The sequence below is a fragment of the Phasianus colchicus genome, chromosome 34, assembly GCF_987193195.1.
Source record: "Phasianus colchicus chromosome 34, bPhaCol1.hap1.1, whole genome shotgun sequence".
NCBI lineage: Eukaryota > Metazoa > Chordata > Aves > Galliformes > Phasianidae > Phasianus > Phasianus colchicus.
In genome coordinates, this window is record NC_143469.1 from 1,927,039 (window position 1) to 1,997,784 (window position 70,746).

Sequence of the window (70,746 nt, forward strand, 5' to 3'; positions counted from 1 at the left end):
CCCCTCAATCCTTCTCACCCCACATTGACCACCCTGGGGTGACCCCCCCCCCAAATTAACCCCAAAATGGAGGCACCCCCCCCTCCCCCCACCCCAATACCCCCCACCCAAGACAACGACCACCCTAAGGGTCAACCCCCCACCCCAAACCCCCCCCCCCCCCCTAAAAAACAGCCACGCGTCACCCTTTCAAAACCACATCCTCTTTATTACCTGGCAACCCCAAATCCCCCACCCCAAATCCCCCCCTTCCCACCCCAAAATCTCCTTCTCAGCTCCCCCCTTTCTTTCTGTGCCCCATAAAAACCTTTTTCCCTTTTCCCAAAAGTTTCCTCTGCCCGTTTCTGCCCCCCAAAACCCGGCCTGCCCCCCCCCCAGCCCTATGGGGTACATTTAGGGTCTTCCTCTTCTTCCCCCCCCCAACCCTATGGGGCACATTTAGGGTTCCTGATGCCATAGGGGAAGGATTTGGGGTCCCACTCTTCTTTGGGATCCCATTCTTCTTCCCCCCGGCCCTATGGGGCACATTTGGGATCCGTGATGCCATAGGGGAAGGATTTGGGGTCGCACCCTTCTTTGGGATCCCACTTTTCTTCCCCCCAGCCCTATAGGGCGCATTTGGGGTCCCGCTCTGCTTTCCTGCTGACGCTGAGTGAGGATTTGGGGTCCCACCCTCCCTTCTCTGCCCCATAAAGCCATCATTTGGGGTCCCCCTCTTCTTCCCCCCAACCCTATGGGGCACATTTGGGATCCGTGACGCCATAGGGGAAGGATTTGGGGTCCCACTCTTCTTTGGGATCCCACTTTTCTTCCCCCCAGCCCTATAGGGCGCGTTTGGGGTTCCATTCTCCTTCCTCTGCCCATTATGGGGCACATTTGGGGTCCCACCCTTCTTTGGGGTCCCACCCTTTGGGGTCCCACTCTTCTTTGGGGTCCCACCCTTTGGGGTCCCACTCTTCTTTGGGGTGCCACCCTTTTTCCCCCCAGCCCTATGGGGCACATTTGGGGTCCGGTGCCGTTCCTGTGGGTCGCGCCGCCGTCGTTTCCTCTGTGGGGCCGAACCTGAAGGACTTGGGGTCGTTTTTGGGAACAGATCTGGGGGAAAAAAAAAAAAGACACCGAAAACCCCCAAAATCAGTGGGGCAGACCGGCCACAAATCTGTGGGGCAGGACCCCAAAATCTGTGGGGCAGGACCCCAAGGCGGTGCTGCTGTCAGAGCGTTTACTTTGAACCCAAATCACGGGGAGCTCACGGCTTCGCTTCATCACTCACAGCCAAAGGAGAAATGGGGCAGGGGGTTCTGTGACCTTCCAGGACCTTCCCAACCCCGACCCAACCCCAATACAACCATCCCGTGGTTCTGTGACCTTCCAGGACCTTCCCAACCCAACCCCAACCCAATCATTTCACGGTTCTGTGACCTTCCAGGACCTTCCCAACCCCAACCCAACCCCGACCCAACCATCCCACGGTTCTGTGACCTTACAGGACCTTCCCAACCCCCCCAATGTTCTGTGACCTTACAGGACCTTCCCAACCCCCCCCAATGTTCTGTGAACTTCCAGGACCTTTCCAACCCAACCATCCCACGGTTCTGTGACCTTCCAGGACCTTTCCAAACCCGACCCAACCATCCTGAGGTCCTGTGACCTTACAGGACCTTCCCAACCCCAACCCAACCCCCCCAATGTTCTGTGACCTTCCAGGACCTTCCCAACCCCAACCCAACCCCAATACAACCATCCCACAGTTCTGTGACCTTCCAGGACCTTCCCAACCCCCCCAATGTTCTGTGACCTTCCAGGACCTTCCCAACCCACCCAATGTTCTGTGACCTTCCAGGACCTTCCCAACCCCAATACAACCATCCTGTGGTCCTGTGACCTTACAGGACCTTTCCAAACCCAACCCAACCATCCCATGGTTCTGTGACCTTCCAGGACCTTCCCAACCCTCCCAATGTTCTGTGACCTTCCAGGACCTTCCCAACCCAACCCAACCCCAACACAGCCATCCCACCCCTCTTTACCTTTCCAGGACCCCCCACCTCACCCCACCCCACCTCTCTTTACCCTTCCAGGACCTCCACCCCACCCCGTTTTCCCCTTCCAGGATCTCCACCCCACCCTGTTTTCCTCTTCCGGGACCCTCCCACCCCCCCCCAGCCCTTTAACCTTCCAGGACCCCCCACCTCACCCCCTTTTCCCCTTCCAGGACCCCCCATCCCATCCCATCCCATCCCATTGCATCCCATTCCATGGCTCTTTACCCTTCCAGGACCTTCACCCCACCTCTCTTTCCCCTTCCAGGACCCCCCACCCCACCCTTTCCCCTTCTGGGACCTCCACCCCACCCTTTCCCCTTCCAGGACCCCCCATCCCATCCCATCCCATCCCATCCCATTGCATCCCATCCCATTCCATGGCTCTTTACCCTTCCAGGACCTCCACCCCACCCCCCCTTTCCCGTTCCAGGACCCTCCCACCCCCCACCCAGCCCCCACCCACCCCACCCCATCCCCCTTTCCCCTTCCAGGACCTCCACCCCACCCTTTCCCCTTCCAGGACCCCCCATCCCATCCCATCGCATCCCATCCCATTCCATGGCTCTTTCCCCTTCCAGGACCTCCACCCCACTCTCCTTTCCTCTTCCAGGACCTGCCCCGCACCCTTTCCCCTTCCAGGACCCTCCCACCCCCCACCCACCCCCCACCCACCCCCCCCCATCCCTCTTTCCCCTTCCAGGACCTCCACCACACCCTTTCGCCTTCCAGGACCCCCCATCCCATCCCATCCCATCCCATTGCATCCCATCGCATCCCATTCCATGGCTCTTTCCCCTTCCAGGACCCCCCACCGCACCCTTTCCCCTTCCAGGACCCCCCATCCCACCCCACCTCACCCCACCCCACCCCCGTTTCCCCTTCCAGGACCCTCCCACCCCACCTCACCCTCCTTTCCCCTTCCAGGACCCCCCATCCCATCCCATCCCATTGCATCCCATCCCATTCCATGGCTCTTTCCCCTTCCAGGACCTCCACCCCACCCCCCCTTTCCCCTTCCAGGACCCCCCACCCCCCACCCACCCCACCCCATCCCCCTTTCCCCTTCCAGGACCTCCACCCCACCCTTTCCCCTTCCAGGACCCCCCATCCCATTCCATCCCATTGCATCCCATCCCATCCCATGGCTCTTTCCCCTTCCAGGACCTCCACCACACCCTCCTTTCCCCTTCCAGGACCTGCCCCGCACCCTTTCCCCTTCCAGGACCCCCCATCCCATCCCATCCCATTGCATCCCATCCCATTCCATGGCTCTTTACCCTTCCAGGACCTCCACCCCACCCTCCTTTCCCCTTCCAGGACCTGCCCCGCACCCTTTCCCCTTCCAGGACCCGTCTCTCACCCGGCTCCGGCTCCACGCCGACGTCCCTCCTGTAAAACTCGGCGTCGCTCAGCCCGGATTCCAGCTCCGCGTTTTCCGACTCCCCGGGATCCTCAGCCTCGCTGTCGCCCTCGGCCCCGCGGCGCCGCTTCCGCATCCCGGCCAAACTGCGCTCCCTGGGGGGGGGGGGCGCATGAGACCCCCCCCAAATCAACCCCCCCCCCCACCCCCCCCCAAATCACCCCCCCAAATCACCCCCCCCCACCCCCCCAAACGACCCCCCCAAATCACCCCCCCCAAACGACCCCCGCCCCAAATACCCCCCCCCAAATCATCCCCAAATCACCCCCAAAATGCCCCCCCAAACCACCCCCCCACCCCCCCAAACGACCCCCCCTAAACCACCCCCCCCCAAATCACCCCCCCCCCAAACCACCTCCTCAAATCACCCCCCCCCCCAAATCACCCCCCCGCCACCCCCCCAAACGACCCCAGCCCCAAATCACCCCCCCAAACCACCCCCCCAAATCAAGACCCCCAAATCACCCCCCCCTCCAAAAATCACCCCCCCAAACCACCCCCCCCAAGTCAACCCCCCAAATCACCCCCCCCAAATCACCCCCCCCAAATCACCCCCCCATCCCCCCAAACCACCCCCCCCCCAAATCATCCCCAAATCACCCCCCCAAATCACCTCCTCAAATCACCCCCCCCCCAAATCACCCCCCCCCACCCCCCAAAACGACCCCCGCCCCAAATCCTCCCCCCCAATCACCTCCCCCACCAAATCATCCCCCCAAACGACCCCCCCCAAATCACCCCCCCAAATCAAGACCCCCAAATCACCCCCCCCAAATCACCCCCAAAGTCACCCCCCCAAAAATCACCCCCCCAAATCAAGACCCCCAAACGACCCCCCCAAATCACCCTTCCAAATCACCCCCCCCTCAAATCAACCCCCCCACCCCCCAAACGACCCCCCCCGAAATCACCCCCCCCAAATCACCTCCCCTCCCAAATGAACCCCCCCCCAAATCCCCCCCCCACCCCCCAAACGACCCCCCCCCAAATTCACCCCCCCGACCCCCCCAAACCACCCCCCCGAAATCACCCTTCCAAATCACCCCCCCACATAACCCCCCAAATCACCCCCCCACCCCCAAAACGACCCCCCCCCAAATCAACCCCCCCAAACTGCCCCCCACCAAATCCCCCCCAAACCCCCCCCAAATCACCTCCCCCCCAAACGACCCCCGCCCCAAATCCCCCCCCCAAATCACCCCCCCCCAGCCCCCCCAAATACGGGGGGCTCTGCTCCTCCCCCCCCCCCCCCCCATTCCCCTCTCCCACCCCCTCCAAACCCTTTTTCCTATGGGGGGGGTCACCAGCAGCCCCCCCCCAGCCCCACATTTTGCCCCCCCCCTCAGCCCCACATATTTGCCCCCCCCTCTGCCCCACACATTGCCCCCCCCCCTCAGCCCCACATATTGCCCCCCCCCTCAGCCCCAACTCTGCCCCACACATTGACCCCCCCCCTCCTCAGCCCCATACACTGCCCCCCCCAGCCCCACATATTGCCCCCCCCCAGCCCCATATACTGCCTCCCCCCTGCCTCCCCCCTGCCCCACATTTTGCCCCCCCTCAGCCCCACATGTTGCCCCCCCTCAGTCCCAACTCTGCCCCACACATTGACCCCCCCCGCCCCACATATTGCCCCCCCCAGCCCCACATATTGCCCCCCCCAACTCTGCCCCACACATTGACCCCCCCCCAGCCCCACATATTGCCCCCCCTCAGCCCCACATATTGGCCCCCCCAGCCCAACATTTTGCCCCCCCCTCAGCCCCACACATTGCCCCCCCCCTCAGCCCCAACTCTGCCCCACACATTGACCCCCACCCCCCCAGCCACACAAATTGAACCCCCCCACCCCACATTTTGCCCCCCCCCCAGCCCCACACATTGACCCCCCCGCCCCACATATTGCCCCCCCCAGCCCCACATATTGCCCCCCCCAACTCTGCCCCACACATTGACCCCCCCCCAGCCCCACATATTCCCCCCCCAGTCCCAGATTTCCCCCCACCCTGCCCCACACATTGACCCCTCCCTCAGCCCCACATATTGCCCCCCCCCCTGGTCCCATATACTGCCCCCCCAACTCTGCCCCACACATTGACCCCCCCCCATATCAGCCCCACATGTTGACCCCCCCTCAGCCCCACATATTGCCCCCCCCCAGCCCCACACGTTGGTCCCCCCCCCTCAGCCCCACAAATTGCCCCCCCCCCAACTCTGCCCCACACATTGACTCCCATATGGAGCTCTGCCCCCCTCCCCCCAGATTTGGGCTCAGCCCCACAGATTTGGGTTCAGCCCCCCATTTTTGGCTCAGCCCCACACACTTGGTCTCAGCCCCACACATTTAGGTTCAGCCCCACATATTTGGGTTCAGCCCCACAGATTTGTACTCAGCCCCACAGATTTGAGCTCAGCCCCACAGATTTGTGCTTAGCCCCACACATTTAGATTCAACCCCAGAGATTTGGGTTCAGCCCCACACATTTGGTCCCAGCCCCCCACATTTGATCCCAGCCCCCCACATTTGTGCTCACCCCCCCCCATTTTTGGCTCAGCCCCACACATTTGGTCCCAGCCCCACAGATTTGAGCTCAGCCCCACAGATCTGTGCTCAGCCCCAGATTTGGTCCCAGCCCCACATTTTTGGCTCAGCCCCACACATTTGAGCTCAGCCCCACAGATCTGTGCTCAGCCCCACAGATTTGGTTCCTGCCCCACAGATTTGGTCCCAGCCCCCCACATTTGTGCTCAGCCCCCCACATTTGGTCCCAGCCCCACATTTTTGGCTCAGCCCCACACATTTGCTCCCAGCCCCCCACATTTGGTCCCAGCCCCACAGTTTTGGCTCAGCCCCACACATTTGCTCCCAGCCCCACACATTTCTCTCACCTCATCTCCTCCCTCCGCCGCCGCTTTTGCTGCACCGCCTCCTCCTGCCTTTTCCTCCTCTCCGCCTTCAGCCTCAGTTTCTCCTCCCTCCTCTCCAGCAGCTCCCGAAACTCCGCCTCCGATTTCTGCACTGTGAGACACAGCGGGGCTTCTTATGCACCTTCCAGGACCTGCCCAACCCGCCCTGCTGGGCTCTGCTCCTTAACGGCCCATCCAAGAAGTTCCCAAATGCTTCTGTGAGCTTCCAGGACCTTTCTGACCCAACCCAACCATTCTGTGACCTTCCAGGACCTTTCTAACCCACCCCAACCACTCGCTGGTTCATTGACCTTCCAGGACCTGCCCAACCCGCCCTGCTGGGCTCTGCTCCTTAATGGCCCATCCAAGAGGCTACCGAATCCTTCTGTGAGCTTCCAGGACCTTTCTGACCCAACCCAACCATTCTGTGACCTTCCAGGACCCTTTCAACCCAACCCAACCACTCGCTGGTTCGTTGACCTTCCAGGACCTGCCCAACCCACCCTGCTGGGCTCTGCTCCTTAACGGCCCCATCCAAGAAGTTCCCGAGTGCTTCTGTGAGCTTCCAGGACCTTTCTGACCCAACCCAACTACTCTGTGACCTTCCAGGACCCTTCCAACCCAACTCAACCCAACCCAACCCCCTTATGGTTCTTTAACCTTCCAGGACCTGCCCAACCCGTCCCAACCACTCCACACATCTATGACCTTCAAGGACCCTATCAACCCAACAATTCTGCGGTTCTTTAACCTTCCAGGACCCATCCAACTCAATCCAACCACTCCACAGCTCTATGATCTTCAAGGACCTTTCCATCCCCACCATCTCCTGCTTCTGTGACCTTCCAGGACCCTTTCAACCCAACCCAACCACTCGCTGGTTCGTTGACCTTCCAGGACCTGCCCAACCCGCCCTGCTGGGCTCTGCTCCTTAACGGCCCCTCCAAGAAGTTCCCGAATGCTCCTGTGAGCTTCCAGGACCTTTCTGACCCAACCCAACCACTCTGTGATCTTCCAGGACCTTTCTAACCCAACTCAACCCAACCCAACCACTCCCCACATCTATGACCTTCAAGGACCCTTTCAGCCCCCAAATTCTGTAGTTCTTTAGCCTTCCAGGACCTTTCCAGGACCCTCCCAATCCAATGCAAGCATTCCGTGGTTCTTTAACCTTCCAGGACCCATCCAACCCACCCCAACCACTCGCTGGTTCGTTGACCTTCCAGGACCTGCCCAACCCGCCCTGCTGGGCTCTGCTCCTTAACAGCCCCTCCAAGAAGTTCCCGAGTGCTTCTGTGAGCTTCCAGGACCTTTCTGACCCAACCCAACTACTCTGTGACCTTCCAGGACCCTTCCAACCCAACTCAACCCAACCCAACCCCCTTATGGTTCTTTAACCTTCCAGGACCTGCCCAACCCGGTCCAACCACTCCACACATCTATGACCTTCAAGGACCCTTTCAACCCAACAATTCTGCGGTTCTTTAACCTTCCAGGACCCATCCAACCCAACCCAACAATTCTGTGGTTCTTTAACCTTCCAGGACCCATCCAACCCAACCATCCCATACATTCTATGACCTTCCAGGACCCTTCTAACTCAATGCAAGCATTCTCTGCTTGCTTAACCTTCCAGGACCCTTCCAACCCAATCCAACCACTCCACAGCTCTATGATCTTCAAGGACCTTTCCAACCCCACCGTCTCTTGGTTCTGTGACCTTCCAGGACCCTTCCAACCCTCCACCACATTTCTGTGACCTTCCAACCCCCCACCCAACGTTCCTGTGACCTTCCAGGACTCTACCAACCCCCACCCCACATTTCTGCCCCTCCCAATGCAATGCAAGCATTCCGTGGTTCTTTAACCTTCCAGGACCTTCTCAACCCACCCCAGCCATTCTATGGTTCTCCCACCTTCAAGGACTTTTCCAACCCAACCATTCCAGGACTCTTTGACCTTCCAGGACCCTTCCAACCCCCAACCCAAATTCCTCTGCCCTTCCAGGACCTTCCCAACCCCCTCCCCACATTTCTGCAACCTTCCAGGACCTTCTCAACCCACCCCAGCCATTCTATGGTTCTTCCACCTTCCAGGACTTTTCCAACCCAACCATTCCAGGACTCTTTGACCTTCCAGGACCCTTCCAACCCCCACCCAAAATTCCCGTGCCCTTCCAGGACCTTCCTGATCCCAATCCCTACATTCCTATGACCTTCCAAGACCTTCCCAACCATTCTATGGTTCTCCCACCTTCCAGGACTTTTCCAACCCAACCATTCCAGGACTCTTTGACCTTCCAGGACCCTTCCAACCCCCAGCCCAAATTCCTGTGCCCTTCCAGGACCTTCCCAACCCCCTCCCCACATTTCTGCAACCTTCCAGGACCTTCTCAACCCACCCCAACCATTCTATGGTTCTTCCACCTTCCAGGACTTTTCCAACCCAACCATTCCAGGACTCTTTGACCTTCCAGGACCCTTCCAACCCCCAACCCAAATTCCTCTACCCTTCCAGGACCTTCCTGACCCCCACCCCACATTTCCTATGACCTTCCAGGACCCTCCCAACAAACCCCAACCATTCTATGGTTCTCCCACCTTCCAGGACTTTTCCAACCCAACCATTCCAGGACTCTTTGACCTTCCAGGACCCTTCCAACCCCCAACCCAAATTCCTGTGCCCTATCAGGACCTTCCTGACCCCCCCCCAAGTCGCTGTTCCCTTCCAGGACCTCTCACCAAAGCTGTGATAAAGCACCTCCCCCTGCGCCAGCCCCTCCTCCACCTTCACCAGCTGCAGCGTCAGCCGGGGTCCGATCTGCAATACGCACCAACCAGGACCCAAATCAGCCCCGGAAATCCCATCAAAACCCCCCAAAAATCCCCCAAATCCCCCCCCCAAAACCCCCCTAAGACCCCCAAGCCCCCCCCAAATGTCTTCCCTTGCCCCCCCCCTCAAACCTTCCCCCAAGACCCCCCCCATCCCCCTTCCAGGACCCCCAAACCCACCCCAAGACCCCCCCAAAATCCCCCAAACCCCCTTCCCTACACTCCACCACCCCCTCAGGACCCCCAAACCCTCCCCAAAACCCCTCCAAAACCCCCCAGGACCCCCCAACTCCCCCCCCCATGACCCCCCAAGCCCCCCCCCCAAGTCCCCCCCCAGGACCCCCCAACCCCCGCCCCCAATTCCCCCCCCCAGGACCCTCCAAACCCCCCCATTAACCCCAAACCCACCCCAAGACCCCCCCAAAATCCCCCAAACCCCCTTCCCTACACTCCCCCACCCCCTCAGAACCCCCCAAACCCACCCCAAAACCCCTCCAAAACCCCCCAGGACCCCCAACTCCCCCCCCCAGGACCCCCCAAGCCCCCCCCCCAAGTCCCCCCCCAGGTCCCCCCCGTAGGACCCCCACCAGGACCCCCCAAACCCACTGCAAGACCACCTCCAAACCCCCTTCCCTAGACTCCGCCATCCCCCTTCCAGGACCCCCAAACCCTCCCCAAAACCCCTCCAAAACCCCCCAGGACCCCCCAAGCCCCCCCCAAGTCCCCCCCTCAGGACCCTCCCCCAGGTCCCCGCCCCAGGACCCCCAAAACCCACCCCAAGACCCCCCCAAAATCCCCCAAACCCCCTTCCCTACACTCCCCCACCCCCTCAGGACCCCCAAACCCTCCCCAAAACCCCTCCAAAACCCCCCAGGACCCCCCAACTCCCCCCCCCATGACCCCCCAAGCCCCCCCCCAAGTCCCCCCCCCAGGACCCCCCCTCAGGACCCTCCAAACCCCCCAAGTCCCCCCCCCGGGACCCCCCAAACCCCCTTCCCTAGACTCCGCTATCCCCCTTCCAGGACCCCCAAACCCACCCCAAAACCCCTCCAAAACCCCCCAGGACCCCCCAAAACCCCCCCCAGAACCCCCTAAGACCCCCCCCCAGCCCCCCCCGCCACCTCGGTCAGTCTGACGGCGCTCTGCTGCTCTCCCCAAACCCTCCCCCAGGACCCCCCAGGCCCCAAACCCACCCCAAGACCCCCCCAAACCCCCTTCCCTACACTCCGCCATCCCCCTTCCAGGACCCCCAAACCCACCCCAAAACCCCTCCAAAACCCCCCAGGACCCCCCAAAACCCCCCCCAGAACCCCCCAAGTCCCCCCCCCAGGACCCTCCAAACCCCCCAAACCCACCCCAAGACCACCCCCAAACCCCCTTCCCTAGTCTCCCCCCATCCCCCTTCCAGGACCCCCAAACCCTCCCCAAAACCCCTCCAAAACCCCCCAGAACCCCCCAAAACCCCCCCCAGGACCCCCAAACCCCCCCCCCAAGCCCCCCCCCAGCCCCCCCCCCACCTCTGTCAGTCTGACGGCGCTCTGCTGCTCCCCCCAAACCCCCCCCCAGGACCCCCCAAACCCTCCCCAAAACCCCTCCAAAACCCCCCAGGACCCCCCAACTCCCCCCCCCAAGACCCCCAAGCCCCCCCCCAGGACCCCCCCCCCAGCCCCCCCCCCACCTCTGTCAGTCTGACGGCGCTCTGCTGCTCCCCCCAAACCGCCCCCCAGGCCCCAAACCCACCCCAAGACCCCCCCAAAATCCCCCAAACCCCCTTCCCTACACTCCCCCACCCCCCCCAGGACCCCCAAACCCCCCCCCAGAACCCCCAACCCCCCCCCAGGACCCCCCAAAACCCCCCCCAGGACCCCCCAAGCCCCCCCCCCAGGCCCCCCCCCCAGCCCCCCCCCCACCTCTGTCAGTCTGACGGCGCTCTGCTGCTCCCCCCAAACCCCCCCCAGGACCCCCCAAACCCACCCCAAAACCCCTCCAAAACCCCCCAGGACCCCCCAACTCCCCCCCCCAGGACCCCCCAAGCCCCCCCGCAGCCCCCCCCCCCACCTCGCTCAGTCTGACGGCGCTCTGCTGCTGCCCCCAAACCCCCCCCCAGGACCCCCCAAACCCCCAAACCCACCCCAAGACCCCCCCAAATCCCCTTCCCTACACTCCCCCACCCCCCCAGGACCCCCAAACCCTCCCCAAAACCCCTCCAAAACCCCCCAGGACCCCCCAACTCCCCCCCCTCAGGACCCCCCAACCCCCCCCCAGGCCCCCCCCCCAGCCCCCCCCCCACCTCTGTCAGTCTGACGGCGCTCTGCTGCTCCCCCCAAACCCCCCCCCAGGACCCCCCAAACCCTCCCCAAAACCCCTCCAAAACCCCCCAGGACCCCCCAACTCCCCCCCCCAAGACCCCCAAGCCCCCCCCCAGGACCCCCCCCCCAGCCCCCCCCCCACCTCTGTCAGTCTGACGGCGCTCTGCTGCTCCCCCCAAACCGCCCCCCAGGCCCCAAACCCACCCCAAGACCCCCCCAAAATCCCCCAAACCCCCTTCCCTACACTCCCCCACCCCCTCAGGACCCCCAAACCCTCCCCAAAACCCCTCCAAAACCCCTCAGGACCCCCCAACTCCCCCCCCCCAGGACCCCCCCCAAGTCCCCCCCCCAGGACCCCCCAAACCCCCTTCCGTACACTCCCCCACCCCCTCAGGACCCCCCAAACCCACCCCAAAACCCCTCCAAAACCCCCCAGGACCCCCCAAACCCCCCCCCAGGACCCCCCAACTCCCCCCCCCAGGACCCCCCAGCCCCCCCCCCCACCTCGGTCAGTCTGACGGCGCTCTGCTGCTCCCCCCAAACCCCCCCCCAGGCCCCAAACCCACCCCAAGACCCCCCCAAAATCCCCTTCCCTACACTCCCCCACCCCCTCAGGACCCCCAAAACCCACCCCAAAACCCCTCCAAAACCCCCCAGAACCCCCCAAAACCCCCCCCAGGACCCCCCAAACCCCCTCCCAGACCCCCCCCCCAGCCCCCCCCCCACCTCGGTCAGTCTGACGGCGCTCTGCTGCTCCCCCCAAACCCACCTTCCAGGACCCCCAAACCCTCCCCAAAACCCCTCCAAAACCCCCCAGGACCCCCCAAAACCCCCCCCAGGACCCCCCAAACCCCCTCCCAGACCCCCCCCCCAGCCCCCCCCCCACCTCTGTCAGTCTGACGGCGCTCTGCTGCTCCCTCTCGTTCCCCCTCCCCGCGCAGCCCTGCGGCAGCCGCACGACGCCCTGCGCCCCGTCCCCCTCGGCTTCGCTCTCCGACAGCCCCACGTCCCTATGGGGCAGGGGGGGGGGGTCGTGGGTGGGTGGGGGGTCGTGGGGGGGGGCACCCCAAAATCTGCCCCCCCCCCCCCAAGTGGAAGTGACCCCCCCCCACCCTAAAAACTGCAATCCTATAGGGTCTGACCCCCCCCCCAGCATCCCATTGTAGATTGGGGGCGTCAGACCCTATAGGGACCCCCAAGTTGCGCAGCCCCCCCCACAGTGTCATATAGGGGGGGGGGGCAGACCCTATAAGGACTCTATAAGGACCCCAATTGTGACCCCCCCACCCCATAACACTCTGGGGGGCTTCAGACCCTATAGGGACCCCCAAGTTGTGCCCCCCTCACCCCATATGACACTGGGGGGCTTCAGACCCTATAGGGACCCCCAAGTTGTGCCCCCCCCCCCCACCCTATATGACACTGGGGGGGGGGAGGCCAGACCCTATAAGGACCCCAATTGTGTCCCCCCCACCCCATAACACTCTGGGGGGGGGTCAGACCCTATAAGGACCCCAATTGTGCCCCCCTCACCCCTTTTGACACTGGGGGGCGTCAGACCCTATAGGGACCCCCAAGTTGCGCCCCCACCCCCCACCCTATATGACACTGGGGAGGGGGGGGGCAGACCCTATAAGGACTCTATAAGGACCCCAATTGTGCCCCCCCGCACCCCATAACACACTGGGGGGGGTCAGACCCTATAAAGCCCCCCAGTTGTGCCCCCCCACCCTATATGACTGGGGGTGGGTCAGACCCTATAAACCCCCCCAGTTGTGCCCCCTCCCCTTCGCCCCCCCACCCCATAACACACTGGGGGGGTCAGACCCTATAAGGACCCCAATTGTGTCCCCCCCACCCCATAACACTCTGGGGGGGGTCAGACCCTATAAGGACCCCAATTGTGCCCCCCTCACCCCATATGACACTGGGGGGCTTCAGACCTTATAAGGACCCCCAAGTTGCGCCCCCCCCCCCTATATGACACTGGGGGGGGGGGCAGACCCTATAAGGACTCTATAAGGACCCCAATTGTGCCCCCCCCACCCCATAACACTCTGGGGGGCTTCAGACCCTATAGGGACCCCCAAGTTGCGCCCCCCCCCACCCCATAACACACTGGGGGGATCTGACCCTATAAAGCCCCCCAGTTGTGCCCCCCCACCCTATATGACTGGGGGTGGGTCAGACCCTATAAACCCCCCCAGTTGTGCCCCCTCCCCTTCGCCCCCCCACCCCATAACACACTGGGGGGGTCAGACCCTATAAGGACCCCAATTGTGTCCCCCCCACCCCATAACACTCTGGGGGGGGGTCAGACCCTATAGGGACCCCCAAGTTGCGCCCCCCCCCCCACCCTATATGACACTCGGGGGGGGAGGCCAGACCCTATAAGGACCCCAATTGTGTCCCCCCCACCCCATAACACTCTGGGGGGCTTCAGACCCTATAAGGACCCCAATTGTGCCCCCCTCACCCCATATGACACTGGGGGGCTTCAGACCCTATAGGGACCCCCAAGTTGAGCCCCCCCCCCCACCCTATATGACACTGGGGAGGGGGGGAGGGGGCGACCCTATAAGGACTCTATAAGGACCCCAATTGTGACCCCCCCCACCCCATAACAGTCTGGGGGGCTTCAGACCCTATAGGGACCCCCAAGTTGAGCCCCCCCACCCACCCTATATGACACTCGGGGGGGGGAGGCCAGACCCTATAAGGACCCCAATTGTGCCCCCCCACCCCATAACACACTGGGGGGGTCAGACCCTATAAGGACCCCAATTGTGTCCCCCCCACCCCATAACACTCTGGGGGGCTTCAGACCCTATACGGACCCCCAAGTTGAGCCCCCCTCCCCACCCTATATGACACTGGGGAGGTCGGAGGCCAGACCCTATAAGGACCCCAATTGTGTCCCCCCCACCCCATAACACTCTGGGGGGCTTCAGACCCTATAGGGACCCCCAAGTTGAGCCCCCCCCCCCCACCCTATATGACATTGGGGGGGGGGGCGCAGACCCTATAAGGACTTTATAAGGACCCCAATTGTGCCCTCCCCACCCCATAACACACTGGGGGGGGGCAGACCCCATAAGGACCCCAATTGTGCCCCCGTCACCCCATATGACACTGGGGGGCTTCAGACCCTATAGGGACCCCCAAGTTGCGCCCCCCGCCCACCCTATATGACACTCGGGGGGGGGAGGCCAGACCCGATAAGGACCCTAATTGTGCCCCCCCCACCCCATAACACTCTGGGGGGCTTCAGACCCTATAGGGACCCCCAAGTTGTGCCCCCCCCCATCCCATAACACACTGGGGGGGGTCAGACCCTATAAAGCCCCCCAATTGCGCCCCCCCCTCTTCGCCCCCCCCACCCCATAACACACTGGGGGGGGTCAGGCCCTATAGGGACCCCCAAGTTGTGCCCCCCCACCCTATATAACTGGGGGGGGTCAGACACTATAAGGACCCCTATTTATGCCCCCCTTTGCCCCCCCCCCACCCCATAACACACTGGGGGGGGGTCAGACCCTATAAAGTCCCCCAATTGTGCCCCCCCCCACCCCATAACACACTGAGGGGGGGGTCAGACCCCATAAGGACCCCCAGTTGTGCCCCCCCTTTGCCCCCCCCACCCCATAACACACTGGGGGGGTTCAGCCCCTATAAACCCCCCCATTTGTGCCCCCCCCCCCCACCCCATAACGCACTGTGGGGGGGTCAGCCCCTATAGGGACCCCCAAGTTGTGCCCCCCCACCCTATATGACTGGGGGGGGTCAGACCCTATAAGGACCCCAATTGTGCCCCCCCCCACCCCATAACACACTGAGGGGGGGGTCAGACCCTATAAAGCCCCCCAGTTGTGTCCCCCCCCCCACCCCATAACGCACTGTGGGGAGGTCAGACCCTATAAGGACCCCCAATTGTGCCCTCCCCCACCCCATAACACACTGGGGGGGGGTCAGCCCCTATAGGGACCCCCAAGTTGTGCCCCCCCACCCTATATAACTGGGGGGGGTCAGACCCTATAAGGACCCCTATTTATGCTCCCCTTTGCCCCCCCCCCACCCCATAACACACTGGGGGGGGGTCAGACCCTATGAAGTCCCCCAATTGTGCCCCCCCCCACCCCATAACACACTGGGGGGGGTCAGACCCTATAAGGACCCCAATTGTGCCCCCCCCTTTGCCCCCCCCACCCCATAACACACTGGGGGGGTCAGACCCTATAAGGACCCCCAAGTCATGCCCCCCCACCCCATATGTCTGGGGGGGGTCAGACCCTATAAGGACCCCCAATTGTGCCCCCCCCCACCCCATAACACACTGGGTGGGGGTCAGACCCCATAAGGACCCCCATTTATGCCCCCCCCCCCCCCGGGCCCCCCCCCCATAATACTCTGTGGGGGGGGGTCAGACCCTATAAGGACCCCCAATTGTGCCCCCCCCTTCGCCTCCCCACCCCATAACACACCGGGGGGGGGTCAGCCCCTATAAAGCCCCCCAATTGTGCTCCCCCCTTTGCCCCCCCCCAATAATACTCCGTGGGGGGGGGTCAGACCCTATAAGGACCCCCAATTGCAACCCCCCCCTTTGCCCCCCCACCCCATAACACACTGGGGGGGGTCAGACCCTATAAGGACCCTCAATTGTGCCCCCCCCACCCCATAACACAATGGGGGGGGTCAGACCCTATAAGGACCCCAATTGTGTCCCCCCCCACCCCATAACACACTGGGGGGGGTCAGACCCTATAAGGATCCCAATTGTGCCCCCCCCTTTGCCCCCCCCACCCCATAACACACTGGGGGGGGGGTCAGACCCTATAAAGCCCCAGAAATGTGTCCCCCCCCCACCCCATAACACACTGAGGGGGGGGTCAGCCCCTATAGGGACCCCCAATTGTGCCCCCCACCCTATATAACTGGGGGGGGTCAGACCCTATAAACCCCCCCAGTTGTGCCCACCCCCACCCCATAACACGCTGGGGGGGGTCAGCCCCTATAAACCCCCCCATTTGTGCCCCCCCCCCCCCCCCCCATAACACACTGGGGGGGGTCAGACCCTATAAGGACCCCCAATTGTGTCCCCCCCTTTGCCCCCCCCGCCCCATAACACACTGGGGGGGGGGTCAGCCCCTATAAAGCCCCCCATTTGTGCCCCCCCCCCCCACCCCATAACACACTTTGGGGGGGTCAGACCCTAAAAACCCCCCCCATTTACGCCCCCCCCCGTGCCCCCCCCCATAGCGCACTGCAGCAGCAGCTCACTGATGTCCTCCAGCCGGTTCATGTTGGGGAATTTCTCCTGCAGGATTTTCTTCAGCCCTTTGCTCAGCCCCACCGGCACCACCTTCACGCTGCTGCGGGGGGGGGTCAGAAATGGGGTGAAAAAACACGAAAACGGGAAAAAAAAAGGGGAGAAAAAGGGAAGTTTGGGGCTCACTAATGGCGCAGGTGGAGGAGCTGCGTGGCGGAGTCGTGGGTCACCAGCAGGCAGCGCTTGATGGTGTTCAGGTTCACCTGCAGGAGGGGGGGATGAAGCTTTCAGGACCTTGCAATCTTAACTATGTACCTGTCAGGACCTTTCCGATGCGTCGTATGAGCTATGAGCTTCCAGGACCCTTCCAATCCATTCTATGACCTTCCAGGACTTTTCCAACCCATTCTGTACTCTCCAGAACTCTTCCAACTCACAACATTCCAGGGCTTTCCAATCCTAACTATGCACCTTCCAGGACCCTTCCAACCCATCCTATGACCTTCCAGGATTTGTCCAACTCATTCTATATTCTTCAGAACTCTTCCAACTCACGACATTCCACGCCTTTCCAATCCTAACTACGCACCTTCCAGGACCCTTCCAACCCATCCTATGACCTATGAGCTTCCAGGACCCTTCCAATCCATTCTATGACCTTCCAGGACTTTTCCAACTCATTCTATACTCTTCAGAACTCTTCCAACTCACGACATTCCACGGCTTTCCAATCCTATCTATGCACCTTCCAGGACCCTTCCAACCCATCCTATGATCTATGAGCTTCCAGGACCCTTTCAATCCATTCTATAACGTTCCAAGACCTTTTTAACCTATTTTATGCCCTTCAGTACTCTTTCCACCTATCCTATGACATTCCAGGGCTTTCCAATCCTAACTATGCACCTTCCAGGACCCTTCCAATCCATTCCATGACCTTCCAGGACTTTTCCAACCCATTCTGTACTCTCCAGAACTCTTCCAACTCACGACATTCCACGCCTTTCCAATCCTATCTATGCACCTTCCAGGACCCTTCCAACCCATCCTATGACCTATGAGCTTCCAGGACCCTTCCAATCCATTCTATGACCTTCCAGGATTTGTCCAACTCATTCTATATTCTTCAGAACTCTTCCAACTCACGACATTCCACGCCTTTCCAATCCTATCTATGCACCTTCCAGGACCCTTCCAATCCATCCTATGACCTTCCAGGACTTTTTCAAGCTATTCTGTACTCTTCAGAACTCTTCCAACTCACGACATTCCAGGGTTTTCCAATCCTAACCATGCACCTTCCAGGACCCTTCCAACCCATCCTATAACCTTCCAGGACTTTTCCAACTCATTCTATACTCTTCAGAACTCTTCCAACTCACGACATTCCACGCCTTTCCAATCCTATCTATGCACCTTCCAGGACCCTTCCAACCCATCCTATGACCTTCCAGGACTTTTCCAACCCATTCTATACTCTTCAGAACTCTTCCAACTCACGACATTCCAGGGCTTTCCAGTCCTAACTATGCACCTTCCAGGACCCTTCCAACCCATTCTATGACCTTCCAGGACCCTTCCAACAGAAACTAAGATGTTTCAGTCCCCTTCCAGCCCACCCTATGCCCTTCCAGGACCTTCCCAACCCATCCTATGACCTTCCAGGACCTTCCCAACCCAACCTATGACCTTCCAAGACCTTCCCAACCCAACCTATGACCTTCCAAGACCTTCCCAACCCATCCTATGACCTTCCAGGACCTTCCCAACCCATCCTATGACCTTCCAGGACCTTCCCAACCCATCCTATGAGTTTCCAACACCCTTCCAACCCAACCATTCATCTTTCAAGTCCCTTCCAACCCACTCAAAACCCCAGCAACGCATTCGATGCCCTTCCAAGACCCTCCCAACTCCTTCTTTCCCCTTCCAGGACCCCGGCGTCCCCCCGTTTTGCCCTGCCAGGACCTTGTGCACGTTGATGGCGGGCAGGGCGCTCTGCAGGGCGGCGGCGGCGGCCTTCATGTGGATGTGGGGCAGCCCGAAAAACCCTTCCAACCCATCCTATCACCTTCCAGGACCTTCCCTACCCATCCTATGCTCTTCCAGGACCTTCCCAATCCATCCTATGGCCTTCCAGGATCTTCCCAACCCATCCTATGACCTTCCAGGACCCTTCCAACCCATCCTAAAACCTTCCAGGACCCTTCCAACCCATCCTATGACCTTTCAGTACCTTTTCATCCCATCATATGACCTTCCAAGATCCTTCCAACCCATCCTATGCCCTTCCAGGACCTTCCCAACCTATCCTACGACCTTCCAGGACCTTCCCAACCCATCCTATGAGTTTCCAACACCCTTCCAACCCAACCATTCATCTTTCAAGTCCCTTCCAACCCACTCAAAACCCCAGCAACGCATTTGATGCCCTTCCAAGACCCTCCCAACTCCTTCTTTCCCCTTCCAGGACCCCGGCATCCCCTTGTTTTGCCCTGCCAGGACCTTGTGCACGTTGATGGCGGGCAGGGCGCTCTGCAGGGCGGTGGCGACGGCCTTCATGTGGATGTGGGGCAGCACGAAAAACCCTTCCAACCCATCCTATCACCTTCCAGGACCTTCCCTACCCATCCTATGCTCTTCCAGGACCTTCCCAATCTATCCTATGCCCTTTCAGTATCTTTTCAACCCATCCTATGACCTTCCAAGACCCTTCCAACCCATCCTATGCCCTTCCAGGACCCTTCCAACCCATCCTAAAACCTTCCAGGGCCCTTCCAACCCATTCTATGACCTTTCAGTACCTTTTCAACCCATCATATGACCTTCCAAGATCCTTCCAACCCATCCTATGCCCTTCCAGGACCTTCCCAACCCAACCTATGCCCTTCCAGGACCTTCCCAACCCATCCTATGACTTTTCAACATCCTTCCAACCCAACCATTCATCTTTCAAGCCCCTTCCAACCCACTCAAAACCCCAGCAACGCATTTGATGCCCTTCCAAGACCCTCCCATCTCCCTTTTTCCCCTTCCAGGACCCCGGCATCCCCTTGTTTTGCCCTGCCAGGACCTTGTGCACGTTGATGGCGGGCAGGGCGCTCTGCAGGGCGGCGGCGACGGCCTTCATGTGGATGTGGGGCAGCCCGAAAAACCTTTCCAACCCATCCTATCACCTTCCAGGACCTTCCCTACCCATCCTATGCTCTTCCAGGACCTTCCCAATCTATCCTATGCCCTTTCAGTATCTTTTCAACCCATCCTATGACCTTCCAAGACCCTTCCAACCCATCCTATGCCCTTCCAGGACCCTTCCAACCCATCCTAAAACCTTCCAGGGCCCTTCCAACCCATTCTATGACCTTTCAGTACCTTTTCAACCCATCATATGACCTTCCAAGTTCCTTCCAACCCATCCTATGACCTTCCAGGACCTTCCCAACCCATCCTATGACTTTTCAACACCCTTCCAACCCAACCATTCATCTTTCAAGTCCCTTCCAACCCACTCAAAACCTCAGCAACATGTTCCATGCCCTTCCAAGACCCTCCCAACTCCTTCTTTCCCCTTCCAGGACCCCGGCATCCCCCCGTTTTGCCCTGCCAGGACCTTGTGCACGTTGATGGCGGGCAGGGCGCTCTGCAGGGCGGCGGCGACGGCCTTCATGTGGATGTGGGGCAGCCCGAAAAACCTTTCCAACCCACCCCATGACCTTCCAGGACCCTTCCAACCTACCCTATGAGTTTTCAACGTCCTTCTAACCCATCCTGTGACCTTCCAGGACCCTTCCAACCTATCCTATGACTTTCCAACATCTGACCAACCCATCCTATGACCTTCCAGAACCCTTCCAACACAAACTAAGATGTTTCAGTCCCCTTCCAGCCCACCCTATGACCTTCCAGGACCTTCCCAACCCATCCTATGACCTTCCAGGACCTTCCCAACCCATCCTATGACTTTTCAACACCCTTCCAACCCAACCATTCATCTTTCAAGCCCCTTCCAACCCACTCCCAGCCCATTCTATGCCCTTCCAAGACCCTCCCAACTCCTTCTTTCCCCTTCCAGGACCCCGGCGTCCCCCCGTTTTGCCCTGCCAGGACCTTGTGCACATTGATGGCAGGCAGGGCGCTCTGCAGGGCGGCGGCGACGGCCTTCATGTGGATGTGGGGCAGCCCGAAAAACCTTTCCAACCCATCCTATCACCTTCCAGGACCTTCCCAACCCATCCTATCACTTTTCAGGACCTTTCCAACCCACTCTATGACCTTCCAGGACCCTTCCAACACCCTATAACCTTCCAGGACCCTTCCAACCTACCCTATGAGTTTTCAACGTCCTTCTAACCAATCCTATCACCTTCCAGGACCCTTCCAACCCATCCTACGCTCTTTCAGTCTCCTTCCACCCAATCCTATCCCCTTCCAGGACCTTCCCAACACAGCCTATGACCTTCCAGGACCCTTTCAACCCATCCTATGATTTTCCAACATCTGACCAACCCATCCTATGATCTTCCAGAACCCTTCCAACCCAAACTAAGATGTTTCAGTCCCCTTCCAGCCCATCCTATGCCCTTCCAGGACCTTCCCAACCCAACCTATGCCCTTCCAGGACCTTCCCAACCCAACCTATGACCTTCCAAGACCTTCCCAACCCATCCTATGACTTTTCAACATCCTTCCAACCCAACCATTCATCTTTCAAGCCCCTTCCAACCCACTCCCAGCCCATTCTATGCCCTTCCAAGACCCTCCCATGTCCCTTTTTCCCCTTCCAGGACCCCGGCATCCCCCCGTTTTGCCCTGCCAGGACCTTGTGCACGTTGATGGCGGGCAGGGCGCTCTGCAGGGCGGCGGCGACGGCCTTCATGTGGATGTGGGGCAGCCCGAAAAACCTTTCCAACCCACCCCATGACCTTCCAGGACCCTTCCAACCTACCCTATGACTTTTCAACGTCCTTCTAACCCATCCTGTGACCTTCCAGGACCCTTCCAACCCATCCTATGAGTTTCCAACATCTGACCAACCCATCCTATGACCTTCCAGAATCCTTCCAACCCAAACTAAGATGTTTCAGTCCCCTTCCAGCCCACCCTATGACCTTCCAGGACCTTCCCAACCCATCCTACGACCTTCCAGGACCTTCCCAACCTATCCTACGACCTTCCAGGACCTTCCCAACCCATCCTATGACTTTTCAACATCCTTCCAACCCAACCATTCATCTTTCAAGCCCCTTCCAACCCACTCCCAGCCCATTCGATGCCCTTCCAAGACCCTCCCAACTCCTTCTTTCCCCTTCCAGGACCCCGGCATCCCCCCTTTTTGCCCTGCCAGGACCTTGTGCACGTTGATGGCGGGCAGGGCGCTCTGCAGGGCGGCGGCGACTGCCTTCATGTGGATGTGGGGCAGCCCGAAATTGCTGAGCACCAGGAGGGGGGGGTGCAGGAACTGCTGCTCGTGCATCCGGTGCCGCCGCAGCGCCGAAACCACGTCACGGATCAGGGAGTACTGGGGGGGGGGGGGGGGAAATATATGGGGGGGGGGCGCAGAAAAATATGGGGGGGGGGGAAGAAAAGTTAGGAGGGGAGCAGAAAAATGAGGGGGGTTTAATGGGGTTGTAAAGTGGGGGGGGAAGGGATGGGGCAAAAAGGGGGGGGGGCAGGGAGAAGGGGGGGCATAAAGTGGGGGGGGAGAAGGGATGGGGGGCAGAAAAATTGGGGGGGGGGCATAAAAATGAGGGGGGCTTAAAAGGGGCATAAAGTGGGGGGGGGGGAAGGGAGAAGGGGGGGGAAGGGATGGGGCAGAAAGGGGGGGGGCAAAAAGGGAGGGGGTCACAAAGTGGGGGGAGAAGGGATGGGGGGGTTGGGATGGGGGGCAGAAAAATTGGGGGGGGGCAGAAAAATGAGGGGGATTTAATGGGGTCGTAAAGGGGGGGGGGGGAAGGGATAAGGGGGGGGAAGGGATGGGACAGAAAGGGGGGGGGTGGGGAGAAGGGGGGGCACAAAGTGGGGGGGGAGAAGGGATGGGGGGCAGAAAAATTGGGGGGGGCATAAAAATGAGGGGGGCTTAAAAGGGGCATAAAGTGAGGGGGGGGAAGGGAGAAGGGGGGGGAAGGGATGGGGCAGAAAGGGGGGGGCAAAAAGGGAGGGGGTCACAAAGTGGGGGGAGAAGGGATGGGGGGGCTGCAATGGGGGGCAGAAAAATTGGGGGGGGGCAGAAAAGTGAGGGGGATTTAATGGGGTCGTAAAGGGGGGGGGGGAAGGGATAAGGGGGGGGAAGGGATGGGGCAGAAAGGGGGGGGTGGGGAGAAGGGGGGGCACAAAGTGGGGGGGGAGAAGGGATGGGGGGCAGAAAAATTGGGGGGGGCATAAAAATGAGGGGGGCTTAAAAGGGGCATAAAGTGGGGGGGGGGAAGGGAGAAGGGGGGGGAAGGGATGGGGCATAAAGTGGGGGGGTATAAAGTGGGGGGGGGGACAAAGTGGGGGGGGCACAAAGTGGGGGGGGAGAAGGGATGGGGGGCTGGGATGGGGGGCAGAAAAATGGGGGGGCAGAAAAATGGGGGGGGCTTAAGGGGGGGACACGGAGTGGGAGGCAAAGTGTGGGGGGGGAAGAGAGGGGGGGAAGTGGGGGGGGCAAAGTGGGGGGGGAAGAGGGGGGGCTCAGAGGTGGGGGGCACAGAGGGGGGGGCAAAGTGGGGGGGGCACAGGGGGGGGGCAGAGAGGGGCAAAGTGGGGGGGGGGCAAAGTGTGGGGGGAAGAGGGGGGGCTCAGAGGTGGGGGGCACAGAGGGGGGGGCAGAGAGGGGGTCCAAGGGGGGGGCAGAGAGGGGGGGCAGAGAGGGGGGGCAGAGAGGGGGGGAAAAGCGGGGGGAAAAGGGGGGGGGCAAAGTGGGGGGGGCAAAGTGGGGGGAAAATGTGGGGGGCACAGGGGGGGGCAGAGAGGGGGGGCAAAGTGGGGGGGCAAAGGTTGGGGGACACAGTGGGGGGGCAGAGAGGGGTCAAAGCGGGGGGGGGCAAAGAGGGGGGGAAGAGGGGGGCTCAGAGGTGGGGGGCACAGAGGGGGTGCAAAGGGGGGGGGCACAGAGAGGGGGCAGAGGGGGGGGGCCAAGGGGGGGCCAAGGGGGGGGCAGAGAGGGGGGGCAGAGAGGGGGGGCAGAGGGGGGGGAAAAGCGGGGGGAAAAGGGGGGGAGAAGGGGGGGGAAAAGGGGGGGGCAAAGTGGGGGGGGCAAAGTGGGGGGAGAAGAGGGGGGCTCAGAGGTGGGGGGCACAGAGGGGGGGGCACAGAGAGGGGGCAAAAGGGGGGGCAAATGGGGGGGGCACAGAGGGGGAGGACAGAGGGGGGGCAAAGGGGGGGGGGCAAAGGGGGGGGCAAAGTGGGGCGAAAAGTGGGGGGGGGCAAAGTTGGGGGGACAAAGGGGGGGGGAAAGGTTGGGGGACACAGAATGGGGGGGCACAGAGGGGGGGGCAGAGAGGGGGTGGAAAAGGGGGGGGAGCAAACGGGGGGGCAAAGGGGGGGGGCACAGAGGGGCAAAGTGGGAGGGGGCACAGAGTGGGGGGGCAAAGAGGGGGAAAAAGTGGGGGGGCAAAGTGGGGGGGGGGCAAAGGTTGGGGGACACAGAGTGGGGGGGCAGAGAGGGGGGCAAAGTGGGGGGGGGCAAAGTGGGGGGGGTTGGTAGAGATGGGAGAAGCAGAGTGGGGGGGGGGGAACGGAGTGGGGGGGGGCACATAAAAATGGGGGGGGGTCTCACCTCTGTTACTTTGAAGGTGAGCGTGGGGCCGCTGGGCAACCGGAACAGCTTCTGTTGTTTGGGGGGGGGAGGAAATTTTGAGGGGGGGGGTTGAGTCCCAACCAACCCTAACAGCAATGGGGGGGGGGGGGCGATGGGGCTGTGACCCCCCCCCCAAAAAAAGAACTTGGGGTCTATGGGCGCATCAGTGCGTTTACTTTGCACCACATCAGTGCAGCTCAGGGGGGGTTTTGTCATCATCTGCGCCTGACCCCCCCCCCCCAAAAAACCCCCCCCATGTGGCCCCCCCAAGTCCCCCTCCCTGATTTCCCATTTTGGGGGGGGGTCCCACTCATCAAATTGACCCCCTAACCCCCCCCCCCCCCCCATACGCCCCCCCCGGTGGCCCCCCCCGGATTTCCCATTTGGGGGGGGGGGTCCTGTTCACCAAATTGACCCCCTGACCCCCCCCCATATGACCCCCCCCACCCCAAATACCCCCCCATACACCCCCCCACAGGCCCCCCCCCATTTCCCAATTTGGGGGGGGTCCCACTCACCACATTGAACCCCCTCACCCCCATATACCCCCCATATGCCCCCCCCTATTTCCCAATTTGGGGGGGGTCCTGCTCACCAGGTTGAACCCCCCCACCCCCATACACCCCCCATACGCCCCCCCCCCATTTCCCAATTTGGGGGGGGTCCCGCTCACCATGTTGACCCCCCCCACCCCCATACACCCCCCATACGCCCCCCCCCCCCGTTTCCCAATTTGGGGGGGGGTCCCGCTCACCACATTGACCCCCCCATACGCTCCCCCCCCGGTGCCCCCCCCCATTTCCCAATTTGGGGGGGGTCCCGCTCACCACATTGACACCCCCATACGCTCCCTCCCCCCGTGCCCCCCCCCATTTCCCAATTTGGGGGGGGTCCCGCTCACCACATTGACCCCCCCATACGCCCCCCCCCCCCCCATTTCCCAATTTGGGGGGGGGTCCCGCTCACCACATTGACCCCCCCATACGCCCCCCCCCCCCCATTTCCCAATTTGGGGGGGGTCCCACTCACCACATTGACCCCCCCATACGCTCCCCCCCCCCCCGTGCCCCCCCCATTTCCCAATTTGGGGGGGGTCCCACTCACCACATTGACCCCCCCCACCCCCATATACCCCCCATACGCCCCCCCCCCCATTTCCCAATTTGGGGGGGGGTCCCGCTCACCACATTGACCCCCCCATACGCTCCCCCCCCCCCCCGTTTCCCAATTTGGGGGGGGATCCCGCTCACCATGTTGACCCCGCTGGGGGTTTTGCTGAAGACGAAGAAATGCGTCACCCCCAGCGGCCCGGCGACGGCCACGAAATCCCGCAGTGAGTTCCTCTTCCTCACCTACAATTTGGGGGGGGGGGGGGGCTTCAAATAACGACCCCCCCCCTCCCCAAATCTCCCACCATACGGGGGGGGGGCTCGAAGAAACCGCTGCCCCCCCCCCCCCTTCCAATCCCCATAGGGGTCTCGTAAGGCAGCATCCCCCCCCCGCAGGGATGGATTGGATGCATTGCAGCCCCCCCCCCCAAAAAATGGGGGTCTCATGGGGAACGACCCCCCCCCAATTCAACACCCCCCCCCCCCCATACCCCAGGGATGGATTGGATGCATTGCAGCCCCCCCCCCCCCAAAAATGGGGGTCTCATGGGGAACGACCCCCCCCCAATTCAATTCAATGGGGAAGGATCCACCCCCCCCCCAAAAAAATTGGGGTCTCACAGGGAACGACCCCCCCCAATTCAACTCAATTGGGAAGGATCCACTCCCCCCCCCCAAAAAAATTGGGGTCTCATGGGGAACGACTCCCCCCCCTCCCCCCAGTCAAATTCAATGGGGAAGGATCCACTCCCCCCCCCCAAAAAAATTGGGGTCTCATGGGGAACGACCCCCCCCAATTCAACTCAATGGGGAAGGATCCACTCCCCCCCCCCAAAAAGGAAGATCTGACAGGGAAGGACCCCCCCCCCCCCCACCCATAGGGCTCAGATCTGCCCCCCAACCCCCCCCATAGGGATCCCAAGAAAGTCAGACCTCAAACCCCCCCCCCCATCCTATAGGGGTCAGATCTGTCTTTCCCCCCCCCCCCTCCCCCACCCCCAAACCCCATAGGAATCCCATAGGGATCAGATCTACCCCGACCCCCCACCCTACAGAGATCCATGGGGTTCAGACCCCCCCTCCCCTCCCCCACCCCCACCCATAGGGTCACATCTGCTCCCCAACCCCCCCCATAAAGATCCCATGAAATCCAGACCTCAAACACCCCAACCCCCCCCCAGGGATCAGATCTACCCCCCCTTCACCCCACAGAGATCCCACAGGGGTCAGATCAGCCCCCCACCCCCATAGGGTCAGATGTGCCCCCCAACCAACCCCATGAAAATCCCAAGAAAGTCAGAACTCCCCCCCCCTCCCCCCCATCCTATAGGGCTCAGATCTGCCCCCCAACCCCCCCCATAGGGATCCCAAGAAAGTCAGACCTCAGACCCCCCCCCCCCCCATAGGGATCCCAAGAAAGTCAGACCTCAAACCCCCCCCCCCATCCTATAGGGGTCAGATCTGTCTTCCCCCCCACCCCCCACCCCCCCCACCCCCAAACCCCATAGGAATCCCATAGGGATCAGATCTACCCCGACCCCCCACCCTACAGAGATCCCATGGTGTTCAAACCCCCCCCACCCCATAGGGGTCAGATCTGCCCCCCAACCCACCCCACAGGGATCCCAAGGGGGTCAGATCCACACCCCATAGGGCTCAGATGCGCCCCCCAACCCACCCCATAAAGATCCCAAGAAAGTCAGACCTCAAACCCCCCCCCCCCCCCACCCCCAACCTTTAGGGGTCAGACCTGTCCTCCCCCCCCCCCCACCCCCAAACCCCATAGGAATCCCATAGGGATCAGATCTACCCCAACCCCCCACCCTACAGAGATCCCATGGTGTTCAACCCCCCCCCCACCCATAGGGCTCAGATCTGCCCCCCCTTCACCCCACAGAGATCCCACAGGGGTCAGATCCCCCCCCAGGGATCAGATCAGCCCCCCACCCCCATAGGGTCAGATGTGCCCCCCAACCAACCCCATAAAAATCCCAAGAAAGTCAGAACTCCTCCCCCCTCCCCCCCATCCTATAGGGCTCAGATCTGCCCCCCAACCCCCCCCATAGGGATCCCAAGAAAGTCAGACCTCAGACCCCCCCCCCCATAGGGGTCAGATCTGCCCCCCCACCCCCACCCATAGGACTCAGATCTGCCCCCCAACCCACCCCATAAAGATCCCAAGAAAGTCAGACCTCAAACCCCCCCCCCCCCCCAACCTTTAGGGGTCAGATCTGTCTTCCCCCCCCCCACCACCACCCCCAAACCCCATAGGAATCCCATAGGGATCAGATCTACCCCAACCCCCCACCCTACAGAGATTCCATGGGGTTCAACCCCCCCCCACCCATAGGGCTCAGATCTGCCCCCCCACCCCCACCCCATAGGGATCCCAAGAAAGTCAGAACTCCACCCCCTCCCCCCCCCAAACCTATAAGGGTCAGATCTGTCTTCCCCCCCCCCCCCCACCCCCAAACCCCATAGGAATCCCATAGGGATCAGATCTACCCCAACCCCCCACCCTACAGAGATCCCATGGGGTTCAGACCCCCCCCCACCCATAGGGCTCACATCTGCCCCCCAACCCATAGAAATCCCAAGAAAATCAGACCTCAGACCCCCCCCTCACAGACCCACCCCCCCGACCCTATAAGGGTCAGATCTGTCTTCCCCCCCCCCCACCCCCAAACCCCATAGGAATCCCATAGGGGTCAGATCTACCCCAACCCCCCACCCTACAGAGATCCCATGGTGTTCAACCCCCCCCCCCCTCACTCCCCCCCCACCCATAGGGCTCAGATCTGCCCCCCCTTCACCCCACAGAGATCCCACAGGGGTCAGATCAGCCCCCCACCCCCATAGGGTCAGATGTGCCCCCCAACCAACCCCATAAAAATCCCAAGAAAGTCAGAACTCCCCCCCCCTCCCCCCCATCCTATAGGGCTTAGATCTGCCCCCCAACCCCCCCCATAGGGATCCCAAGAAAGTCAGACCTCAGACCCCCCCCCCCATAGGGGTCAGATCTGCCCCCCCACCCCCACCCATAGGACTCAGATCTGCCCCCCAACCCACCCCATAAAGATCCCAAGAAAGTCAGACCTCAAACCCCCCCCCCCCCAACCTTTAGGGGTCAGATCTGTCTTCCCCCCCCCCACCACCACCCCCAAACCCCATAGGAATCCCATAGGGATCAGATCTACCCCAACCCCCCACCCTACAGAGATTCCATGGGGTTCAACCCCCCCCCACCCATAGGGCTCAGATCTGCCCCCCCACCCCCACCCCATAGGGATCCCAAGAAAGTCAGAACTCCACCCCCTCCCCCCCCCAAACCTATAAGGGTCAGATCTGTCTTCCCCCCCCCCCCCACCCCCAAACCCCATAGGAATCCCATAGGGATCAGATCTACCCCAACCCCCCACCCTACAGAGATCCCATGGGGTTCAGACCCCCCCCCCACCCATAGGACTCACATCTGCCCCCCAACCCATAAAAATCCCAAGAAAATCAGACCTCAGACCCCCCCCTCACAGACCCCCCCTCCCCAACCTATAAGGGTCAGATCTCTCCTCCCCCCCCCCCCACCCCCAAACCCCATAGGAATCCCATAGGGGTCAGATCTACCCCAACCCCCCACCCTACAGAGATCCCATGGGGTTCAGACCCCCCCTCCCCACCCCCACCCATAGGGCTCAGATCTGCTCCCCAACCCACCCCATAAAGATCCCATGAAATCCAGACCTCAAACACCCCAACCCCCCCCAGGGATCAGATCTGCCCCCCCACCCCCACCCACAGGTGTCAGATCTGCCCCCCACCCATAGGGGTCAGATCTGCCCCCCCCCCACCCCACAGGGATCCCAAGGGGGTCAGATCCACACCCCATAGGGCTCAGATCTGCCCCCCAACCCACCCCATAAAGATCCCAAGAAAGTCAGACCTCAGACCTCCCCCCCCCCAACCTTTAGGGGTCAGACCTGTCCTCCCCCCCCACCCCCCCAAACCCCATAGGAATCCCATAGGGATCAGATCTACCCCAACCCCCCACCCTACAGAGATCCCATCGTGTTCAACCCCCAGCCCCTCACTCCCCCCCCACCCATAGGGCTCAGATCTGCCCCCCCTTCACCCCACAGAGATCCCACAGGGGTCAGATCCCCCCCCAGGGATCAGATCAGCCCCCCACCCCCATAGGGTCAGATGTGCCCCCCAACCAACCCCATAAAAATCCCAAGAAAGTCAAACTCCCCCCCCCTCCCCCCATCCTATAGGGCTCAGATCTGCCCCCCAACCCACCCCATAGGGATCCCAAGAAAGTCAGACCTCAGACCCCCCCCCCCCCCATAGGGGTCAGATCTGCCCCCCCACCCCCACCCATAGGACTCAGATCTGCCCCCCAACCCACCCCATAAAGATCCCAAGAAAGTCAGACCTCAGACCCCCCCCTCACAGACCCCCCCCCCCGACCCTATAAGGGTCAGACCTGTCCTCCCCCCCCCACCCCCAAACCCCATAGGAACCCCATAGGGGTCAGATCTACCCCAACCCCCCCCATAGGGATCCCAAGAAAGTCAGACCTCACACCTCCCCCCACCCCCACCCCACTGGGATCAGACCCCCCCCCCCCCCCCACAGGGCTCAGATCTGCCCCCCCACTCCCACCCCACAGGGATCCCAAGGGGGTCAGATCCACACCCCATACAAATCCCAAGAAAGTCAGACCCCCCCCCCCCCCCACCCCCACCCAGCAGCCCCCCCCCCTACCCCCACCCATGGGTGCTGACCTTCAGTGCCCTGGCGGTGTAGGGCTCCATCACCCTCCTCAGATCCAGGCTCAGCTGCCTGACGTTGCGCCCCACGCGGCCGCGGTGGAACACGAAGGAATGGGGGACGGCCCCGAAATCCTCCTGAGCCCGCAGCAGGGCGGCCGAGCGCTGCTTCTTCTGGTTCTTACTCTGCCAGGACCCAAAAGGAGGGGCAGAATTGAGGGGGGGGGGGACGAGGGGGGGGGAAGGGTGACCCTTCCAGGACCTTCAGCCGGGACCCCACGTGGTGCCGCTGCTCCTCGAACCCCAAAAGTTCGTAAGTTTGGGTTCGGCTCCTTCCCTCGGCCCCAGTTCTGGGTCCTGATCCCTTCTGGTTCTAGAGCTCAGGTTCCAGATCCCTTCCTGCTTCCAGATCCATTCCAGAATCAAAGTCTCCAGTCCCAGCCCCCCAGTTGTGGAATTTGGCTTTGGTTCCTTCTCTGGGTTCTGGGTCCAGATCCCTTCTGGTTCTAGACATCAGATTCCTGATCCAGATCTTCTATTGGCTCCAGACCCTTTTGGTTCCAGATCCCCTCTGGTTCCCCCCCCGTCTGTGAGCTTTGGGTTCGTTTTTCCTTCCCTCAGCCCCAAGTTCTGAGTCCAAATCTGTTTTGGTTCTAGAGCTCAGGTTCCAGATCCCTTCCTGCTTCCAGATCCACTCCAGAATCAAAGTCTCCAGTCCCAGCCCCCCAGGTGTGGAATTTGGCTTTGGTTCCTTCTCTGGGTTCTGGGTCCAGATCCCTTCTGGTTCTAGACATCAGATTCCTGATTCCAGATCTTCTACTGGCTCCAGACCCTTTTGGTTCCGGATCCCCTCTGGTTCCCCCCACTCTGTGAAGTTTGGGTTCGGTTCCTTCCCTGGCCCCCAAACTCTGGGTCCAAATCTACTCCAGCTCTAGAGCTCTGCTTCCAGATCCCTTCCTGGTTCCAGATCCATTCCAGAATCAAAGTCTCCAACCCCCCCCCACCCCCCCCCAGTAGTGGAATCTGGCTTTGGTTCCTTCTCTGGGTTCTGGGTCCAGACCCCTTCTGGTTCTAGAAATCAAGTTCCAGATCCCTTCCCAATTCCAGATCTTCTACTGGTTCCAGACCCTTTTGGTTCCGGACCCCCTCTGGTTCCCCCCCACCCTGTGAGCTTTGGGTTCGGTTCCTTCCCCGACCCCCACGTTCTGGCTCCGGATCCAATCCGCTTCTAGAGCTCCGGTTCTACATCCCTTACCGGGTCCAGAACCCCTCCGAACCCCCCATCCCCCCCCCCCCCCCCCCCGTGCCATTTGGTTTCGGTTCCCTCCCCAACCCCGGAGCTCCAGGCCTGGATTTTTCCCCCCTCCCCCCCCCAGCCTGGATCCCCCGGCCCGGTTCGTGGTTCGTTCCCTCACCTCGGAGCCCCCGGCCCGGTTCGTCCCCCCCCCCCTCACCACACCCCCCCGCCGCCCGCAGCCCCGCTCCCTACTTTGCTCGGCCGCCCCATTTTCTCCCTCCTCCTCTTCCAGCACCACGCGGCCGCAGTCACTTCCGGCGCTTCTACTTCCGCCGCCTCTACTTCCCCTACGTCACTTCCGCCGCGCCTATTCCCGCCCCCCAGTTCTCCTCCGTTACCATGGAGACACGGCCTACACTTCCGAAAACGCGGCCTACACTTCCGGAAGCGACCGGAAGCGCCTCACCTTGCGCCCCTCCTTACCCCCCCCCCCCCCCCAAAAATAATTCACCACACGACCCCCCCCCCACGACGCGTTCTGTGCGGACAATCAGTGGAACAAAGCATTTAATGGAACCCCCCTCATCCCAGAGCCCCCCCCCCCCAAATAAATGAACCCTTCAGAACCCCCCAAATCCAACTGACCCCCTCCCCCCAAAAATAAACTCCCCCCTCCCCCCGGTTCTCCATTCATTCAGCCCTCAGCCAACGGCCACAACTGGGGAGGGGGGGGGGGGGGTCACGTGACTCCAACCCCCCCATTCATCTCCAAAGGGGGAGGGGAGGGCATCACGTGACCCTCCCGCCCCCCCCTCCCACGTTCCATTCACCCCCAATTATTGGGGAGGGGGACACACACCCTACCACGTGACACCCCCCCCCCTCCATTCATCTCCAATTAAAGGGGGGGGGACGGAACCCCCCCAGACCCTCACAGCCCCCCCCCAAATCCCCCCAGCCCTTCCAATTATTGGGGGAGGGGGGGGGGAGGGGAACAGCCACGTGACCGCTCCCCCCACCCCCCCCCCCCATTCACCCCCAATTATTTGGGGGGGGGCACCACCACGTGACTACCACCCCCCAACCCCCTCCCCATTCATCCCCAATGGAGGGGGCAAAACCACGTGACCTTCCTCCCCCCCCTCAATTAACCCCTAATTAAATTGGGGGTGGAAGACACCACCACGTGACCGCTGCCCCCAACACCCCCCCCCCACCCCATTCATCCCCATGGAAGGGAGCAAACCATGTGACCTTCCTCCCCCCCCTCAATTAACCCCTAATTAAATTGGGGGGGGAAGTCAGCACCACGTGACCGCCCCTCCACCCCCCCATTCATCCCCAATGCAGGAGGTAAAACCACGTGACCTCCCCTCACCCCCTAATTAACCCCCAATTAAATTTGGGGTGGGGGGGGGGGGAAGACACCACCACGTGACCGCCCCCCCACCCCCCCATTCATCCCCAATGCAGGAGGTAAAACCACGTGACCTCCCCTCACCCCCTAATTAACCCCCAATTAAATTGGGGGTGGGGGGGAAGACACCACCACGTGACCGCCCCCCCCACCCCATTCATCCCCAATGGAGGAGGTAAAACCACGTGACCTCCCCTCACGCCCCTAATTAACCCCCAATTAAATTGGGGGGGGGGAAGACACCACCACGTGACCCCCCCCCCCCCAACATCCCCTCTCACCCCATTCATCCCCAATGGAGGAGGTAAAACCACGTGACCTCCCCTCCCCCCCTAATTAACCCCCAATTAATATGCGGGGGGGGGGGGGAAGTCAGCACCACGTGACCGTCCCCCCACCCCCCCCATTCATCCCCAATGGAGGAGGTAAAACCACGTGACCTCCCCTCACGCCCCTAATTAACCCCCAATTAAATTGGGGGGTGGGGGCAGGGGGGAAGACACCACCACGTGACCGCCCCCCCAACACCCCCCCCCTCACCCCATTCATTCCCATGGAGGGGAGCAAACCACGTGACCTTCCTCCCCCACCTCAATTAACCCCTAATTAAATAGGGGAGGAGCGGGAAAGTCAGCACCACGTGACCGCCCCCCCACCCCCCCATTCATCCCCAATGGAGGAGGTAAAACCACGTGACCTTCCTCCCCCCCTAATTAACCCCTAATTAAATTGGGGGGGGAGGAAGACACCACCACGTGACCGCCCCCCTACCCCCCCCATTCATCCCCAATGGAGGAGGTAAAACCACGTGACCTCCCCTCCCCCCCTCATTAACCCCCAATTCAATGGGGAGCCCATTGGAACTGCCCCCCCTCAGACCTCCCAGCCGCAAGGGGGCGCTCGATCAAACTGGGGCGACGCTCTGGCGGCAGCAGCCGCACGTGACGCAACGCAAAGCCGCCATTAAAGCCCGGAGCGGAGCGGCCCGGCGGTGTAACAGGGCGTGCATGGCGCGAATCGACAGCGCCCCCTGGCGGTCGGCGGAGTGAAGCGCCAACAGCGGGGCGTAACGGGGGTTCGTCTGAAAGCGGAGCGGCGGCCGGGGGGAGGAAATGACGGAGAGAACGGCCTGGGGGGGGGAGGGGTAAGGGGGGGGGGTCACGAGGGGCATAATGGGGGTCAATGGGGGGTCTCAAGGGGGGGGAGTTGGGGATGGGGGGGCACGGGGGGGGGCACGAGGGGCATAATGGGGGTCAATGGGGGGTATGGGGGGGTCTCAAGGGGGGGGGAGTTGGGGATGGGGGGCACGGGGGGGGCACGAGCGGGGGGCATGGGGGGCATCATGGGGGTCAATGGGGGGTTAATGGGGGGGTTAATGGGGATGGGGGGGTATGGGGGGGGGGCACGAGGGACATAATGGGGGTCAATGGGGGGGTATGGCGGGGGTCTCAAGGGGGGGGCAATGGGGATGGGGGGGCACGGGGGGGGCACGAGGGGCATAATGGGGGTCAATGGGGGGGTATGGGGGGGTATGGGGGGGTCTCAAGGGGGGGCAATGTGGGGGGCAATGGGGATGGGGGGCACGGGGGGGGTACGGGGGGCATAGTGGGGGTCAATGGGGGGGGTTAATGGGGATGGGGGGGTCTCAAGGGGGGGGCAATGGGGGGGGCAATGGGGATGGGGGGCACGGGGGGCATAATGGGGGTCAATGGGGGTCAATGGGGGGGTATGGGGGGGGTCTCAAGGGGGGGGGAGTTGGGGATGGGGGGGCACGAGGGGGGGGCACGGGGGGCATAATGGGGGTCAATGGGGGGTCAATGGGGGGGTTAATGGGGATGGGGGGGCACAAGGGGGGTCTCAAGGGGGGCGCAATGGGGATGGGGGCACAGGGGGGGCACGGGGGGCATAATGGGGGTCAATGGGGTCAATGGGGGGGTTAATGGGGATGGGGGGGTATGGGGGGGTCTCAAGGGGGGGGGAGTTGGGGATGGGGGGGCACGAGGGGGGCACGAGGGGGGGCACGGGGGGCATCATGGGGGTCAAAGGGGGGGGTTAATGGGGACGGGGGGGTCTCAAGGGGGGGGCAATGGGGGGGCCAATGGGGATGGGGGGCACGGGGGGCATAATGGGGGTCAATGGGGTCAATGGGGGGGATAATGGGGATGGGGGGGGTATGGGGGGGGTCAATAGGGGGTTGATGGGGATGGGGGGGTCTCAAGGGGGTGGGAGTTGGGGATGGGGGGGCACGGGGGGGGCACGAGGGGGGGCATGGGGGGCATAATGGGGGTCAATGGGGGGTCAATGGGGATGGGGGGGGTATGGGGGGGTCAATAGGGGGTTGATGGGGATGGGGGGGTATGGGGGGGTCTCAAGGGGGGGGAGTTGGGGATGGAGGGGCACGGGGGGTGCACGAGGGGGGGCACGAGGGCATAATGGGGGTCAATGGGGGTCAATAGGGGGTTAATGGGGATGGGGGCACAAGGGGGGGTCTCAAGGGGGGGGCAATGGGGATGGGGAGCACAACGGGGGGGGCACGGGGGGCATAATGGGGGTCAATGGGGGTCAATGGCGATGGGGGGATATGGGGGGGGTCTCAAGGGGGGGGGAATTGGGGAAGGGGGGGCACGAGGGGGGGGCACGGGGGGCATAGTGGGGGTCAATGGTGGGGTATTGGGGGGGTCTCAAGGGGGGGGGGAATTGGGGATGGGGGGACACGGGGGGGGCACGAGCGGGGGGCACGGGGGGCATAATGGGGGTCAATGGGGGTCAATGGGGGGGTATTGGGGGGGTCTCAAGGGGGGGTTAATGGGGATGGGGGGGTATGGGGGGGTCTCAAGGGGGGGGCAATGGGGGGGGATGGGAATGGGGGGCACGGGGGGGGGCACGGGGGGCATAATGGGGGTCAATGGGGGGGTTAATGGGGGGGTTGATGGGGATGGGGGGATATGGGGGGGGTCAATAGGGGGTTGATGGGGATGGGGGGGTATGGGGGGGTCTCAAGGGGGGGGAATTGGGGATGGGGGGGCACGAGGGGGGGCACGAGGGGCATAATGGGGGTCAATGGGGGGTTAATAGGGATGGGGGGGTATGGGGGGGTCTCAAGGGGGGGGAATTGGGGAAGGGGGGGCACGAGGGGGGGGCACGGGGGGCATAGTGGGGGTCAATGGGGGGGTATTGGGAGGGTCTCAAGGGGGGGGGGAATTGGGGATGGGGGGACACGGGGGGGTACGAGCGGGGGGCACGGGGGGCATAATGGGGGTCAATGGGGGTCAATGTGGGTCCATGGGGGTCCATGGGGGGGTTAATGGGGATGGGGGGCACGGGGGGGTACGGGGGGCATAGTGGGGGTCAATGGGGGGGGTTAATGGGGATGGGGGGGGTCTCAAGGGGGGGGCAATGGGGGGGGCAATGGGGATGGGGGGCACGGGGGGCATAATGGGGGTCAATGGGGGTCAATGGGGGGGGCATGGGGGGGTCTCAAAGGGGGGGGAGTTGGGGATGGGGGGGCACGGGGGGGGCACGAGGGGGGGCACGAGGGCATAATGGGGGTCAATGGGGGTCAATAGGGGGTTAATGGGGATGGGGGCACAAGGGGGGGTCTCAAGGGGGGGGCAATGGGGATGGGGAGCACAACGGGGGGGGCACGGGGGGCATAATGGGGGTCAATGGGGGTCAATGGCGATGGGGGGATATGGGGGGGGTCTCAAGGGGGGGGAATTGGGGAAGGGGGGGCACGAGGGGGGGGCACGGGGGGCATAGTGGGGGTCAATGGTGGGGTATTGGGGGGGTCTCAAGGGGGGGGGAATTGGGGATGGGGGGACACGGGGGGGGCACGAGCGGGGGGCACGGGGGGCATAATGGGGGTCAATGGGGGTCAATGTGGGTCCATGGGGGTCCATGGGGGGGTTAATGGGGATGGGGGGGTATGGGGGGGTCTCAAGGGGGGGGCAATGTGGGGGGGGATGGGGATGGGGGGCACGGGGGGGTACGGGGGGCATAGTGGGGGTCAATGGGGGGGGTTAATGGGGATGGGGGGGTCTCAAGGGGGGGGCAATGGGGGGGGCAATGGGGATGGGGGGCACGGGGGGGGTACGGGGGGCATAATGGGGGTCAATGGGGTCAATGGGGGGTTGATGGGGATGGGGGGTATGGGGGGGTCTCAAGGGGGGGGAATTGGGGATGGGGGGGCACGGGGGGGGCAAGAGCGGGGGGCACGGGGGGCATCATGGGGGTCAATGGGGGTTAATGGGGGGGTTAATGGGGATGGGGGGGTATGGGGGGGTCTCAAGGGGGGGGAGTTGGGGATGGGGGGCACGGGGGGCATAATGGGGGTCAATGGGGGGGTTAATGGCGATGGGGGGGTATGGGGGGGTCTAAAGGGGGGGGAATTGGGGAAGGGAGGGCACGGGGGGGGGGCACTGGGGGTATAATGGGGGTCAATGGGGGTATGGGGGGGTTAATGGGGATGGGAAGATATGGGGGGGTCACAGGGAGGGCAATAGGGATGGGGGGCAGAAGGGGGGGTTCGCCCCCGGATCCCTGTATCTTCCCCCGGAATCCCCCCACCCCATATCCCCCCCATCTCCCCATTTCTCCCCCCATTCCCCCCCCATGTTCCCCCATATCCCCCCTTACCTCCCCCTTATCTCCCCGATACGCCCCATACCCCCCCACATCCCCCCACATCCCCCCACATCCCCCCACATACCCCCATATCTCCTCCATACCCCCCCATACCCCCCCACATCCCCCCATATCTCCCCCTTACCTCCCCCATCTCCCCCCCCATACCCCCCATATCTCCCCCATACCCCCCCACATCCCCTCATACCCCCCCATATCCCCCCCCATACCCCCCATATCCCCCCTAATCCCCCCACATCCCCTCACATCTCCCCCATATCCTCCCCCTACTCCCCACATCCCCCCACATCCCCCGATATCCCCCCCATACCCCCCCATATCCCCCCTTATCTCCCCCATACCCCCCCATATCTCCCCCACATCCCCCCACATCCCCCCATATCTCCCCTATATCCCCCCTTATCTCCCCCTTATCTCCCCCATATGCCCCATATCTCTTCCATACCCCCCCATATCCCCCCACATCCCCCCACATCCCCTCATATCTCCCCCATATCCTCCCCCTACTCCCCACATCCCCCCACATCCCCCCTTATCTCCCCCTTACCTCCCCCATCCCCCCATACCCCCCACATCCCCCCACATCCCCCATACCCCCCCATATCTCCCCCATATCCCCCCATACCCCCCCATATCCCCCCATATCTCCCCCTTACCTCCCCCATCCCCCCCATATCCCTCCACATCCCCCACATCCCCCATACCCCCCCATATCTCCCCCACATCCCCCCATATCCCCCCACATCTCCCCCATATCCCCCCTTATCTCCCCCATACCCCCCCACATCCCCCCATATCCCCCCATATCCCCCATATCTCCCCCTTACCTCCCCCATACCCCCCATACCCCCCCACATCCCCCCACATCCCCCCATATCTCCCCTATATCCCCCCTTATCTCCCCCTTATCTCCCCCATATGCCCCACATCCCCCCATATCCCCCCACATCTCCCCCATACCTCCCCCATATCTCCCCCTTACCTCCCCCATACCCCACCATAGCCCCCCATATCCCCCCATATCTCCCCCATACCCCCCCATATCCCCCCATATTCCCCCATATCTCCCCCTTACCTCCCCGATCCCCACCCATACCCCCCATATCCCCCCATATCCCCCTTTATCTCCCCCTTACCTCCCCCACATCCCCCCATATCTCCCCCTTACCTCCCCCATCCCTCCCCATATCCCCCCACATCCCCCCATATCCCTTCATATCTCCCCCATATCCCCCCTTATCTCCCCCTTACCTCCCCCATACCCCCCCATATCTCCCCCATATCCCCCCATATCCCCACATATCCCCCCAAATCCCCCCACATCCCCCCATATCTCCTCCATACCCCCTCATACCCCCCCACATCCCCCCATATCTCCCCTATATCCCCCCTTATCTCCCCCTTATCTCCCCCATATGCCCCACATCCCCCCATATCCCCCCATATCCCCCCATATCTCCCCCTTACCTCCCCCATATCCCCCCTTATCTCCCCCATACCCCCGCACATCCCCCAATATCCCCCCACATCCCCCCATATCTCCCCTATATCCCCCCTTATCTCCCCCTTATCTCCCCCATATGCCCCATATCTCTTCCATACCCCCCCATATCCCCCCATAGCCCCCCATATCCCCTCATATCTCCCCCATATCCTCCCCCTACTCCCCACATCCCCCCACATCCCCCCACATCCCCCATATCTCCTCCATACCTCCCCCATATCCCCGCATATCTCCCCCTTACCTCCCCCATAGCCCCCATACCCCCCCATACCCCCCCATATCCCCGAACATCCCCCCATATCTCCCCTATATCCCCCCTTATCTCCCCCTTATCTCCCCCATATGCCCCATATCTCCCCATATCTCCCCCATATCTCCCCCATCCTCCCCCCACATCCCCCCACATTCCCCCATACCCCCCCATACCCCCCCATATCCCCCCATATCTCCCCCATATCCCCCCATATTCCCCCATATCTCCCCCTTACCTCCCCCATCCCCCCCCATCCCCCCATATCCCCCCACATCTCCCCCATATCTCCCCCTTACATCCCCCATACCCCCCCATACCCCCCCATATCCCTCCATATCCCCCCATATCCCCCCACATCCCCCCATATCTCCCCTATATCCCCCCTTATCTCCCCCATATGCCCCACATCCCCCCATATCCCCCCACATCTCCCCCATATCTGCCCCTTACCTCCCCCATATCCCCCCTTATCTCCCCCATACCCCCCCACATCCCCCCACATCCCAACATATCTCCCCTATATCCCCCCTTATCTCCCCCTTATCTCCCCCATATGCCCCACATCCCCCCATATCCCCCCATATCTCCCCCTTACCTCCCCCATACCCCCCATACCCCCCCATATCCCCCCATACCCCCCCACATCCCCCCATATCCCCCCCATACCTCCCCCATACCCCCCCATATCCCCCCCATACCTCCCCCATCCCCCCCCCATACCTCCCCCATACCCCCCCATACCCCCCCATATCTCCCCCATACCTCCCCCATCCCCCCCCCCATACCCCCCCACATCCCCCCCACATCCCCCCACCCCCCACCCCCCCCACGCCCCCCCCCCCCCCCCACCTCTGCCACGTCGTCGGGGCTCTGTGCCATGGCGCAGAAGACGCTGCGCGCGGCCGGCAGGTAGCAGCGCCGGAACAGCATCAGCGTCTCCTGGTCGGTGCCGGGGAATTCGGCCGCCTCCGCCGCGTCCAGCAGCTGCCGCTCCAGCGCCGTGTGAACCGGGCCGGGCTGCACCAGGGTCACCCTGCAGCACCGCGACACATAGGGATCCGCAGGGATCCGCAGGGATCCGTAGGGACCACGGGGATCCATAGGGATACGTAGGATACATGGGGACCGATAGGGACCCATAGGGATCCATAGGGACCACGGGGATCCATAGGGATACGTAGGGACCACGGGGATCCATAGGGACAGATCGGGACACATAGGGATCCACAGGGATCCACAGGGATCCGTAGGGACCACAGGGATCCATAGGGATCCACAGGGATCCGCAGGGATCCATAGGGACCACGGGGATCCATAGGGATCCACAGGGATCCGCAGGGATCCATAGGGACCACGGGGACCCATAGGGACCACGGGGATCCATAGGGACCACGGGGATCCATAGGGACACATAGGGACACATAGGGATCCGCAGGGATCCGCAGGGATCCGTAGGGACCACGGGGATCCATAGGGATACATAGGGACCACAGGGATCCATAGGGATCCGTAGGGACCACGGGGATCCATAGGGATACGTAGGGACCCATAGGGATCCATAGGGATCCGTAGGGACCACGGGGATCCATAGGGACACATAGGGACACATAGGGACACATAGGGATCCGCAGGGATCCGCAGGGATCCGTAGGGACCACGGGGATCCATAGGGATACATAGGGACCACAGGGATCCATAGGGATCCATAGGGATCCGTAGGGACCACGGGGATCCATAGGGATACGTAGGGATCCATAGGGATCCATAGGGATCCGTAGGGACCACGGGGATCCATAGGGACACATAGGGACACATAGGGACCCGTAGGGACACATAGGGATCCATAGGGATACGTAGGGATCCACAGGGATCCGCAGGGATCCATAGGGACCACAGGGATCCATAGGGACCACGGGGATCCATAGGGACATATAGGGACACATAGGGATCCATAGGGATCCATAGGGACCACGGGGATCCATAGGGATACGTAGGATCCACAGCGACCCATAGGGATCCATAGGGATCCGTAGGGACACACAGGGACACGTAGGGATCCATAGGGACGCATAGGGACCACGGGGATCCATACGGACACATAGGGACCACAGGGATCCGCAGGGATCCGTAGGGACCACGGGGATCCATAGGGATACGTAGGGACACGTAGGGATCCATAAGGATCGATAGGATCCACGGGGACGCATAGGGACTATAGGGATCCGTAGGGATCCGTAGGGACCACGGGGATCCATAGGGACATATAGGGACACATAGGGATCCATAGGGACACATAGGGACCATGGGGATCCATAGGGATCCATAGGGACACATAGGGACACATAGGGACACATAGGGAGCACAGGGACCACGGGGATCCATAGGGATCCATAGGGACCACGGGGATCCATAGGGACACATAGGGACCACGGGGATCCATAGGGATCCATAGGGACCACGGGGATCCATAGGGACACATAGGGACCACGGGGATCCATACGGACACATAGGGACACATAGGGACCACAGGGATCCATAGGGATCCGTAGCGACCACGGGGACCACAGGGATCCATAGGGACACATAGGGACCACAGGGACCACGGGGATCCATAGGGATCCATAGGGACACATAGGAACACATAGGGACACAAAGGGAGCACAGGGACCACGGGGATCCATAGGGATCCGTAGGGACCACGGGGATCCATAGGGATCCATAGGGGCCACAGGGATCCATAAGGATCCATAAGCATCCGTAGGGATCACGGGGATCCTTAGGGACACATTGGGACACGTAGGGATCCATAGGGACACATAGGGACACATAGGGATCCATGCAGAGTCATAGGGACCACGGGGACGCATAGGGATCCGTAGGGATCTGTAGGGACCACGGGGATCCATAGGGACAGATCGGGACACATAGGGATCCATAGGGACACGTAGGGACATGTAGGGATCCATAGGGACACATAGGGACCACGGGGATCCATAGGGATCCATAGGGATCCGTAGGGACCACGGGGATCCATAGGGACACATAGGGACACGTAGGGACACATAGGGACCACGGGGATCCATAGGGATCCACAGGGATCCATAGGGACCACAGGGATCCATAGGGACACATAGGGACCACAGGGACCACGGGGATCGATAGGGATCCATAGGGACCACGGGGATCCATAGGGACACGTAGGGATCCATAGGGACACATAGGGATCCATAGGGATCCGTAGGGACCACAGGGATCCATAGGGACCCATAGGGACACATAGGGACCACAGGGATCCATAGGGACACATAGGGACCACAGGGATCCATAGGGATCCATAGAGATCCGTAGGGACCACAGGGATCCATAGGGACACATAGGGACCACGGGGATCCATAGGGACACATAGGGACACGTAGGGACACGTAGGGACACATAGGGACCACAGAGACCACGGGGATCCATAGGGATCCATAGGGATCCGTAGGGACACATAGGGATCCATAGGGACACGTAGGGATCCATAGGGACACATAGGGACCACGGGGATCCATAGGGACACATAGGGACATGTAGGGATCCATAGGGACACATAGGGACCACGGGGATCCATAGGGACACATAGGGACATGTAGGGATCCATAGGGACACATAGGGACCACGGGGATCCATAGGGATCCATAGGGATCCGTAGGGACCACGGGGATCCATAGGGACACATAGGGACACGTAGGGACACATAGGGACCACGGGGATCCATAGGGATCCACAGGGATCCATAGGGACCACAGGGATCCATAGGGACACATAGGGACCACAGGGACCACGGGGATCGATAGGGATCCATAGGGACCACGGGGATCCATAGGGACACATAGGGATCCATAGGGATCCGTAGGGACACATAGGGACCACAGGGATCCATAGGGATCCGTAGGGATCCGTAGGGATCCGTAGGGACCATGGGGATCCATAGGGACCATAGGGATCCATAGCAACCACAGGGATCCATAGGGACACATAGGGACCCGTAGGGACCATAAAAAGCCATAGGGATCCATAGGGAGCTGGACCCCATATCCCCATATCCCACCCCACACACCCGACCCCACACCCCACCCCATAACCCCACCCCATAACCCCACCCCACACCCCCGACCCCACACCCCTGACCCCAGAGCCCACCCCATAACCCCGACCCCACACCCCTGACCCCATATCCCTGATCCCACATCCCTGACCCCACATCCCTGACCCCACACCCCGCCCCATAACCCCACCCCACACCCCTGACCCCACATCCCTGACCCCATATCCCACCCCACACCCCCACCCCAACCCATATCTCACCCCATATCCCTCACCCCACCCCACATCCATGACCCCACAGCCCACCCCACAGCCCACCCCATAACCCTGACCCACACCCCTGACCCCACACCCCTGACCCCATATCCCTAACCCCTGACCCCACATCCCCTGACCCCACATCCCTGACCCCATATCCCACCCCACACCCCCACCCCAACCCATATCCCACCCCACACCCCTGACCCCACACCCCACCCCATATCCCATATCCCAGACCCCATACCCCACGCCATATCCCAGACCCCACACCCAACCCATATCCCACCCCATATCCCTGACCCCACACCCCATCCCATATCCCACCCCACACCCCTGACCCCACAGCCCACCCCATATCCCAGACCCCATATCCCACGCCACACCCCTGACCCCACAGCCCTGACCCCACATCCCTGACCTCATATCCCTGACCCCACACCCCTGACCCCAGAGCCCACCCCATAACCCCACCCCACACCCCTGACCCCACAGCCCACCCCATATCCCACCCCACACACCCCCCCCCACCCCATATCCCACCCCACACCCCTGACCCCGCACCCCACCCCATATCCCATATCCCAGACCCCACACCCTACCCACACCCCTGACCCCACACCCGACCCCACACCCCACCCCATAACCCCACCCCACACCCCTGACCCCACACCCCACCCCATAACCCCACCCCACACCCCTGACCCCACAGCCCTGACCCCTCACCCCACCCCATATCCCATATCCCAGACCCCACACCCTACCCACACCCCTGACCCCACAGCCCTGACCCCACAGCCCACCCCATAACCCCACCCCACACCCCTGACCCCACAGCCCACCCCATAACCCCACCCCACACCCCTGACCCCACAGCCCTGACCCCACAGCCCACCCCATAACCCCACCCCACACCCCTGACCCCACAGCCCACCCCATAACCCCACCCCACACCCCTGACCCCACAGCCCTGACCCCACAGCCCACCCCATAACCCCACCCCACACCCCTGACCCCACAGCCCACCCCATAACCCCACCCCACACCCCTGACCCCACAGCCCTGACCCCACAGCCCACCCCATAACCCCACCCCACACCCCTGACCCCACAGCCCACCCCATAACCCCACCCCACACCCCTGACCCCACAGCCCTGACCCCACAGCCCACCCCATAATCCCACCCCACACCCCTGACCCCACAGCCCACCCCATATCCCATATCCCAGACCCCACACCCTACCCACACCCCTGACCCCACACCCGACCCCACACCCCTGACCCCATAATCCCACCCCACATCCCGCCCCGCTCACCGGACGTTGAAGTGCAGCAGCTGCATGGCCAGGCTCTCACAAAACCCCTCCACCGCGAACTTGGAGGCCGAGTAAACCTCATTGAACAGCAGCCCTGCGGGGCGACCCCAAAAGGGCGACCCGTAAGTGGGACCCCAAAAGGGCAGCCTGTAAGTGGGACCCCAAAAGGGAGACCCCAAAGGGCGGCCCGTAAGTGGGACCCCAAAGGGCGACCCCAAAAGGGAGACCCCAAAGGGCGGCCCGTAAGTGGGACCCCAAAGGGCGACCCCAAAAGGGAGACCCCAAAGGGCGGCCTGTAAGTGGGACCCGAAGGGGCAACCCGTAAGTGGGACCCCAAAGGGCGGCCCAGAAGTGGGACCCCAAAGGGAGGCCCCAAAAGGGCGGACCATAAGTGGGACCCCAAAGGACGACCCGTAAGTGGGACCCCAAAGGGTGACCCCAAAAGGGTGGCCCGTAAGTGGGACCCCAAAGGGCGACCCCAAAAGGGCGACCCGTAAGTGGGAACCCAAAGGGCGACCCCAAAAGGGCGGCCCATAAGTGGGACCCCAAAGGGCGGCCCGTAAGTGGGACCCCAAAGGGAGACCCCAAAAGGGCGACCCGTAAGTGGGACCCCAAAAGGGTGACCCCAAAAGGGCGGACCATAAGTGGGACCCCAAAGGACGACCCGTAAGTGGGACCCCAAAGGGTGACCCCAAAAGGGCGACCCGTAAGTGGGACCCCAAAAGGGAGACCCCAAAAGGGCAGCCCTTAAGTGGGACCCCAAAGGGCGACCCCAAAAGGGTGGCCCGTAAGTGGGACCCCAAAAGGGAGACCCCAAAAGGGCAGCCCTTAAGTGGGACCCCAAAGGGCGACCCCAAAAGGGTGGCCCGTAAGTGGGACACATAAGTGCGACCCCAAAGGGCGGCCCGTAAGTGGGACCCCAAAAGGGCGACCCGTAAGTGGGACCCCAAAGGGCGACCCCAAAAGGGCGACCCGTAAGTGGGACCCCAAAGGGAGGCCCCAAAAGGGTGGCCCATAAGTGGGACCCCAAAGGGAGACCCCAAAGGGCGGACCGTAAGTGGGACCCCAAAGGACAACCCGTAAGTGGGACCCCAAAGGGTGACCCCAAAAGGGCGGCCCGTAAGTGGGACCCCAAAGGACAACCCGTAAGTGGGACCCCAAAGGGCGACCCCAAAAGGGCGGACCGTAAGTGGGACCCCAAAGGGAGGCCCCAAAAGGGCAACCCGTAAGTGGGACCCCAAAGGGCGACCCCAAAAGGGCGGCCCGTAAGTGGGACCCCAAAGGACAACCCGTAAGTGGGACCCCAAAGGGCGGCCCAGAAGTGGGACCCCAAAGGGTGACCCCAAAAGGGCGACCCGTAAGTGGGACCCCAAAGGGCGGCCCAGAAGTGGGACCCCAAAGGGTGACCCCAAAAGGGCGGCCCGTAAGTGGGACCCCAAAAGGGCGGCCCGTAAGTGGGACCCCAAAGGGAGACCCCAAAAGGGCGACCCGTAAGTGGGACCCCAAAGGGCGGCCCAGAAGTGGGACCCCAAAGGGTGACCCCAAAAGGGCGGCCCGTAAGTGGGACCCCAAAGGACAACCCGTAAGTGGGACCCCAAAGGGCGACCCCAAAAGGGCGGCCCGTAAGTGGGACCCCAAAGGGAGACCCCAAAAGGGCAGCCCGTAAGTGGGACCCCAAAAGGGCGACCCCAAAAGGGCGGCCCGTAAGTGGGACCCCAAAGGGAGGCCCCAAAAGGGCAACCCGTAAGTGGGACCCCAAAGGGCGACCCCAAAAGGGCGACCCGTAAGTGGGACCCATAAGTGGGACCCCAAAGGGCGACCCAGAAGTGGGACCCCAAAGTGGGAACCCAATGACTCCAAAGTGGGACCCAGAAGTGGGACCCATAAGTGCGACCCCAAAGGACGACCCGTAAGTGGGACCCCAAAAGGGCGACCCATAAGTGGGACCCAGAAGTGGGACCCAGAAGTGAGATCCATAATTGGGACCCCAAAGTGGGACCCATAAGTGGGACCCCAAAGTGGGAACCCCAGTGACCCCCAAGTGGGTCCCATAAGTGGGAACCCAATGACTCCAAAGTGGGAGCCATAAGTGGGACCCCCAACCCTCAGACCCCTGTGACCTTTGACCTCGTGACCCCATGACCTTTGACCTCGTGACCCCATGACCTCTGATCCTTGCCATTCCTGCCCATCACGCTGCTGATGCCCCCGACGTGACCCCCAACCCCTTTCCTTCCAATCCCATGACCCCCAACCCTTGGACGCCCATGACCTTTGACCCCTGACCCCATGACCTTTGACCCCAGTGTCCCCATGCCCTTTGCCCCTCACCGTTCCTGCCCATCCCGCTGCTGATGACCACAACGTGACCCCCAACCCCTTTCCTTCCAACCCCATAACCCCCACCCCTTGGACCCCCATGACCACTGACCCCGTGACCTTTGACCCCTGTGACCCCGTGACCTTTGCCCTCACCATGCCTGCCCATCACGCTGCTGCTGCTGCTATGTGCTCCCATGATCCCCCACCGACCCCATGCCCCCAACCCCAAAGGTCCCACCCCACCCCATGCCCCCTGACCCTGTGACCTTTGACCCCAGTGACCCCGCGACCTTTGACCCCCGTGACTCCGTGACCTTTGTCCCTCACTGTGTCTCCCCATCCCAGTGCTGATGACAACGATGTGCCCCCATGATCCCCCACCAACCCCATGCCCCCAACCCCAAAGGTCCCACCCCACCCCATGCCCCCTGACCCTGTGACCTTTGACCCTCGTGACCCCGTGACCTTTGCCCTCACCATGCCGGCCCATCACGCTGTTGATGACCACGATGTGCCCCCATGATCCCCCACCAACCCCATGCCCCCAACCCCAAAGGTCCCACCCCAACGCCCCCTGACCCCGCGACCTTTGACCCCGTGACCTTTGCCCTCACCGTGCCGGCCCATCACGCTGCTGATGACGACGATGTGGCCGCTGCGGCGCCGCTTCATGTGTGGCAGCACGGCCTTGACGGCCCTCATCACCCCCAGCACGTTGGTGTCCAGCACCCGCCGCAGCTCCTCCTCCCCCGTCCCCTCCAACGGCCCCACCATGCCGACGCCCGCGTTGTTCACTTATGGGGCACGGAGCACACGTGGCACCCAGGGGACCCACAGAACCCATGGGGACCCATAGAGACCCATAGGGAACCATAGGGAACCATAGAATCCATCGGGACCCATAGAGCCCATAAGGACCCGTAGGGAAACATAGGGACCCATAGAACCCATAGAGACCCAGAGAACCCATAGGGACCCAGAGAACCCATAGGGACCCATAGAGACCCATAGGAACCCATAAGGACCCGTAGGGAACCATAGGGACCCATAGAACCCATAGGGACCCGTAGGGAACCATAGGGACCCACAGAACCCATAGAGACCCAGAGAACCCATAGGGACCCATAGAGACCCATAGGGACCCATAGGGAACCATAGGGAACCATAGGGACCCATAGAACCCATAGGGACCCGTAGGGAAACATAGGGACCCACAGAACCCATAGAGACCCAGAGAACCCATAGGGACCCATAGAGACCCATAGGAACCCATAGGGACCCATAGGGAACCATAGGGAACCATAGGGACCCACAGAACCCATAAGGACCCGTAGGGAACCATAGGGACCCATAGAACCCATAGGGACCCACAGAACCCATGGGGACCCATAGAGACCCATAGGGAATCATACGGACCCATAGGGACCTATAGGGACCCAGAGAACCCACAGGGACCCGTAGGGAACCATAGGGACCCACAGAACCGATAGGGACCCATAGGGACCCATAGGGAACCATAGGGACCCATAAAACCCATAGGGACCCGGAGAACCCATAAGGACCCGTTGGGAACCATAGGGACCCAAAGAACCCATAGGGACCTGTCGGAACCCATAGAAACCCGTAGGGACCCATAGAGACCCATAGGGATCCATAGGGACCTATAGAGAACCATAGGGACCCATAGAACCCATAGAGATCGACAGGGACCCGTAGGGAACAATAGGGACCCATAAAACCCATAGGGAACCATACAGATCATAGGGACCCATAGGGACCCATGGGGACCCATAGGGAACCATACAGACCATAGAGATTCATAGAAACCGTAGGGACCCATAGAGACCCATAGAGACCCACAGGGACCATTGGGACTCATAGGGAACCATTGGGACTCATAGGGAACCATTGGGACCCATAGAACCCGTAGGGACCCATAGGAACCAGACGGACCCATAGGGAACCATAGGGACCATAGGGACCATCCCATAACCCCCCCACCCCCCCCATCCCCATCCCATAACGCCCCCATAAGACCCCCTTAACCCCCCCATCCCCCCCCATCCCTCCCCATACCCCCCCCTTCCCATCCCCATAACCCCCTCATGACACCCCCATACCCCCCCATCCCCACCCCATAACCCCCCCAACTCCCCCAACCCCCCCTTACACCCCCATCCCCATCCCATAACCCCCCCATAAGTCCCCCTTAAGCCCCCCATAACTCCCCCACCCCCCCATACCCCTCATAACCCCCCCCATCCGCCCCCCATCCTCCATAACCCCCCCATGACCCCCCCATGACCCCCCCATCCCCACCCCCTAACTCCCCCAGACCCCAAAGACCCCCCCATGCCCCCACCCCCATCCCCAACCCCCCCATACCCCCCTAACTCCCCCCCATAACCCCCCATCCCCCCCCATACTCCATAACCCCCCCAACCCCCCCATCCCCCTCCATAACCCCCCCACCCCTCCCATCTTCCATAACCCCCCCATCTCCCCCTATCACCCCCCCAACCCCCCCCATACTCCATACCCCCCCATACCCCCCAAAAAACCTCCCCCCATATAACCCCCCCAATAACCCCCCCACCCCCCCCATACAACCCCCCCTATAACTCCCCCATATACCCCCCCCATATGACCCCCCCCATATACCCCCCCATATAAGCCCCCCCATCTAACCCCCCCATAAACCTCCCCCATATAACCCCCCGTATAACCCCCCCATATAACCCCCCCCATATAACCTCCCCCCATATAGCCCCCTCCATATAACCCCCCCATATAACCTCCCCATACCCCCCCATACAACCCCCCCTATAACCCCCCCATATACACCCCCCATATACCCCCCCATCTAACCCCCCCCATAACCCCCCCATCTAACCCCCCCATCTAACCCCCCCCATATACCCCCCCATATAACCTCCCCCATAACCCCCCCCATAACCCCCCCCATATGACCCCCCCATATAACGTCCCCCCATATAACCCCCCCCATTACCCCACCCATATGACCCCCCCATAACCCCCCCATCCCCACCCCTATAATCCCCACATAACACCCCCATCCCCCCCCCATACAACCCCCCCATATAACACCCCCATATAACCCCCCCCCATAACCCCCCCCCATATAACCCCCATACCCCCCCCCCAAATAACCCCCCCCATCTAACCCTCCCCATCCCCCCCCCAATCTAACCCCCCATATCCCCCCCCAATATAACCCCCCCCATACAACCCCCCCATACAACCCCCCCATATACCCCCCCATCCCCCCCCCACCCATAACCCCCCCCATATACCCCCCCCCATATACCCCCCCATCCCCCTCCCCATATAACCCCCCCCCCATACAACCCCCCCATATAACCCCCCCCCATATAACCCCCTCCATATACCCCCCCCATCTAACCCCCTCCATACCCCCCCATATAACCCCCCCAAAAACCCCCCCAATCCCCCCCCCTTATACCCCCCCATATAACCTCCCCCCATCTAACCCCTCATCTAACCCCTCCCCATATACCCCCCCATATAACCCCCCCCCTCTAACCCCCCCAAACAACCCCCCCTATAACCCCCCATATACCCCCCCCATATAACCCCCCATCCTCCCCCCATATAACCCCCCCCATATACCCCTGCATATAACCCCCCCATATAACCCCCCCGCCATATAACCTCCCCCCATATAACCCCCCCCATATAACCCCCGCATATAACCCCCCATACCCCCCCGCCCCCATAACCCCCCCATATAACCCCCCATATACCCCCCCCATATAACCTCCCCCCATATAAACCCCTCCACATACCCCCCCATATAACCCCCCCCATAACCCCCCCATCCCCCTCCCCCATATAACCCCCCCCATATACCCTCCATATACCCCCCCCATATAACCTCCCCCCATATTCCCCCCCATATAACCCCCCCATATAACCCCCCCCATATAACCCCCGCCATATAACCCCCATACCCCCCCCATATACCCCCCCTATATACCCCCCCCATCTCCCCCCCCATATAACCCCCCCCCATACAACCCCCCCATATAAACCCCCATACCCCCCCCCATACAACCCCCCCATATAAACCCCCATACCCCCCCCATATAACCCCCCCATATAACCCCCCCCCATACAACCCCCCCATATAACCCCCCCCCATATAACCCCCCCCCAAATACCCCCCCATAACCCCCCCATCCCCACCCCTATAAACCCCCCATAACCCCCCCATCCCCCCCCCATACAACCCCCCCATATAACCCCCCCCATATAACCCCCCCATATACCCCCCCCATCCCCCCCCCATATAACCCCCCCCCATATAACCCCCATCCCCCCCCCATAACCCCCCCGCCATATAACCCCCCCCCATATAACCCCCCATATAACCCCCCCATATAACCCCCCCCATATAACCCCCATACCCCCCCCCAAATAACCCCCCCCCATATAACCCCCCCATATAACCCCCCATCCCCCCCGCCCCTATAACCACCCCCCCATATACCCCCCCATCCCCCTCCCCATATAACCCCCCCCCATGCCCCCCCCCATAACCCCCCCCCATATCCCCCCCCATACAACCCCCCCATACAACCCCCCCATACAACCCCCCCCATATACCCCCCCCATATAACCCCCCCCATATAACCCCCCCCATACAACCCCCCCATATAACCCCCCCAGATAACCCCCCCCATACAACCCCCCCATATAACCCCCCCATATAACCCCCCATCCCCCCCCGCCCCTATAACCCCCCCCCATACAACCCCCCCATATAACCCCCATACCCCCCCCCATCTAACCCCCCCCCAAATAACCCCCTCCATACAACCCCCCCATCTAAACCCCCCCATATAACCCCCATCCCCCCCCCATATAACCCCCCCATATACCCCCCATAACCCCATATAACCTCCCATACCCCCCCCGCCCCCATATAACCCCCCCCATACAACCCCCCCATCTAACCCCCCCCCATATACCCCCCCATATACCCCCCCATCCCCCCCCCATATAACCCCCCCATATAACCCCCCCCATATACCCCCCCTATATACCCCCCCATCTAACCCCCCCATACAACCCCCCCATATAACCCCCCCATCCCCCCCCCATATAACCCCCCCATCTAACCCCCCATCCCCCCCCGCCCCTATAACCCCCCCCCATATACCCCCCCATATAACCCCCATCCCCCTCCCCATATAACCCCCCCCATAACCCCCCCATAAACCCCCCCCCATAACCCCCCATCTAACCCCCCCCATAACCCCCCATCTAACCCCCGCCCCGCCCCGCACCCAGCACGTCGAGGCGGTGGCCGTGCAGCGCCATGCATTCCCGCACGGAGCGCTCGCAGTTCACGTCCAGCCGCTCCACCGTCAGCGTCCGGCCGAGCGCCGACCCGGCGGCGGCTTCCAGCGCTGCGCTGCGCCCGGGGTCCCGCATGGTGGCGATCACTGCCGGCAGCGCCCAGCGCCGCGTGGGGGCGTGTAGGGGGTATGGGGGGGGATGGGGTGTATGGGGGGGTATGGGGGGGTATGGGGTGTATGGGGGGGTATGGGGTGTATGGGGGGTATGGGGTGTATGGGGGGGTATGGGGGGTATGGGGGGGTATAGGGGGTATGGGGTGTATGGGGTGTATGGGGTGTATGGGGACATATAGGGGTGTATGGGGTGTATGGGGGTGTATGGGGGTATGGGGGGGGATGGGGGGTATGGGGGTATGGGGGGGTATGGGGGGGTATGGGGGTGTATGGGGGTGTATGGGGTGTATGGGGTGTATGGGGGGGTATGGGGGGTATGGGGGGGTATGGGGGTGTATGGGGGTGTATGGGGTGTATGGGGTGTATGGGGGGGTATGGGGGGTATGGGGGGGTATGGGGGTGTATGGGGGGGTATGGGGACATATGGGGGTGTATGGGGTGTATGGGGGTATGGGGGGGTATGGGGGGGTATGGGGTGTATGGGGGTGTATGGGGGGGTATGGGGGATGTATGGGGACGTATGGGGGGGTATGGGGACGTATGGGGAGGTATGGGGGTGTATAGGGGTGTATGGGGTGTATGGGGGGGTATGGGGGGGGATGGGGTGTATGGGGGGTATGGGGTGTATGGGGGGGTATGGGGGGGTATGGGGTGTATGGGGTGTATGGGGGGGTATGGGGTGTATGGGGGGTATGGGGGTGTATAGGGGTGTATGGGGGGTATGGGGGTGTATGGGGGTGTATAGGGGGGTATGGGGACCTATAGGGGTGTATGGGGGGTATGGGGGTGTATAGGGGGGTATGAGGACCTATAGGGGTGTATGGGGGGTATGGGGGTGTATAGGGGGGTATGGGGACCTATAGGGGTGTATAGGGGGTATGGGGGTGTATAGGGGGGTATGGGGACCTATAGGGGTGTATGGGGGTGTATGGGGGCGTATGGGGGGGTATGGGGACGTATAGGGCTGTATGGGGGTGTATGGGGGGGTATGGGGTGTATGGGGGGGTATGGGGACGTATAGGGGTGTATGGGGGGGTATGGGGACCTATAGGGGTGTATGGGGGGGTATGGGGGTATGGGGGTGTATGGGGTGTATGGGGTGTATGGGGTGTATGGGGGTGTATGGGGGGGTATGGGGTGTATGGGGGTGTATGGGGTGTATGTGGGTGTATGGGGGGGTATGGGGGGGTATGGGGGTGTATGGGGTGTATGGGGTGTATGGGGTGTACAGGGGGGTATGGGGTGTATGGGGTGTATGGGGGTGTATGGGGGGGTATGGGGGGGTATGGGGTGTATGGGGGGGATGGGGGGTATGGGGGGGTATGGGGGTGTATGGGGTGTATGGGGGTGTATGGGGGGGTATGGGGGGGTATGGGGGTGTATGGGGGTGTATGGGGGGGTATGGGGTGTATGGGGGGGTATGGGGGTGTATGGGGTGTATGGGGGGGTATGGGGGTGTATGGGGGGGTATGGGGGTGTATGGGGTGTATGGGGTGTATGGGGTGTATGGGGGTGTATGGGGTGTATGGGGTGTATGGGGTGTATGGGGGGGTATGGGGGGGTATGGGGTGTATGGGGTGTATGGGGTGTATGGGGGGTATGGGGTGTATGGGGTGTATGGGGTGTATGGGGGTGTATGGGGACGTATGGGGACGTATGGGGACGTATGGGGTGTATGGGGGGGTATGGGGGTGTATGGGGTGTATGGGGACGTATGGGGACGTATGGGGACGTATGGGGGTGTAAGGGGGGGTATGGGGGTGTATGGGGACGTATGGGGGGGTATGGGGACGTATAGGGCTGTATGGGGGTGTATGGGGTGTATGGGGGGGTATGGGGGTATGGGGGGGTATAGGGGTGTATAGGGGTGTATGGGGGGGTATGGGGGTATGGGGGGGTATGGGGTGTATGGGGGGGGATGGGGGGTATGGGGGTATGGGAGGGTATGGGGGGGTATGGGGGTGGAAGGGGGGTGTATGGGGGTGTATGGGGGTGTATGGGGTGTATGGGGATGTATGGGGGTGTATGGGGGTGTATGGGGGGGTATGGGGTGTATGGGGTGTATGGGGTGTATGGGGGGGTATGGGGACATATAGGGGTGTATGGGGGGGTATGGGGGTGTATGGGGGTGTATGGGGGGGTATGGGGGTATGGGGGGGTATAGGGGTGTATGGGGGGGTATGGGGGGGGATGGGGATGTATGGGGACGTATGGGGATGTATGGGGGTGTATGGGGACGTACGGGGACATATAGGGATGTATGGGAACATATAGGGGTGTATGTGGACGTATGTGGACGTATGGGGAAGTATGGGGGTGTATGGGGACGTATGGGGTGTATGGGGGGGTATGGGGTGTATGGGGGTGTATGGGGGTGTATGGGGTGTATAGGGGATGTATGGGGGTGTATGGGGTGTATGGGGGGGTATGGGGGTGTATGGGGTGTATGGGGTGTATGGGGGGGTATGGGGGGGTATGGGGACGTATAGGGGTGTATGGGGACGTATAGGGGTGTATGGGGGTGTATGGGGACGTATAGGGGATGTATGGGGATGTATAGGGGTGTATGGGGACGTATGGGGAGTATGGGGGTGTATGGGGTGTATGGGGTGTATGGGGGGGTATGGGGGGGTATGGGGGGTATGGGGTGTATGGGGTGTATAGGGGTGTATGGGGTGTATGGGGTGTATAGGGGTGTATGGGGGGGTATGGGGCGTATGGGGGGGTATGGGGACATATAGGGGTGTATGGGGGGGTATAGGGGTGTATGGGGGGGTATGGGGACCTATAGGGGTGTATGGGGGGGTATGGGGGGGTATGGGGACGTATGGGGGTGTATGGGGACGTATGGGGGGTATGGGGGTGTATGGGGACGTATAGGCACACATAGATTCCATAGGGACAAATAAGGACATATAGGGATGTATGGAGATATATGGGGGTGTATGGGGGTGTATGGGGGTGTATGGGGACGTATGGGGGTGTATGGGGGTTTATGGGGGGTATGGGGGCGTATGGGGGTGTATAGGGGTGTATGGGGACGTATGGGGGTGTATGGGGACGTATGGGGACGTATGGGGGGGTATGGGGGGGTATAGGGGTGTATGGGGACGTATGGGGACGTATAGGGGTGTATAGGGGGTGTATGGGGGTGTATGGGGACGTATAGGGGGGTATGGGGGTGTATAGGGGGTGTATGGGGGTGTATGGGGGGGTATGGGGGTGTATGGGGGTGTATAGGGGATGTATGGGGATGTATGGGGGTGTATGGGGACGTATGGGGGGTATAGGGGTGTATGGGGGGGTATGGGGATGTGTAGGGGTGTATGGGGATGTATGGGGATGTATGGGGATGTATAGGGGTGTATAGGGGTGTATGGGAACGTATAGGGGTGTATGGGGACGTATGGGGACGTATAGGGATGTATGGGGACGTATAGCGGTGTATGGGGACGTATGGGGACGTATAGGGGTGTATAGGGGGTGTATGGGGGTGTATGGGGACGTATAGGGGTGTATGGGGATGTATAGGGGTGTATGGGGATGTATGGGGACGTATGGGGACGTATGGGGGTGTATGGGGACGTATGGGGGGGTATGGGTGTGTATGGGGGTGTATGGGGACGTATGGGGGGGTATGGGGGTGTATGGGGGGGTATGGGGGGGTATAGGGGTGTATGGGGACGTATGGGGATGTATAGGCACACCTAGATCCCATAGGGACATATAAGGACATATAGGGATGTATGGGGGTGTGTGGGGGTGTATGGGGGTGTATAGGGGTGTATGGGGGTGTATGGGGACGTATGGGGGTGTATGGGGACGTATGGGGGGGTATGGGGGGGTATGGGATGTATGGGGGTGTATGGGGGTGTATGGGGGGGTATGGGGTGTTTGGGGATGTATAGGGGTGTATGGGGACGTATAGGGGTGTATGGGGACGTATGGGGTGTATGGGGACGTATAGGGGTGTATGGGGACGTATGGGGGGGTATGGGGACGTATGGGGACGTATGGGGGTGTATGGGGACGTATGGGGGGGTATGGGTGTGTATGGGGGTGTATGGGGACGTATGGGGGGGTATGGGGGTGTATGGGGGGGTATGGGGGGGTATAGGGGTGTATGGGGACGTATGGGGATGTATAGGCACACCTAGATCCCATAGGGACATATAAGGACATATAGGGATGTATGGGGGTGTGTGGGGGTGTATGGGGGTGTATAGGGGTGTATGGGGGTGTATGGGGACGTATGGGGGTGTATGGGGACGTATGGGGGGGTATGGGGGGGTATGGGATGTATGGGGGTGTATGGGGGTGTATGGGGGGGTATGGGGTGTTTGGGGATGTATAGGGGTGTATGGGGACGTATAGGGGTGTATGGGGACGTATGGGGTGTATGGGGACGTATAGGGGTGTATGGGGACGTATGGGGGGGTATGGGGACGTATGGGGACGTATGGGGGTGTATGGGGACGTATGGGGGGGTATGGGTGTGTATGGGGGTGTATGGGGACGTATGGGGGGGTATGGGGGTGTATGGGGGGGTATGGGGGGGTATAGGGGTGTATGGGGACGTATGGGGATGTATAGGCACACCTAGATCCCATAGGGACATATAAGGACATATAGGGATGTATGGGGGTGTGTGGGGGTGTATGGGGGTGTATAGGGGTGTATGGGGGTGTATGGGGACGTATGGGGGTGTATGGGGACGTATGGGGGGGTATGGGGGGGTATGGGATGTATGGGGGTGTATGGGGGTGTATGGGGGGGTATGGGGTGTTTGGGGATGTATAGGGGTGTATGGGGACGTATGGGGGTGTATGGGGATGTATGGGGGGGTATGGGGACGTATGGGGGTGTATGGGGACGTATGGGGTGTATGGGGACGTATAGGGGTGTATGGGGACGTATGGGGGTGTATGGGGACGTATGGGGGGTATGGGGACGTATGGGGGTGTATGGGGGTGTATGGGGGGGTATAGGGGTGTATGGGGACATATAGGGGTGTATGGGGACGTATGGGGGTGTATGGGGGCGTGTAGGGGTGTATGGGGATGTATAGGGATGTATGGGGATGTATGGGGGTGTATGGGGATGTATAGGGGACGTATAGGGGTGTATGGGGGTGTATAGGGGTGTATGGGGACGTATGGGGGTGTATGGGGACGTATAGGGGTGTATGGGGACGTATGGGGGGTATGGGGACGTATGGGGACGTATAGGGGTGTATGGGGACGTATGGGGGTGTATGGGGACGTATAGGGGTGTATGGGGATGTATGGGGGTGTATGGGGACGTATAGGGGACGTATGGGGATGTATGGGGGTGTATGGGGACGTATAGGGGTGTATGGGGATGTATAGGGGTGTATGGGGACGTATGGGGGGGTATGGGGATGTATGGGGGTGTAAGGGGACGTATGGGGCTGTATGGGGGTGTATGGGGATGTATGGGGGTGTATAGGGGTGTATGGGGACGTATGGGGGTGTATGGGCGTGTATAGGGGATGTATGGGGGCGTGTAGTGGGTGTATGGGGACGTATAGGGATGTATGGGGACGTGTGGGGATGTATGGGGGTGTATGGGGATGTATGGGGACGTATGGGGGGGTATAGGGACGTATAGGGGTATATGGGGACGTATAGGTGTGCATGGGAACGTGTAGGGGTGTATGGGGACGTATGGGGATGTATAGGCACACCTAGATCCCATAGGGACATATAAGGACATATAGGGATGTATGGGGGTGTGTGGGGGTGTATGGGGGTGTATAGGGGTGTATAGGGGTGTATGGGGGTGTATAGGGGATGTATGGGGGCGTTTAGGGGGTGTATGGGGACCTATAGGGGATGTATGGGGGTGTATAGGGGGTGTATGGGGATGTATGGGGGTGTATGGGGACGTATGGGGACATATAGGGATGTATGGGGACATATGGGGGGGTATGGGGACGTATGGGGGTGTATGGGGATGTATAGGGGTGTATGGGGACGGATGGGGGTGTATGGGGACGTATGGGGGGGTATGGGGATGTATGGGGACGTATGGGGGTGTATAGGGACGTATAGGGGTGTATGGGGATGTATGGGGATTTATGGGGGTGTATGGGGACGTATAGGGGATGTATGGGGACGGATGGGGGTGTATGGGGACGTATAGGGGTCTATGGGGATGTACGGGCACATATAGAGCCCATAGGGACATATTGGGACATATAGGGACGCATCGGTCCATAGGGGCACACAGAGCTCTTTGGGGTCTCCTATTGGGGTCCCATTGGGGTCCTCTATGGGATTCCCATTGGGGTTTCCTTTTGGGGTCTCCCATTGGGGTTCTATTGGGGTCCTCTATGGGTTTCCTATTAGGGCCTCCTTTTGGGGTCCTATTGAGGTCCCATTGGGGTCCTTTTGGGTTTTGACTGGGGTTCCATTGGGGTCCTCTATGGGTTTCCCATTGAGGTTTCCTATTGGGGTCTCCCATTGGGGTTCTATTGCGGTCCTCTATGGGTTTCCTATTAGGGCCTCATTTGGGGTCCTATTGGGGTTCCATTGGGGTCCTTCATTGGGGTCCTTTTGGGGTTTGACTGGCGTTCCATTGGGGTCCTCTATGGGTTTCCCATTGAGGTTTCCTATTGGGGTTCTATTGGGGTCCTCTATGGGTTTCCTATTAGGCCCTCCTTTTGGGGTCCTATTGGGGTCTCCCATTGGGGTCCTTTTGGGGTTTGACTCAGGTTCCATTGGGGTTGCCTATGGGTTTCCCATTGAGGTTTCCTATTGGGGTCTCCTATTGGGGTTCTATTGGGGTCCCATTGGGGTCCTTTTGGGGTTTGACTTGGGTTCTATTGGGATACTTTACAGGTTTCCTATTAGGGCCTCCTTTTGGGGTCCTATTAGGGTCCCATTGGGGTCTCCCATTGGGGTCTCCCATTGGGGTCCTTTTGGGGTTTGACTGCGGTTCCATGGGGGTCCTCTATGGGATTCCCATTGAGGTTTCCTATTGGGGTCTCCTATTCGGGTTCTATTGGGGTTCTCTATGGGTTTCCTATTGGGGCCTCCTTTTGGGGTCTCCATTGGGGTCCCATTGGGGTCTCCCATTGGGGTCCTTTTGGGGTGTGACTCGGGTTCCATTGGGGTCCTCTATGGGTTTCCCATTGAGGTTTCCTATTGGGGTCTCCTATTCGGGTTCTATTGGGGTCCTCTATGGGTTTCCTATTGGGGCCTCCTTTTGGGGTCTCCATTGGGGTCCCATTGGGGTCTCCCATTGGGGTCCTTTTGGGGTTTGATTGGGGTTCCATTGGGGTCCTCTATGGGTTTCCTATTGGAGCCTCCTTTTGGGGTCTCCCATTGGGGTCCTTTTGGGGTTTGATTGGGGTTCCATTGGGGTCCTCTACGGGTTTCCCATTGAGGTTTCCTATTGGGGTTGTATTGGGGTCCTCTATGGGTTTCCTATTAGGGCCTCCTTTTGGGGTCCTATTGGGGTCCTATTGGGGTGTCCCATTGGGGTCCCCTACTGGGGTCCCTCCTCACCCATATAGCGGCGCTGTGGGTCCAGTGCCAGCCTTGCAGCCGTTGCCAACCCGATGCCGGAGGAAGTCCCGGTGATCAGAACCGTGCGCTGCGTCGGGGCCGCCATCACCGCTATGGGGTGGCTGTGGGGGGGTGGGGTCGGTTATGGGGTGATGGGGTCAGTTATGGGGCGGTGGGGTCGGTTATGGGGTGGTGGGGTCGGTTATGGGGTGGTGGGGTCGGTTATGGGGTGGTGGGGTCGGTTATGGAGTGGCGGGGTCGGTTATGGGGTGGCGGGGTCGGTTATGGGGTGGTGGGGTTGGTTATGGGGCGGTGGGGTCGGTTATGGGGTGGTGGGGTTGGTTATGGAGTGATTGGGTCGGTTATGGGGTGGTGGGGTCGGTTATGGGGTGGTGGGGTCGGTTATGGAGTGATTGGGTCGGTTATGGGGTGGTGGGGTCGGTTATGGGGTGGTGGGGTTGGTTATGGGGCGGTGGGGTCGGTTATGGAGTGGCAGGGTCGGTTATGGGGTGGCGGGGTCGGTTATGGGGTGGTGGGGTCGGTTATGGGGCGGTGGGGTCGGTTATGGGGTGGTGGGGTTGGTTATGGAGTGATTGGGTCGGTTATGGGGTGGTGGGGTCGGTTATGGGGTGGTGGGGTCGGTTATGGAGTGATTGGGTCGGTTATGGGGTGGTGGGGTCGGTTATGGGGTGGTGGGGTTGGTTATGGGGCGGTGGGGTCGGTTATGGAGTGGTGGGGTCAGTTATGGGGTGGTGGGGTCAGTTATGGGGTGATGGGGTCAGTTATGGGGCGGTGGGTTCGGTTATGGGGTGGTGGGGTCGGTTATGGGGCGGTGGGGTCGGTTATGGGGTGGTGGGGTTGGTTATGGAGTGATTGGGTCGGTTATGGAGTGGTGGGGTCAGTTATGGGGTGGTGGGGTTGGTTATGGAGTGATTGGGTCGGTTATGGGGTGGTGGGGTCAGTTATGGGGTGGTGGGGTCGGTTATGGGGTGGTGGGGTCGGTTATGGAGTGATTGGGTTGGTTATGGGGTGGTGGGGTCGGTTATGGGGTGGTGGGGTCAGTTATGGGGCGGTGGGGTCGGTTATGGGGTGGTGGGGTCGGTTATGGGGTGATGGGGTCAGTTATGGGGCGGTGGGGTCGGTTATGGGGTGGTGGGGTCAGTTATGGGGCGGTGGGGTCGGTTATGGGGTGGTGGGGTTGGTTATGGAGTGATTGGGTCGGTTATGGGGTGGTGGGGTCGGTTATGGGGTGACGGGGTCAGTTATGGGGTGGTGGGGTCAGTTATGGGGTGGTGGGGTCGGTTATGGAGTGATTGGGTTGGTTATGGGGTGGTGGGGTCGGTTATGGAGTGACTGGGTTGGTTATGGGGTGACGGGGTCAGTTATGGGGTGGTGGGGTCGGTTATGGGGTGACGGGGTCAGTTATGGGGTGACGGGGTCAGTTATGGGGTGACGGGGTCGGTTATGGGGTGGTGGGGTCGGTTATGGGGTGGTGGGGTCGGTTATGGAGTGATTGGGTTGGTTATGGAGTGGTGGGGTCAGTTATGGGGTGGTGGGGTCGGTTATGGGGTGGCTGTGGGGTCAGTTATGGGGCGGTGGGGTCGGTTATGGGGTGGTGGGGTCGGTTATGGGGTGATGGGGTCAGTTATGGGGTGGTGGGGTCGGTTATGGGGTGACGGGGTCAGTTATGGGGTGACGGGGTCGGTTATGGGGTGGTGGGGTCGGTTATGGGGTGGTGGGGTCGGTTATGGAGTGATTGGGTTGGTTATGGAGTGGTGGGGTCAGTTATGGGGCGGTGGGGTCAGTTATGGGGTGGTGGGGTCGGTTATGGGGTGGCTGTGGGGTCAGTTATGGGGCGGTGGGGTCGGTTATGGGGTGACGGGGTCAGTTATGGGGTGACGGGGTCGGTTATGGGGTGGTGGGGTCGGTTATGGGGTGGTGGGGTCAGTTATGGGGTGATGGGGTCAGTTATGGGGTTGATTATGGGGTTATGGGGTGGTGGGGTTGGTTATGGAGTGATTGGGTCGGTTATGGGGTGGTGGGGTCGGTTATGGGGTGACGGGGTCAGTTATGGGGTGACGGGGTCGGTTATGGGGTGGTGGGGTTGGTTATGGAGTGATTGGGTCGGTTATGGGGTGGTGGGGTCGGTTATGGGGTGGTGGGGTCTGTTATGGGGTGGTGGGGTCAGTTATGGGGTGGTGGGGTCGGTTATGGAGTGATTGGGTCGGTTATGGGGTGGTGGGGTCGGTTATGGGGCGGTGGGGTCGGTTATGGGGTGGTGGGTTTGGTCATGTGGTGATGGGGTCAGTTATAGGGTGGTGGGGTTGGTTATGGGGTGGTGGGGTCAGTTATGGGGTGGTGGGGTCAGTTATGGGGTGGTGGGGTCGGTTATGGGGTGGTGGGGTTGGTCATGTGGTGATGGTGTCAGTTATAGGGTGTTGGGGTCGGTTATGGGGTGGTGGGGTCAGTTATGCAGTGATGCAGTCAGTTATGGGGTTGATTATGGGGTTATGGGGTCATGGGGTGAGTTATGGGGTGGTGGGGTCAGTTATGGGGTGGTGGGGTCAGTTATGGGATGGTGGGGTCAGTTATGGGGTGGATGTGGGGTTATGGGGTGAAAAGGTGAGTTATGGGGTTGGTTATGGAGCCAGTTATGGGGCTATGGGGTTGGTTATGGGGCAGCTATGGATCTCTATGGGTCTCTACGGGTTCCTATGTGTCCCTATACGTCTCTATAGGGTCTCTATAGGGTCCCTATGGGGTCCCTATGGGATCTCTATAAGTCTCTATGGGGTCCCTATGGGTCTCTATGGGGTTTCTATGGGGTCCATACAGGGTCTCTATGGGGTCCCTATGGGTCCCATATTGGGTCTCTATGGGATCTCTATAGGTCTCTATGGGGTTGCTATAGGATCACTATGAGGTCTCTATGCATCTCTATGGGACTCTATAGATCTCTATGGGTCCCCATGGGGTCTCTATGGGTCTCTATGGGGTTTCTATGGGCTCCATACAGGGTCTCTATGGGGTCCCTATAGGTCCCATATGGGGTCTCTATGGGGTTCCTATGGGTCTCTATGGGGTCTCTATAGGGCTCTATGGGTCTCTATTGGTCTCTATGGGGTTTCTATGGGGTCTCTATGAGGTCCCTATGGGTCCCATATGGGGTCTCTATGGGGTTTCTATGGGGTCGCTATGGGTCTCAATGGTGTCTCTATAGGGCTCTATGGGTCTCTATTGGTCTCTATGGGGTCTCTATGGGGTCCCTATGGGTCTCCATGCGGTCTCTATGGGGTTTCTATGGGGTCACTATGGGTCTCTATGGGGTCCCTATGGGCCCCTATGGGTCTCTATGGGGTCTCTATGGGGTCACTATAGGATCACTAGGGGGTCCCTGTGCATCTCTATGCATCTCTATGGGTCCCATATGGGGTCTCTATGGGGTTCCTATGGGGTCGCTATGGGTCTCTATGGGGTCTCTATAGGGCTCTATGGGTCTCTATTGGTCTCTATGGGGTTTGTATGGGGTCTCTATGAGGTCCCTATGGGTCCCATATGGGGTCTCTATGGGATCTCTATAGGTCTTTATGGGGTCACTATAGGGTCACTATGGGGTCTCTATGGGTCTCAATGGGGTCTCTATAGGGCTCTATGGGTCTCAATGGGGTCTCTATGGGGTCTCTATGGGGTCCCTATGGGTCTCTATGGGGTCTCTATGGGGTTTCTATGGGGTCACTATGGGTCTCTATGGGGTCCCTATGGGCCCCTATGGGTCTCTATGGGGTCTCTATGGGGTCACTATAGGATCACTAGGGGGTCCCTGTGCATCTCTATGCATCTCTATGGGTCCCATATGGGGTCTCTATGGGGTTCCTATGGGGTCGCTATGGATCTCTATGGGGTCTCTATAGGGCTCTATGGGTCTCTATTGGTCTCTATGGGGTTTGTATGGGGTCTCTATGAGGTCCCTATGGGTCTCTATAGGGTCTCTATGGGGTCACTATGGGTCTCTATGGGATCTTTCTATGGGTCTCTATAGGATCTCTATGCAGTCCCTATTGGGTCTCTATGAGATCTCTATGGGGTACCTATGGGATTTCTATGGGGTCTCTAAGGGGTCTCTAAGGGGTCCCAATGGGGTTTCTATAGGATTTCTATAGGATTTCTAAGGGATCTCGATAGGCTCTGGTTACCGGATCGCTCCCCGCTCACTTTCTGGGTCACGGCGATCGCGTGGGGATCAGCGCGGCCCGCGTGGAGCGGCTTAACGGGCCCCATAATCCGCCCCATAATCCGCCCCATAGACAACCCGCCCCACAGGCGGCGCGCCGCGCATCCCCCCGACCGCTTCCGAGCCGCTCCGAAAACTCCCGAAGTCCCTGCCGAACTCCCCCGAACCCCGCGGAGCCCCTCCGAACCGCTCCGAACCTTTCCGACCCCACCCGAACCCCTCCGACCCAACCCGAGCCCCTCCCCAGCCCCCCCCGAACCCTCCCGAACCTTTCCGATCCTTCCCGAACCCCTCCGACCAACCCCCCGAGCCCCTCCCGAACCGCTCCGAACCCTTCCGACATCCCCCGAACCCCTCCCATCCCCCCCGAACCCTTCCGAACCTTTCCGACCCTCCCCGAACCCCTCCCCATCCCTACCCGAACCCCTCCCGAACCGCTCCGAACCTTTCCGACCCCTCCCGAACCCCTCCCGAACCCTTCCGAACTTTTCCTACCCTCTCCGAATCCACCCCGAACTCCTCCCCATTCCCACCCGAACCCCTGCCGAACCTTTCCGACCCACCCCGAACCCCTCCGACCCCCCCGAACCCCTCCCGAACCTTTCCGACCCTCCCTGAACCCCTCCCCATCCCTTCCCAAGCCCCTCCCGAACCGCTCCGAACCTTTCCGACCCCTCCCGAACCCTTCCGACCCTCCCCTAACCCCTCCGATCCCACCCGAACCCCTCCGAACCCTTCTGATCCCCCCCCCCGAACCCCTCCCGAACCGTTCCGAACCCCTCTGACCCCACCCGAACCCCTCCCGAACCGCTCCGAACCTTTCCGACCCACCCCGAACCCCTCCGACCTCCCCCGAACTTCTCCGACCCCTCCCTCGAAGCCCCCCGATCCTTCCGAACTCCACCCGAACCCCTCCGAACACTCCCGAACCCCCAAACCCAACTCCAAACCCCTCCGAACCCTCCCGAAGCGCCCCTCCAAACCTCCCCGAACCCTTCCGAACCTCTCCGACCCCCCCCCCGAACCCCACCCGAACCGCTCCGAACCTTTCCGACCCTCCCCGAACCCTTCCGACGCCCCCCGAGCCCCTCCCCATCCCCCCCCCGAACCCCCCCGAACCCCCCCGAACCCATCCGAACCCCTCCCGAACTCCTCCGACGACTCCCGAACCTCTCCGAACCCCCGAACCCCTCCGAAGTGCCTCCCCCGACCCCCCTTCGGACCCCCCCGAACCCATAGCCCCCCCATAGACCCCCCTATAGCCCCCCCATAGATCCCCCCAATAGCACACCCCATAACATAACGCCCCATAGCCCCCCTATAACCATCCATAGCCGCCCCATAGCCCACCCCATAGAACCCCAACAGCCAGCCCCATAGACCGCCCTATAGCACCCCCCATAAATCCCCCATAGATCCCCTATAGCCCCATAATACATCCCATAGCCACCCTATAGCCCCCCATAGCCCCCCCATAGCCCACCCCCATAAATGCCCCATAGATCCCCCATGGCCCCATAGCACACCCCATAGCCCCCCCATAGCCTCCCCATAGATGCCCCATAGCCCCGCCCCTTCTTCTGCCCCACCCAATCAACTCCGCCCGTCCCTTCGCCCCGCCCATCCCCTTAGCCCCGCCCCTTCCTATGTACAGCCCAATCAGCAACATCCCCCATTAGCCCCGCCCCTTGCACTACATTGCCCAATCAGCTCTGCTTCTCCCTTAGCCCCGCCTCCACCTACTTCTACCGTCCCCTCGTTAGCCCCGCCCCTTCCTCTGCACCGCCCAATCACAGCCCTTCCCTCGTTCCCATGGCCCCGCCCCTTCCTCTGCACCACCCAATCAGCACCTCCCCTCCATTAGCCCCGCCCATCCCCTTAGCCCCGCCCCTTTCTCTGCACCATCCTATCATCGCTGCCCCTCCCATAGCCCCGCCCTTCACCTGCACCACCCAATCAGCTCCGCCCCTTCCTTAGCCCCGCCCCATCTACTTTGTGCGGCCCATCTCTTAGCTCCGCCTCTTCCGTTCCAATGCCCAATCAGCTCTGCCCCCCTTAGCCCCTCCCCACATCCTTAGCACAGCCCCTCCCTCCGCCCCGCCCCTTCCTCCACACCTGCCAATCAGCACCGCCACTCACTCCGCCCCGCCCCTTCCTCCGCAGCACCCTATCACCGCCCCTCCCCATTCCCATAGCCCCGCCCCTCCCTCTGCACCGCCCAATCACTGCCCCTCCCTTCGCCCCGCCCCTTCCTCCGCACCACCCAATTACCGCCCCTCCCCATTCCCATAGCCCCGCCCCTTCCTCCGCACAGCCCAATCAGAGCCCCTCCCTTCGCCCCGCCCCTTCTTGCGCACCTCCCAGTCAGCACCGCCCCTTCCTCTGCACCACCCAATCACAGCCCCTCCCCATTCCCATAGCCCTGCCCCTTCCACTGCACCGCCCAATCACAGCCCCTCCCCCCGCCCCGCCCCTTCCTGCGCAGCATCCAATCACCGCCCTCCCCCATTCCCATAGCCCCGCCCTTTCGTCTGCACCGCCCAATCAGCACCGCCCCACCCTTCACCCCGCCCATGTCCCCGCCCTTTCCTCCGCACCGCCCAATCAAAGCCCCTCCCTTTGCCCCGCCCCTTCTTGCGCACCTCCCAATCAGCACCGCCCTGCCCATCGCCCCGCCCCTTCCTCTGCACCGCCCAATCACCGCCCCTCCCTCATTCCCATAGCCCCGCCCCTTCCTCTGCACCGCCTAATCACCGCCCCTCCCTCCGCTCCGCCCCTTCCTGCACAGCATCCAATCACCGCCCTCCCCCATTCTCATAGCCCCGCCCCTTCGTCTGCACCGCCCAATCAGCACCGCCCCACCCTTCACCCCGCCCATGTCCCCGCCCCTTCCTTCGCACCGCCCAATCACCGCCCCTCCCTCCGCCCCGCCCCTTCCTCCACACCTGCCAATCAGCCCCGCCCCTCCTTCCGCCCCACCCCTTCCTCCGCACCACCCAATCACCGCCCCTCCCTCATCCCCATAGCCCCGCCCCTTCCTCCGCACCACCCAATCAGCACCGCCCCCCCCCCATCCCCTCTCCCACCGAGGCGGCGGTGGCGGCGTTGCGGTCGCATCCCTCTTCCGGTTGCGTGGGGGAGGGGAGAAAAACGGGAAGGGGGGGGGGGGGGGGGCAGCGCTTTCCTCTCCCCCCGCGTCATTTTTTTTTTTTTTTTTTGGGGTGGGGGGGGGCGGGGGGGGGCGATGCGATGGCGGCGGCGCTGCTGCGGGTGGGGGCGGCGCTGAGCACCATGGCCATGGTGACACAGTGGGTGTCGCAAACCTTACCGTCACTCGTTGGGCTCAACGGGACCGGAACGGCGAGGGGGGGAACGTCGGAAAGGATCGTGAGTTTTAATTTGGGGGGGGGGGGGGTCGTTAAGGTGGGGGGATGGGGGTTGGGGGGGGGGTCTATGGGGGGGTATGGGGGTGGGGGGGGTCGTAAAGGGGGGGTATGGGGGTCTATGGGGGGGGTATGGGGGTGGGGGGGGTCCTAAGGGGGGGTTATGAGGGTGGGGGGGGGGGCTATGGGGGGGTTATGGGGGTGGGGGGGGTCATAAAGGGGGGGTATGGGGGTCCTAAGGGGGGGGTTATGAGGGTGGGGGGGGGGGTTATGGGGGGGTTATGGGGGTGGGGGGGGTCATAAGGGGGAGTAATGGGGGAGTTATAAGGGTGGGGGGGTCCTAAGGGGGGGGAATGGGGTTCTATAGGGGGGTAATGGGGATGGGGAGGGGTTATGGGGGGGTTATGGGTGTGTGGGGGGGTCCTAAAGGGGGGGGTATGGGGGTCTATAGGGGGGTTATGGGGGTGGGGGGGTCCTAAGGGGGGGTTATGAGGGTGGGGGGGGGGGCTATGGGGGGGTATGGGGGTCTATAGGGGGGTTATGGGGGTGGGGGGGTCCTAAGGGGGGGTTATGAGGGTGGGGGGGGGGGCTATGGGGGGGTATGGGGGTCTATAGGGGGGTTATGGGGGTGGGGGGGTCCTAAGGGGGGGTTATGAGGGTGGGGGGGGGCTATGGGGGGGTATGGGGGTCTATAGGGGGGTTATGGGGGTGGGGGGGTCCTAAGGGGGGGTTATGAGGGTGGGGGGGGGGCTATGGGGGGGTATGGGGGTCTATAGGGGGGTTATGGGGGTGGGGGTTCCTAAGGGGGGGTTATGAGGGTGGGGGGGGGGGCTATGGGGGGTCATGAAGGTGGGGGGGGGTCATAAAGGGGGGGGGTATGGGGGTCTATAGGGGGGTTTTGGGGATGGGGGGGTCCTAAGGGGGGGCTATGGGGATCTATAGGGGGGTTATGAGGGTGGGGGGGTCCTAAGGGGGGGGGTATGAGGGTGGGGGGGGGCTATGGGGGGGTTATGGGGGTGGGGGGGGCTATGGGGGGGTTATGAGGGTGGGGCGGGGTCCTATAGGGGGGGGTATGGGGGTCTATAGGGGGGTTATGGGGGTGGGGGGGTCATAAAGGGGGAGCAATGGGGGGAGTTATAAGGGTGGGGGAGTCCTAAGGTGGGGGTATGGGGGTCTATAGGGGGGTTATGGGGATGGGGAGGGGTTATGGGGGGTTGTAAAGGTGGGGGGGCTCTAAAGGGGGGGGGGGCGTGGGGGGGCTGTACTGAGGTGGGGGGGGTCATTAAGGGGAGTTGAGCCCCCAACCCCTCCTTGACCTCCTCTCTCCCCCCAACTCCCCCTCAATTATCCTTCCCTCCATTTTCTCTCCTCCTCCCTTGCCCCCCCTCCCCCTCCTCATTGCTCCCTCGTCCATTGCCCCTCCCCCTCCCCATTGCCCCCCCTCCCCATTGCCCCCCCTCCCCCTTCCCCCCCCCATGTCCCCTCCCTTGCCCCCCTCCCTTGCCCCCCTCCTCCATTGCCCCCCCTCCCCATTGCCCCCTCTCCATTGCTCCTTCCCCTCCTCATTGCCCCCCCTCATTGCCCCCCCCTCCATTGCCCCCTCCCCCTCCTCATTGCCCCCCCCCCATTACCCCTCCCCCCCTCCATTGCCCCCCCCATTGCCCCCTCCCCCCCATTACCCCTCCCCCCTCCATTGCCCCTCCCATTGCCCCCCCATTGCCCCCCCCTTCCATTGCCCTCCCCCATTACCCCTCCTCCCCCTCCATTCTCCCCCCCTCCCCATTGCCCCCTCCCCCCCTCTCCATTGAAAACACCAATGCCCCCTCCCCCTCATTACCCCTCCCCCCCCATTGCCTCCCCATTGCCCCCTCCCCCATTACTCCTCCCCTTACTCATTGCCCCCCCCTCATTGCCCCCCCTCCCCCTCCTCCCTTCCCCCCCCCCTCATTGCCCCCCCCTCCCCCTCATTGCCACTCCCTCCCCCTCCTCATTGCCCCCCCTCCCTTGCCCCCCCCTCATTGCCCCCCCTCCCCCTCATTGCCCCCCCCTCCCCCTCCTCATTGCCCCCCCCTTGCCCCCCCCTCATTGCCCCCCCTCCCCCTCATTGCCCCTCCCTCCCCCTCCTCGTTGCCCCCTCCCCCCATTGTCCCCTCCCCCCCTCCCCCCCTCTCCATTGACCCCCCCATTGCCCCCTCCCCCCCTCTCCATTGACCCCCCTCCCCCTCCATTGCCCCCTCCTCCCCCTCCCCCCCATTACCCCCGTCCCCCTCCATTGCCCCCTCCCCCCCCCATTGACCCCCCCATTGCCCCCTCCCTCCCTCCCCCCCCTCCCCATTACCCCTTTCCCCTTCCATTTCCCCCCCCATTGCCCCCTCCCCCCCTCCCCCCCTCTCCATTGACCCCCCTCCCCCTCCATTGCCCCCTCCCCCCCCCCCATTACCCCCGTCCCCCTCCATTGCCCCCATTGACCCCCCCATTGCTCCCTCCCCTCCTTCCCCCCCATTACCCCTTTCCCCCTCCATTTCCCCCCCCATTGCCCCCTCCCCCCCATTGCCCCCTCTCCCCATTACCCCTCCCCCCCCATTGCCCCCTCCCCCCCATTACCCCTCCCCTTACT

General features: G+C 61.7%; 3 protein-coding genes and 1 long non-coding RNA gene across 10 annotated transcripts in view; 1 reads left to right on the forward strand and 3 right to left on the reverse strand.

The window, feature by feature from the left end:
* Positions 1 to 256: 256 nt before the first annotated feature.
* Positions 257 to 32,021, reverse strand: PPAN (peter pan homolog). 4 transcript variants are annotated; one of them, XM_090128686.1, is made up of 12 exons: positions 31,920 to 32,021; positions 30,446 to 30,616; positions 25,806 to 25,907; positions 24,535 to 24,585; positions 22,126 to 22,296; positions 16,965 to 17,041; positions 16,774 to 16,878; positions 12,399 to 12,522; positions 9,114 to 9,192; positions 6,355 to 6,484; positions 3,406 to 3,560; positions 257 to 1,095 (listed from the first exon to the last, which is right to left on the reverse strand). In XM_090128686.1, the coding sequence occupies exons 1-12, from the start codon at positions 31,935 to 31,937 to the stop codon at positions 272 to 274; spliced, it is 2,007 nt and encodes a 668-aa protein (XP_089984812.1). In that variant the 5' UTR covers positions 31,938 to 32,021; the 3' UTR covers positions 257 to 271. The 4 variants fall into 4 exon arrangements, 3 of the variants coding, with proteins under 3 accessions (XP_089984812.1, XP_089984811.1, XP_089984813.1); XM_090128685.1 differs by having other exon boundaries at positions 16,774 to 16,881; XR_016460919.1 differs by having other exon boundaries at positions 959 to 1,095; positions 9,107 to 9,192; positions 16,774 to 16,881.
* Positions 17,048 to 22,119, reverse strand: LOC149913857 (uncharacterized). Of its 3 annotated transcripts, none has more exons than XR_016460921.1 (3): positions 20,554 to 22,119; positions 17,803 to 18,942; positions 17,048 to 17,684 (listed from the first exon to the last, which is right to left on the reverse strand). It is a non-coding gene; the product is annotated as an uncharacterized LOC149913857 (long non-coding RNA). The 3 variants fall into 3 exon arrangements; XR_016460922.1 differs by having other exon boundaries at positions 17,048 to 17,398; positions 17,716 to 18,942; XR_016460920.1 differs by having other exon boundaries at positions 17,048 to 17,249; positions 17,368 to 18,942.
* A 1,876-nt stretch (positions 32,022 to 33,897) lies between the features above and the next one.
* RDH8 (retinol dehydrogenase 8) lies at positions 33,898 to 64,954 on the reverse strand. Of its 2 annotated transcripts, XM_090128786.1 has the most exons (7): positions 64,709 to 64,954; positions 60,516 to 60,637; positions 52,798 to 52,956; positions 48,082 to 48,261; positions 45,146 to 45,239; positions 40,335 to 40,518; positions 33,898 to 34,213 (listed from the first exon to the last, which is right to left on the reverse strand). In XM_090128786.1, the coding sequence occupies exons 2-7, from the start codon at positions 60,619 to 60,621 to the stop codon at positions 33,989 to 33,991; spliced, it is 948 nt and encodes a 315-aa protein (XP_089984912.1). In that variant the 5' UTR covers positions 60,622 to 60,637; positions 64,709 to 64,954; the 3' UTR covers positions 33,898 to 33,988. The 2 variants fall into 2 exon arrangements, with proteins under 2 accessions (XP_089984912.1, XP_089984913.1); XM_090128787.1 differs by lacking the exon at positions 52,798 to 52,956.
* Positions 64,955 to 67,977: 3,023 nt separating this feature from the next.
* OLFM2 (olfactomedin 2) overlaps positions 67,978 to 70,746 on the forward strand; it is a 34,103-nt gene continuing 31,334 nt past the window's right edge. The window contains exon 1 of the mRNA XM_090128628.1: positions 67,978 to 68,133. Coding sequence (XP_089984754.1) covers positions 67,996 to 68,133 — 138 coding nt within the window. The 5' untranslated portion in view covers positions 67,978 to 67,995. The remainder of the gene's footprint in view (positions 68,134 to 70,746) is intronic.

Excerpts from the sequence above, each read along its gene's own strand:
- PPAN (XM_090128685.1), bottom strand. Across the intron at positions 24,586-25,805 it reads CCCCCAGCGGGGTCAACATG|AAGCTGTTCCGGTTGCCCAG; the intron begins GTGAGCGGGATC and ends CCCAAACAACAG. Across the intron at positions 12,523-16,773 it reads ATCAGTGAGCTGCTGCTGCA|GGACGTGGGGCTGTCGGAGA; the intron begins GTGCGCTATGGG and ends CCTGCCCCATAG.
- RDH8 (XM_090128786.1), bottom strand. The coding sequence starts at position 60,621 with ATGGCGGCCCCGACGCAGCGCACGGTTCTGATCACCGGGACTTCCTCC. Across the intron at positions 48,262-52,797 it reads CCACCGCCTCGACGTGCTGG|TGAACAACGCGGGCGTCGGC; the intron begins GTGCGGGGCGGG and ends GTGCCCCATAAG. Across the intron at positions 34,214-40,334 it reads GCCCCGACGACGTGGCAGAG|GCCGTTCTCTCCGTCATTTC; the intron begins GTGGGGGGGGGG and ends TCCCCCCCCCAG.